This window comes from Lonchura striata, chromosome 14, assembly GCF_046129695.1.
Source record: "Lonchura striata isolate bLonStr1 chromosome 14, bLonStr1.mat, whole genome shotgun sequence".
In the NCBI taxonomy this organism is placed as follows: Eukaryota; Metazoa; Chordata; class Aves; order Passeriformes; family Estrildidae; genus Lonchura; species Lonchura striata.
In genome coordinates, this window is record NC_134616.1 from 15697376 (window position 1) to 15758929 (window position 61554).

At 52.2% G+C, this 61554-nt stretch overlaps 4 protein-coding genes and 1 long non-coding RNA gene across 6 annotated transcripts; 2 read left to right on the forward strand and 3 right to left on the reverse strand.

The window, feature by feature from the left end:
- Positions 1–11993: 11993 nt before the first annotated feature.
- Positions 11994–22003, reverse strand: NSDHL (NAD(P) dependent 3-beta-hydroxysteroid dehydrogenase NSDHL). Of its 2 annotated transcripts, none has more exons than XM_021544252.1 (8): positions 21935–22003; positions 21281–21331; positions 18575–18736; positions 17714–17860; positions 16477–16605; positions 14453–14595; positions 13876–13978; positions 11994–13269 (listed from the first exon to the last, which is right to left on the reverse strand). In XM_021544252.1, exons 2-8 carry the CDS (start codon positions 21299–21301, stop codon positions 12934–12936), a joined length of 1041 nt encoding a protein of 346 aa, XP_021399927.1. In that variant the 5' UTR covers positions 21302–21331; positions 21935–22003; the 3' UTR covers positions 11994–12933. The 2 variants fall into 2 exon arrangements, with proteins under 2 accessions (XP_021399927.1, XP_021399926.1); XM_021544251.3 differs by having other exon boundaries at positions 21882–21954.
- Positions 22004–22272: 269 nt separating this feature from the next.
- LOC110477980 (centrin-2) lies at positions 22273–25821 on the forward strand. Its single transcript, XM_021544254.3, has 5 exons — positions 22273–22314; positions 22884–23081; positions 23771–23899; positions 24543–24680; positions 25080–25821. Exons 1-5 carry the CDS (start codon positions 22312–22314, stop codon positions 25167–25169), a joined length of 558 nt encoding a protein of 185 aa, XP_021399929.1. The 5' UTR covers positions 22273–22311; the 3' UTR covers positions 25170–25821.
- A 939-nt stretch (positions 25822–26760) lies between these two features.
- On the reverse strand, positions 26761–30728 carry LOC110477981 (putative glutamine amidotransferase-like class 1 domain-containing protein 3B, mitochondrial). The gene is made up of 4 exons (XM_021544255.3): positions 30461–30728; positions 28706–28877; positions 28263–28464; positions 26761–27189 (listed from the first exon to the last, which is right to left on the reverse strand). The coding sequence occupies exons 1-4, from the start codon at positions 30566–30568 to the stop codon at positions 26997–26999; spliced, it is 675 nt and encodes a 224-aa protein (XP_021399930.1). The 5' UTR covers positions 30569–30728; the 3' UTR covers positions 26761–26996.
- Positions 30729–33599: 2871 nt separating this feature from the next.
- On the forward strand, positions 33600–41692 carry LOC110477955 (uncharacterized). Its single transcript, XM_021544218.2, has 9 exons — positions 33600–33727; positions 34618–34794; positions 35811–37496; positions 38143–38242; positions 38840–38988; positions 39149–39261; positions 39765–39854; positions 40881–41003; positions 41510–41692. Exons 1-9 carry the CDS (start codon positions 33679–33681, stop codon positions 41690–41692), a joined length of 2670 nt encoding a protein of 889 aa, XP_021399893.2. The 5' UTR covers positions 33600–33678.
- Positions 41693–52434: 10742 nt separating this feature from the next.
- LOC110477985 (uncharacterized) lies at positions 52435–53336 on the reverse strand. The gene is made up of 3 exons (XR_002466685.1): positions 53287–53336; positions 53052–53146; positions 52435–52471 (listed from the first exon to the last, which is right to left on the reverse strand). It is a non-coding gene; the product is annotated as an uncharacterized LOC110477985 (long non-coding RNA).
- Positions 53337–61554: the final 8218 nt, after the last annotated feature.

Sequence of the window (61554 nt, forward strand, 5' to 3'; positions counted from 1 at the left end):
GTAAGCTCTGCCAGGGCTCGGCCCCAGGCAGGGGGAGCGAGGACCCCGCTACTGCTCGGGAAGCGCAGGCTCGGAGCCGCTTTGGAGCAGTGGTACCCGGGGAGCATCAGGGAGCGGGGCTGTAATTAACCCTCGACACTGATTGTCTACTTGGAACTCATTAACGAGGCCCACAGGTGTGATAATCCCACAGGAAATTACCGGGCATTCCGCTCTTCCGCACTTGATTTCCCTTTCTAATTGCTCTGGTCACCGCACGGTCCCCGAGGGCCGAGGGCCGGCTGTGGGGACAGCCTGGCACGGCCAGACCCTGGCACGGCCAGACCCTGGCACTCGCTCCCTGCCCATCGCCAGAGCCTGGCAGCTGGGCTGGGTGTTTGGAGCTGCACTGAGGAGTCAGGGCTTCAGCCTGGCCCTGCCACAGTGTGGGAAGAACCAGAGAATCCCGGAATGGTTTGGGTTGGGAGGGACCTCAGAGCCCATCCAGTGCCACCCCTGCCATGGCAGGGACACCTCCCACTGTCCCAGGCTGCTCCAGCCCCAGTGTCCAGCCTGGCCTTGGGCACTGCCAGGGATCCAGGGGCAGCCCCAGCTGCTCTGGGCACCTGTGCCAGGGCTGCCCACCCTCCCAGGGAACAATTCCCAATTCCCAGTGTCCCATCCATCCCTGCCCTGTGGCAGTGGGAGCCATTCCCTGTGTCCTGTTCCTCCATCCCCTGTCCCCGGCCCCTCTCCAGCTCTCCTGGAGCCCCTCAGGCCCTGGCAGGGCTCTGAGCTCTCCCTGGAGCTTCTCCTCTCCAGGGGAGCAACCCCAGCTCTCCCATCCTGGCTCCAGAGGGGCTCCAGCCCTGGAGCAGCTCTGGAGGTGATGAAGGCCCAGCCAAGCCCCCATCAGAATCCCTGTCCCTGATTCAGGCACAGCTGGAAAGGGAAGCTCCTGCTGTGGGATGATGGGCAAATATCCCATCCCATCCCATCCCATCCCATCCCATCCCATCCCATCCCATCCCATCCCATCCCATCCCATCCCATCCCATCCCATCGGGATGTGCTGGAGCAGGGCTGATGGCCCAGTCCTGGCTCCCAGCAGCACAGCGAGGATGACATCAGGGATTTTCAGGCATCGAGGCGTTCCTGCTGCCCCAGATCTTCCCCTCCGATCTGCTCGGTGGCTGCCGCGCCGCCCATCCCGGCTGCGATAAGCCGGGCTGCTCCCAGAGCCGCGCCCTGAGCTCCCGCGGGCTCGGGTGTCCAGCTCAGGGAAACCGGAGTTGTTCAAAGCCGGCTGGAAAACGCAGCCCAGACCCTTCCCGGGACAGCATCCTCTGCTCCAGGGCTCCAGCTGACAGTGCAGCTTTATTTTCGGTAAGCCCTGAGTCACGCCAGGGTTTGCTGAAGGTTTGTCCCGGCTCTTCCCTGCAATAACAGTGAGTAACAGCCCGGCCTGGCCAGCCCTGCAGGTCCCCAAGCACCACAGGGACACCCAGGGCTCTGGTTTTTCCCGGTGGGAACACACTGGTTCATGCTGAGTTGCTCAAAAACTGGGCAAAAATAAAAGGTTGATGCTATGAGCACCTCAACATCAACGCTGAGCAATGGATGTGGAGCTCCTGAAGCAGCACGAGGAGGTCCCAGCTGCCTGAGGAGCTGCATCCCCACAGCGTGGGCAGCAGGAAAGGGATTGGGATTCTGCCCCTCTGCCCCCTCAGGTGAGAGCCCACCTGCAGAGCTGCCCCAGCACAGGAGGGACCTGGAGCTGCTGGATACAGCCCAGAGGAGGCTCCAGGATAGGCAGAGGATGGAGCAGCTCTGCTGGGAGAGCTGGAGTTGTTTACCTGGAGAGGAGAAGCTTTGGGGTGACCTCAGTGTGGCCTTGCAGGGCCTGGAGGAGACAGCTTCTGCCAGAGGCTCAGGGATAGACTCCAGATTTCTGTTAGGGAGCTGCTCACAGTGGAACTTCAACAAGTCCAAATTCAGATGCTCCAGGAAAAGACACCAATCTTGGTCTCCCTGGCAGGAGCAGCCCCACCTGGAGCAGCACAGGTGCCCCGCACACCTTTGGAGGAAACCTGAGTGCGCTGAAGCCAACAACACAAAAAGTCCTTTATATTCATCCAATCTGAGTGGAATCCAAGAGAGGAATTTTTAAATTTTCCCACTGAATCTGGTTCAAACCAAGAGGATCTGGCTTGAACCCCCACCCTGCAGGCCTGGCCCCTCCTCAGCCACCAGCCAAGGCTCAGGTACAGCTGTGCCTGAGCCCAGCCCAGCAGGAGCAAGGTCCTGAATCCCATCCCAGCCCTCAAGTTCTCCAGGGACACACACACTCCTGCAGCATGGGAGAGCAAGAAAAAAGAGTCTTTTCCCCAGCTCCAGTTAAAAACATTATTGTTACAAAATCAATTTCAGCCTGGAATATTTGACTTTACCAGGAAATGGATTTTTATGGGCTCTCCTCTCTGAGGAAAGCACAAAGATCCCTTTCTCAGGAAGATGTCCCACAGCTGGCACTGGCTGATCCTTGTTGTGCCACTTCCAGAGCAGCTGGGTGCCAACAGCTCATTCCTGCAGGAACAGGGATGTCTGCAAGGAACCTGCTCACCCTGGAAATCCAGGCAGCCGATTTTATGGGAAGGGGGTTTTACCAAATCATTCCTATGGCAGAGGTGATTCCTGCCCAGAGACAGCCTCACAGCCCAGCCTGTGTTTGAACAGCCATTGCAATCCTGTAACATTTTTTTCACTATTTTCTGGTGGTGAGAAATGCACCAAGCCCCCTCCAGAGCACTGAGCTGCCCTGGAACATTTCCTGCTTTCCCCATCTCACTTTCTGCAGCCCCTCCCTGGGGCAGGTGAGTAACCCTGCAGTCCTGTGGTGCTTTGCAGAGGTGCCACCAGCCCCAAGCCCCAGCAGAGCAGGGATGAGTCGCAGGGTGTAAAACCACTACACCCATTTGTTACAAGGGAATCAAACTGGTTTTTCATGAGGTGTCACTGCAGAGCTCTGCCAGAACGCCAGACCTCACCTTCCTAATAGCAGGTGGCAGCAGGGCATTGTCTATCCCAAACAATTCCCTGCAGGAGCACAGCAATCTCCCGTGGTCACGGACACACCTGCACGCTCCTGGGGCCCAGGAGTGCCAGCACAACACAAAGTGGTGCTGTCAGCAGAGCTGGGGCACGACAGGGGCAGAGCTGTGGCAGGGACACCGTGGTGCCACCACAAAACCCAAACCCGCTGTGGCGCAAGCAGGGAGATGCTGATTTCTCCTCAGCAGCTCAGCGAGGTCCCTGCAGGCTCTGAGGCAAACAAGCTGCTCTTCCCCCTGCCCTGACAGGGCCCGGGTTGCTTCACTCTCCCCCCGTGGGCTTGGCACCAGCCTGGGGCTTGCACAAGAGCAGCGAAACTCGGGAGAGAATTCTGCCAGGAAGCAGAGCCAGCCCATCCTGCCACGGCTGGGAGGTGTGGGAATGTCCTGGTGCTCCCTGCCATCAGCACCTTGGGGTAACTGGATGTACTGGGATAGAAAACACCCCTTCCACAGCTTCCCAAAATGCTGAGCTGGAGCCCTGCAGCATGTCCTGGATCCCTGTGTCTGGAAATCCCCCAGTGCAGGGTGCAAATGGCACACTGCTCCCAAACCTCACTGAATTTCATGGAATGCTTTGGCTTGGAGGGGACCTTAAAGCCCCTCTTGTTCCATCCCACAGACAGGGACACCTTCCACTGTCCCAGCTTGCTGCCAGCCCTGTCCAGCCCGGCCATGGACACTTCCTGCACACCCCTGGAGTGCCCTCCAAGCCTTTCTGCCCCCTGGACATGCAGGGTCATTTCTGACCTGCTTTCATCCATTTTTCCTCTTACCTATTTCTGGTAATTACACCCAAGCCACCCTTTTTCCTCTCTGGAGGTGTATCTGGACCAGGGCTCCCCCCACGTTCCAAGGGCAGCACTGAAAGAAATTCCTTGGACAATCCTGAACAAGTTCCCTTTGCAATCCCTGTAAGAGGGGAATGGAGGTTTTGGTTACCTTAACTCCACCTAGAAAAGCACTTGTAATCCTCTCTCCCTTCCCTCCCTCTCCCTTCTCCAGGATAAGCAGCAGAAGATCTCTCTTTATCTCTCCCACTGCCAAAACCAATCTCAGGTCAGCAAAATTAGGAGCTGCAGCAAGGAAAAGCCAGGAAAGCAGAGAGAGGGAGATAAGGAGTTTGATGAGAGTGCTCCAGGGAGCTCTTTGAAGTCGTGGGGAGCTCCTGTTGAGTGTTCCTGCCAGGGACAGGCTGCACCTGCATTTCATCCTGGATGTTTGGAAGGAAAGTTTGATAATGGCAATTTTGCTTCACAGCCTCTGCTTGCTGGCACACACCAAATACAGACTGGAAGCCATAAAAATCTCTGAATTGTTTGGGTGGGAAGGGACCTCAAAGCCCATCCAGTGCCACCCCTGCCATGGCGGGGACACCTTCCACTGTCCCAGGCTGCTCCAAACCCCAGTGTCCAGCCTGGCCTTGGGCACTGCCAGGGATCCAGGGGCAGCCACAGCTGCTCTGGGCACCCTGTGCCAGGGTCGCACCTCCCTCCCAGGGTGTGGATGCCAGCCTGGTCAGAGAGAGAGAAACGACATTCGTTTCTCACAGTGGCTTGTGAGAACTTCAGGGAGTTGTAGGAACGGTGATAACTCGTTAGTATAAACAACCTGCAGGCGGTGCTTTTTCTACTCTGTTTTTCTGTTCTTCTCAAGGACTGTTTGTGAGAAAGACGTTTATGTTAATTAGCCAGTCAAGTAGAACGTATCGGATCTGTCTATAAAAAGAGAAAGAGCATTAAACACCTTCTTCTTCAGCTGCAATTCTTCAGCTGCAATTCATCTCCTGCGAGTTTGTATCATTTCGGGCTCAAGGGTGACATCTGGTGACGTGTCCTGCACCGACCGGCCCCTCGCGGATCGCGGGGCACCCGGGGACACCCGGACCCCGCCGGACCCCGCCGGACCCCGCCGGACCCCGCCGGACCCCGCCGGACCCCGCCGGACCCGCGGCAGCCGCGCGGTCCGCCCGCCTTCGGACAGCCCCGTTTCCCCGGGGAGGTAACGACCTTTCCCCGCGTCCTTCTGAAGAAGACTGGGTCCGCGGCTCCTGCGGCGTTCCGCGGCCAGCCCTGCTCCCTGCGCTTTGAGGTGGTCGCCGCCTCCTCTTGCTGCGACATCAACGCCGCCGAGAGCGATCGCCGCATCCCGGCCGCGCCGCGCTCGGCCCCTCCGTCCCCGGCGGGTCGGCTCTCCTCGCTCCTGGGGCACGGGGCTGGGGGTTCGCTGTCACCCCGCTTTTCTCCCCCTCTGACACCCGGGGCTGGCTTTCTCCCGGCCGGTGGAAGCCCCGCTTTTGTCCCCCGTTGCCACCCGGGTGCTGCCTTTCTCCCGGCCGGCGGGAGCCGCAGTTCCCGGCTCGGGATCCCCCCTGGAATCGCGGGAGGGGACGGGCTCGGCTCCGGCCTCAGCGGTCGCCAGGACTCCACGGGTCGCCCCTCCAGCTCCCTCGTCGTCAGGCACGGAGCCTGCTCGGCTGTACCGCCGTGCCCACCGCCGGTGCCTGTCAGCCGGGGCTCGCTCCAGCCAACGTCGCGCTCCCGGCCGGCTTTCCCCTCCCTCGCCGCGGTGCCTGCGCGGACGGCGAGGGCTGTGACCGCGGCTCAGGCAGCGTCTGTCCGAATGGTGAATCAGGTGCCAGGGGCTGTGCCTCCTCTTCATTCCGGCGCGGCGACCGACGCCGTTGGCTTAATGCCATTTCCACCCCTGCCCGGGCAGCGCTGCTCGCTGCCCTGCCTCCGGCCGCTCCGTCCGAGTCTCGGCTTCTGACCAGCCCTCCGGCCTCGCAGCCTGCAATCGGCTTCTCGAATCAGGACCCTTTGGCTAGCATGCCATCCCCTGTTACCCGCTGGGCACCCTCCCCTTTCCGAGGTGGGGACTCGGACAGCGATGACGACCAGCGGCCAGTCCCCCGGCGGGGCCGTGTCCCGGGGGGAGACCGCGGGCAGCGGCAGGCGGAGTCGGCGTCTGCTCGTAACCTCTGGACTTTACCTCCCTGTTGGGTGACTGGGCAGCCCAGCGACCCCCGCAGCCTGTGGGAAGCGGTTAAGGCGCGGGTTTCAGAGGCTGGGGATGAGGATCCGTTGGGAGGGCCGGGAAGGTCAGGGAGTGCAGCCGATGACACGACACCCACCTCGGGGCGTGGGGCCGCAGGTGTCGGTCAGGCGGCTTCTCCGACGTCTGGGGGTGGTTCAGGAGGTGGGTGGTTCAGGCACGGGTGGTTCAGGAGGACCGTGTTCGGCCACAGGGCGAGGTGCAAGATCTTCCCATGTTTAGAGCTGTCCCAAATTCCGGACAGGCCAACAAGCATGGTGTGATTGCCTGGCAGGTGATCCAGGATCTGCAAGACCGGGCTGCAAAACGTGGCCTTGGCTCTGAGCAAGTCATGCAGGCTCTCAGAGTGATAGCCTTGGACCTGCTTGCTCCATTTGATACTAAACGTATTGGTCAGGAATGGTTCCAGCCTGTGCAATATGTGATTTTTATGAAGAACTGGACACAGGCTGCTGCAAAGGTGGCAGAAAGCAACAGGCTTCTGCCTCAGGTGACCCTAGGTATGGTGTGGGGGTGGATGCTCTCCTTGGCGAGCATGCCTTTTCCAATCCTGATTTGCAGGCTACCTGGGACTCCGCTGTTCTTGAGCAGTGTCAAAGTGTAGGATTTGGTGCATTGTTGAAGACCATTGAGGAGGCCTCCCCTGGGCCACACTATGCAACGATAGTTCAGGGACCAGGCGAGCCTTTTTTGCTGTTTGCTGAGAAGCTTGCTGCTGCCCTGGAGAGACAGATTGAGAATGTTGCCGTAAGGGAGATCTTATGCAAGCAATTGGCCCGGTTCAACTCAAACAGTGAGTGCCAGAGGATCATAGCTGCTCTTCCAGGTGACCCATCAGTGGCAGAAATGGCCATTGCACGTGTCACGATGGGTGATGCGGACCACAGGGCGTCCACTCTGGCAGTTGCTTCACAGCCAGGCCAGGTAGCCTTAGGGGGTGGACAAAGGAAGAAGAACAAAGCTAAGGGCAAGAAGCAGCAAGGTGCACCCAAGCCGGCAGGTACCGACTTCCTGTGTGCTAGATTCCAAAGGGCAGGTCACCTTGCAAACCAGTGCAGCTCCCAGTTTGACACTAATGGCCAGCCTTTGGCAGGCCTGGGAAACGGGAAGCAGAGCACACAGGGGAATTGCACCCTGACAAAAGTGATTTCTCAGAGCACAGCGCCGGCTCAGGTTTGCCCAGCAGGCTCAGAGACATCACCCACAGCTCTGCCGGCATGGATGTACATACTGCAACCACAGTCATCCTAGAATCCCGTTGTGAGCATTCCTTTGGACGTGTTCGGACCTTTGGGATAGGGACTGGGCGCGTTGCTTGAGGAGAAATCTAATGTCGCCCAACAAGGAATCTTTGTTCACCCAGGAATCATCGACTCTGACTTTTCCAGTCTGGTTTTTGCCGTGGTTTTCACACCCTACCCCCTGTCTCTATTCTGCCAGGGACTTGGATTGCTCAACTTGTGCTTTTTCAGTCATGTGTCCCCAGGACTGATCTGCAGACTTGTGGGACTGGTGGCTTCGGATCCCTGGGACTGCCACATGCCCTCTGGTGTGTGCCCATTCCTCCTCAACGACCCCACATGGTGTGTACCTTGACCCTGCCGGGTGCCCACCCAACAAAGATTGAGCTGCAAGATTTGATTGACACGGGTGGATGTGACTGCGTTCTCCCTCTCTGTGTGGCCTTCTACGTGGCCTTTGGCCCCTGTGGGAATACCCATTGTAGGGGTGGGGAATCTGGCATGTACCTTGATGAGCCAACACTTTGTGCTTGAATGATGCCCAGAAGTTGATGGGTGTCATCACCTGGTTGTGCCTTTCTTGGGACTGACCAGAGAACAACTGTCCCCATTGTATGAGACTTTAAGGGGGGACCCTGACCTGAGGTCGCCTTGGGAATTGACTCCTGCAGCATGGCAAGTGCTGGAGGAGATCCAAAGAGCTGTTTCTGCTCATCAGGTTCATCAAATAGATCCTTCCATTGATATCACTGTCTTCATTAGCAATCCAGATTTTCATCCTATAGTGGAGTGACAAGTGGTCTGGTCCCTTGCATGTTTTGGAATGGGTCTTTTTGCCCCATCAGCTGAAGAAGGCGGCGCTCTCATTGTATGAGCTGATTGCTCATTTGATAATCAAATGCCGTCAGTGGTGTTTGCAATTGATGGCTGCCGATCCCACAGTGATCATTCTTCCTGTGGAGCGGGAAGATTTGAATGGAGTCTTGGTAATAGTGCTCCTCTGCAGAGTGTGCTGCAGAACTTTTCAGGGTAGATTGCCTATCATATGTCCAGCCATAAGCTGCTGCTGCTGGCAAAGACAACGGGTTTGTTGTTGCACCCAAAGAGCAGCCGGGTGCCAGTGCAAGGGCCCACTGTCTTCACTGATGGCTCCAGAAAAATGGGGAAGGCCATTGTTACTTGGAAGGATGAATCTGGATGGCAGTCACTGGAGGGCCATGAGTCAGGCTCGGCCCAAGTGGTTGAGTTAAAGGCCGTAGCCATGGCGTTCCAGGAATTTTTCCTAGTGCCTCTGAATGTGGTAACTGATTCCGCTATGTCATGGACATAACCAAGCGTTTGGATTGTTCACTTCTGAAGGAGGTCAACAACGCGGTTTTGTTTGAGTTGTTGAAAGCCTTGTGGAGTGCAATTCAAACCAAGTCCAGCTGTATTACATCCTGCATATTTGGAGCCACACCAGTTTGCTGGGTTTCACAGCAGAAGGTAATGCCAGGGCTGGCAGGTTGGCTAAACCTGCGTGGGTGGTGCCCCAGCCTGACGCGATTGCACAAGCCAAAGCGTCGCGTGATTTTTTCCATCAAAATGCACATACTTTGCAGAAATAGTTTCATTTGATGCCAACTGAGGCTCATGACATCAGTTTTTGTGCTGTCATGGATTTGCTACACCTCTGCTGGCGGGGGTGAACCCCAGAGGCTTAAAGGCTTTGCAGCTTTGGCAGAGAGATGTCACTGACATCGCTGAATTTGGCTGACTCAAGTATGTGCATGTGTCTATTGACACTTTTTCCTCTGCTATGTGGGCCTCTCTCACACTGGGGAAAAGAGTCGTGACGTGATTGCCCATTGGAGGATGGCTTTTACAGTTTTGGGAATACCTTCTTCTGTGAAAACCGACAATGGCCTTGCCTGTGTCTCGCAGAAGACGCAGCAGTTCCTACGCCTATGGGGAGTGTCACATAAACTCGGTATCCCTCACTCTCCAATGGGCCAGGCCATTGTCAAACGTGCTCGTGGTACCTTGAAGCGTGTTCTGGGCAGATAGAAAAGGGGAATTCCTGGAGAGACACCATACAGTCGACTGGAAAAAGCTCTATATGCAATCAACCATCTGACAGTGATTCGGAGAACCCTGTCATTCTAAATCACTTTCTTTCATTGCATTCCTCAGGTGAGGCACACCTGCCTCGAGCAAAGGTTTGGATATGGGATCTAACCACTAATAAGTGGGCAGGTCCGTCCGACCTTGTCACTGGGGGTCTGGGTGTGCATGTGTTTCCACAGATCCAGGCGTGTGATGGGTACCTGCGAGGTGTGTCCGCCCTGACTTGCAACACCAGAACCGGAATGTGGCCAACAGGCAGCCTCCGACTGATGACCAAGATGACAACCATCAGATGGGCCTTCCACGAGTGGGGAGTGAACAGTTCATCCTGTTTCTGAAAAGGACTGTTTTGTATTAGAATAAGTACATTATTTAGGATTGATAGTGCATTTTTGTAAGAGGGAATCACAAGATCAAATCTCTCTGGCCATTTTAATTGGCATCTGATTGAGGGACCATGTTTGTTCTCCTTTCTGCAAGGGGCCCCGCAGAGGATTACAAACATCACCTCCATCTTAAAACAAAAAGGGGGACCTATGGATGCCAGCCTGGTCAGAGAGACAGAAACGACATTTGTTTCTCACAGTGGCTTGTGAGAACTTTAGGGAGTTGTAGGAACGGTGATGACTTGTTAGTATGAACAACCTGCAGGTGGTGCCTTTTCTACTCTGTTTTTCTGTTCTTCTCAAGGACTGTTTGTGAGAAAGATGTTTCTGTTAATTGGCCAATCAAGTAGAATGTGTTGAATTTGCCTATAAAAAGGGAAAGAGCTTTTGCATTAAATGCCTTCTTCAGTCTCCTGTGAGTTTTTATCATTTTGGGCTCAAGGGTGACACCAGGGAACAATTCCTTCCCAATATCCCATCTAACCCTTCCCTGTGTCCTATCCCTTCCTCCCTTGTAAATTGTCTCTCTCCATGTTTCTCCATGTTTCCAGTTGGCTCCTTCAGGCCCTGCAAGGCCACAGTGAAGTCACCCCAAAGCTTCTCCTCTCCAGGCTGAACCATCCTCATTCCCTCAGCCTTTCCTCCCAGCAGAGCTGCTCCATCCCTCTGCCCGTCCTGCTGCCTCCTCTGGACTTGCTCCAGTAGCTCCAGGTCCTCCCAGAGCTGAAGAGGTGGCACAAAAATATATCCAGGCAGGAGAGAACAGAAAGATCTCATCACTGCCCAAAAAAACACAAGACAGAATTTATGCTGATTAGAATTGGAAAATGAGAGGAGGAGGCTGGAGCAGGGCTGGAAGAGGCTGTGGATTGAGCAAGGCTCTGCTGTGTTGTGGCCAGGGATGGAGCCACAGCCACGCTCCAGCACTCCCCGTTTACTTGGGCTTGGGAAACAACAGCACTCAGAGCCAGAGGAACCTGGCAGCTCCCTGATTGCACTGGGAGAGCTGCCAGCCCAGGTGTGCACAGCCCTGCCCTGGGTGCCCCCTGGCCCCTGCTCCCAGCCCAGCAGAGCTCTGGGTCCCTTCCTGGCAGAGGGAACCCCCCCTACCCTGCTCTGATCCAGCTGAGCTCAGCTTCCAGGGCTTTCTGCTCCAGGAGCCCCTTCAGCTCCCCCTGCCAGGCTCCCGAGGACAGGGAGAGGAGTGGCCCTGCCCTGTGTCCAAGCACACCCATGGCATTTCTGGGGTGGACTGGAGCTACCAGGCTGGGAAATGCCACCTGAAGGCTGAAGGTGATGTGTGGGAAATGAATTTGTAGAGAATTTTTAAAGTTTGATAGAAATCTTCTGATTGCAATAGCGTGAATTTTAACATCTGTATTGTCTCACCCTTTACATGAGACTGAAAATAGAATAAAAGTTTTCAAAACTCCTCTCACATGCCCCATCTCTAAGTCATAAAAGGGCATAATCTGACAGGGATGTAGTGATTTACCTCTGGTTTGCCTTTGGGGAATCCTGGATCCTTCCACTTCCAGCTGACACCATTCCCTGCCTGTGGGAGGGCAGTGCCCAGGGGACTGACCAGGGCCCATCAGAACAGTGGCAGCTTTTTGCTGCACCAGTATTTGCTGCAAGATCAAGCAAGGCCAAAGTTGGTAAAACCAGCTGTTAACCAGCTAATCAAAATTCACAGGAAAAAAAGGCCAATATGTTTTTGTTTGGTTGTTTTTTTTTTTTTCCCAGAAAACAGCCAGAAATTAAAATAAAACCAATTTAATCAGACATTTAATCAGATTATAGGAGCACACTGAGGTTAAGGCTCATTGTGCCTGAGGTTGTGGCTTCCCCTGGATCCCTGGCAGTGTCCAGGGCCAGGCTGGAGGGGGATTGGAGCAACCTGGGATAGTGGAAAGTGTCCCTGGGGGTGGAATGGGGTGAGCTTTAAGGTCCCTGCCACCCCAAACCATCCTGGGATTCCATAATTCTGTGACTGAGGCACATCCGATCCTTCTGAAATTTGAAACACCAGAACTCCCAGGGATCCAGGAATTCACACAGGGCAAAATTCCAGCTCTAACCTAAACCCCTCATTTAAAACCAAACCAGAACTGAAGTGCTTAGAAAGATTAGAGGGCAAAGAACATTTAATATACAAGTCAGTGGAAATAGCTTGGGGACAGTTGCTTTGTATCCATTTCCTTGTGGAAAAGAGGTTTTTTCATGGACTAAGTGGTCAGAGCACCAAAAATCCCCATGACCAGCACTGGCAGGGCAGGGAGGAGGAGCTTGGTGCTGCAGGATCTCCCCAGCACTGCAGACCTGGTGGGAAGGGAGCTGTGGTAAAACAGTGCTGGGGCTGCTGTCAGGCAGCTGCAAAGATCTCTGCCCCTAAAATGAAATCATTAACATCCTGTTTGTGCTGAGAGTGGGATCTGCCCTCTCAGACATGGGACACAAAGCTGCAAAGTCATCTCTGTGTGATTCATTTGGGTTCTTTTGGAACAGAAATAAATCCTGCATGGACAAAGGAACACATTCCTTATGGGCTCCTTCTGCTGCCTCAGGGAGAGGACAAACCATGCCCTGATCATAGAGGGAAAACCAGAAGAGCTGCAATGATTTAAGAGACGGTGGCAGAAGTCCTTTTTGGCATGGGGCTCTTCTGTGGAGAGCAAAGCCAAAACACAGAGGGGAGGCAGCCACAGGAAGTGTTTGTGACCCAGCTTGCAGCTCTGGGAAGGGATGGCTGCTGTCACCAGAGCAACAAAACACGGGGCAGGGGTGGAGGGAGCAGAGCAGGAATGCTGGTGTGCCTGCTCGGGAGTGAAGAGGGCACAGCAGGGTGTGCATTCACAGCCCAGAGAGTTCAGCAGCTGTCTCCAAACAAGAGGTCACATCCAAGAAACAAACTGCCAGCACAGCTCCCACACTGTGAGGAGGAGGAGGAGCAGAGATCTCAGGAAAAGTCCTCTTTCCTGGGAACTGGTGATGTTTGCTCCATATTAAGTATCAGGAATGGTGGCAGTCAGGTGGGAGAGGCTCCAGGCAGGGCTGTCAGGCCCTGGCCCGGCGCAGGCCGGGGTAGCTCTGCACAGTCCTGGCAATGGCCTCGTCCAGGCTGACCACGGGCCTGTAGCCCATGGCCCTCTTGGCCCTCTCACAGCTGTAGTAGTGGAAGGTCCCAGCCAGGGCCACCCTCATGGGTGTGAAGGTGGCTTTGATGGTCACCAGGGGCCTGAGCAGGGCCAGCAGCAGGGACAGCAGCAGGGCCAGGTAATAGGCCAGCCAGTAGGGAATGTGGTACTTGGGAGGGTCGTAGTCCAGGCCGGTCAGGATCCGGGACATGAACGTCCAGAAGGGAATTGGTTCATCGTTGGTGATGTGAAAGGCCTGGAAGAGAGGGAGAGAAGCCAGGGCTTAAAATCATGGTGGATTTCCCAGGTTTGGCTCTGTGCTGGCCCCTCTCCTGCTCATGCTGAGGACATGAACCCCCTGACCTAGGCCACAGCACATTGACCTGATAAACTGCTTTGCATTGCCCACCTCTGTGTGAAGAGGGGGGAATCCGTGCTTTTCCCCTACTTCCAACACTCCAGAGGCCAAGATTCCTCATAAATGTCAACCCAACTGGCTGCCACAGCACAGAGCAGACAGGTTAAAACACCCCAGTGTGCCCAGAGCATGGCAGGACCAGGAAAAGCTGGAAAAGCTCCTCCTGTTCTGAACTGTGTCCCAAAAGCTGCTGTGTTTCCACGGGTGCCTCCTGGCTGCCCCCAGTTCTGCTTGGCTTGCCCTTCACAAGGAGTTTTGGAGCTGGAAATTCCAGGATATCCATCCAGCTTAGCCCTGGTGAGCTGACATTGTGAGCACACAATGCTCACCACAGGTGGAAAACTTGGAGCTGCCGGCCTAGAGGATGGATGCCCGTGACCCTCAGGAGTCAGCATGGATCCTGCAGCAGAGGGTGGGGATCCCTTCCCTCCCCTCCTTCCTCACCTTTCCACACAGGGGAGAGCCTTTGTGCAGCTTTTCTGCAGCCAGGATGTGCCCATGCACCACGTTCTCCACGTAGGTAAAATCCACCAAGTTCTTTCCATCCCTGCACACAGAAAAGGAATTTAGCCCCAGGGCAAGCTGGGCTGAGAATCTGCTTGTGGCAGAAGGAAGGACTTCCACCAGGATAAATTCATCCCAAATTTCCCCTTCCCCCACTCTCTGGTGCTGCAATTTCAGGCCATACTTTTAGTATTTCACATTTAATAGGAGTTTTAATTGCCAGAACCTCAAATACCACAAGTGGTATAAATTAACTGCAAGTAATCTGAGCTGCCTCATATTAATGGCATAGCTCTTTAACAGCTGAAGCCATGCCAGCTTTCCTCATGGATATTCCTCTGGCATTATGAACACTCACCATGGCAGGAAGTGAGCCCCTAAGAAAGGATTTTTAAGGGAAAAAAAAATTGGAAAGTGAAAAATAAAAGAAACAACACAACTGATTTCCTTTTGCTCCATTCCAAAAGGGCTTTGTAGATCCAGCATCGACTTTGCCCAGTGCCTGGGCCTTGCTCACCCAATGATGAACTTCATTTTGCCACTCCGAGCTGCCTGGATGAGGATGGGAACCAGCTGAGGGTCTCTGGGACCAAATATTCCGTGGGGACGGATTGCAGTGGTGAAGAAATTGTTGTCTGGGTCGTTTGCACTGAGCACCTCCTGTAAGAGGAGAAGAAAATCAAGAAGGAAAACAGAGCTCAGCAATGCAACCCACTGTGGAGTCTTAACTTCTTTTCTGCCAAGGCTGGGATTAAATGTCTGAGATAGTATTTCTTGTTGGGACTCAGATGTTTATTAGTTTTTATCTGTGTTACAGTCTCACAAACCCTGAGTTCTACAGCACTTCACTCTAACAAACTGCAAATGGAGCCCTGTCTCTCTCCCTACAAGGCCTTTTAAGGCTAAACTCTCCAACTAAGAAATGACATGTAAATAATTTTTAGTTTTAACCCAATAACCAACCACCTATGGCCTGCAATGCAGACTTTTTTATCCAATTACACAAAACCACCCATGGAGAAGAAGGTGAAGAAGAAGGACCAGACTCCACACTGAAACCTCCATCTTAGCTCTATATATTTTAAGACCTTTAACTCTAAGTTTTCCACCCTGTGATATCACACACTTCTACCCAAACTCCAAACCCACAATCCCAGTTCTGTCATTCCATTTTGGAAGCTTCTCCATGGTCCCAGGTCAGTGCAGTGTTCTCCTGGGGGTCAGTGCCTGGCAGCACAGAGAATCTGAAATTCTCAGGAACCAGGCTCCAACATCCCATGATCATCACTGAAGGGGCTGGGGGCTCCCCATGTCTTTGGGAAGGAACCAGTGGAAGAATTATTATCCCCTCCTGTTTTCCAAGTGATCCTTCCTTTGTTCCCACCTCTTTTCCCAGTTCTTGACAAGAAAACCAGACAAAACCTGGTTTTTATGGTTGAGCACTAATGAATTGACAAAGGAAGGGAAGGCTTTGCTGTTTTCTTTGAACACCCCAGAAGCCAGAGGAGCTTTCCAAGCTCCTTCACTCCATGACCTCTGTGCATGAGCTGGAGCAGAGGACACTCAGAATTCCATTTCTGTCCCTCCCAGCAGCTGTACACACCCCAGCCCTCCTGGGTCAGCCTCAGGAGGGAGTGATCCCATCTCCCTGGAGCTCCAGCAGCACATTCAGCAGCTCTGGAGCAGATTTCATCCTCCTGGAAGTTCCTAAATGTGTTTCCATTTCCACCAGCTGCTGGAATTTCTATGGAGGCACAGAAAAATCTTTTCAGCTCCCCCAAAACAAAGCCATAATCACCAGCACTGGGGCTACCCCTGATTGCTGCTCCTCAGCTTCCCCTTTATCAGTTACTGCAAAGTGCTGGGGAAGAAACAGATGTTTGCACAATTAAAATTAATTAAGCACTTGTGGAGGAAATTCCTTCCAGCCTCTCACACTATCAGCATGGAAAGGACTCTTAATTCTTCTGGCACAAAAAGCACAGATTCTTCCCACAGCTGAAATGCAAGCCATGGGAAAAGGATCCAAAAAAGATCTGTTACCTTTGATTGAAAACATTGTTTTCCCATATTTAAACCACAGATGCTGCAGCAGTAAGAACATGAGAAGAGCAGATACTGGTGCTGTGCAAGTGTCCAAAGCACTGAACTCTCAGATGTTTGGAGATCTTCTTTTAACATTAATATGTTCAGTAATGGCCTGTGCCCCTTAGCTCAGGCCACATTCCCACCTCCTCTCCTCCTGACTCAGTGCCTTTTTTCACATTCCCAACTCTAAATTCAGGCTGCAAGTCAGGAAAAGCAGCAGAGAGGACAAAAACCTCCCTTGACTGCTGTTAAACCAAAGGTGTGGCAGGTGAGAAGTGGGATTATCCCTTTGCTCTGCCATGGCAGTGACACCTCTGGCACTTCTGGGACCACCTCTGCAGTGTCACACAGCATTTAATGCAGCCTCTGTGGCAATTCATGCCACAGCTTGATTTTATTCTCTTCTTATAAGTCAATACATCAAAAAACAACAATTTAACCATTGGCAAATACCTTCTCCTGCAGGATCTTGGTCTCTGTGTAGTAATCAATAGGTTTTTGTGCATAGGGGAGATCTTCTGAGCCATTTTTTATGTCTGTGCCCTCAAAAACTACACTGGCACTGCTGGTTAACACCAATTTCTGCAGGAGATAGGGGAGAAAAGAGTTGTTTAAAGCCTAAAATAAAAGGCTGAGTAAAGATAATAATGATAATAATATTTAACCAACTGATCCTACAGAAAATAACCTAACAGAAAATTAATAGAAACTGCAGGTAAGAGAAGTCCCCCTTTTTAATTATTCTGTCCTATCATTTAGTGCTACCTAAAGGAAATTAAAACATTCCAACAAACCCCCAAAGCAGTCAATCCAGGGGAAACATCTCCAGGAAAATCAGAGGCTTGGAACACTTAACACACACCCAGTGTTTTAAAGACAGATTTGCTCGTCTTAGCAGTAACAGATCACAGTGGATTAAAAAAAACCCAAAAAACAACAACAACAACAAAAAACAACCTTGGATGTTTTTGTTTGTTTGGTGATTTAAATTAAATAAATGAAATTAAATGAATGTAAGTAATACATTTAAAAGAAATGAAATAAATTAATTTAAATGAAACCTTAGGGGATATCAAAGTAATTTAAGGAGAAAATTCAGTCTCCAATTCCAGGCTGGCTTCCTCAGGCTCTTTCTTTTGTGGGCATTCTAAACCAAATGGCACTGAGATTTTGGCACAAGTGTGTTCCTCCTCATTCCATGGTGAGGAACTCAGGGAGGGAATCAATGCCATGAATATTCCCACTGCTGGAAAAGCCATCTCTGGGGCTGTCCCCTTAGGAGAGCAGGAAAGAAGCCACCTGTGAGGTGGTGTTCTCCCAGGGTGGACAGATTTTACTGGATGCTTTTCCATTCCAATCACAATGTGGTTTTCTGTGGCAAGCAGGGATTGAGCTTACACTAAGCAGGAGACCCACAGAGTTTCTCTTCCACTGGTTTTCACGGACCAAGTGGGAATTCAGTATCACAGAGCCCTTTGTCCCCCTCTCAGACAAGGCTGACACTGGCCTGTGCTGCCAGTGGTACAAAGTCCCACAGAGTTTCTCTTCCACTGTTTTTCACGGACCAAGTGGGAATTCAGTATCACAGAGCCCTTTGTCCCCCTCTCAGACAAGGCTGACACTGGCCTGTGCTGCCAGTGGTACAAAGTCCATCAGCCCCTCCTGGTCTCCAGGGCTTTTCCAGCTTTACCTGCACTCCAGCTTCTCTGCAGGCTTCAATGACTGCCTTGGTTCCCATAAAATTCACCTTGTAGAACAGTTCCCTGTTGTCACTGGAAGGGGCTGGTGAGGCACAGTGGAACACCACAGACACTCCTTGCAGGGCTGGCAGCAGAGCCTGCAGGAAACCAGGGGGAGAAGGGAATGGAACAACAGCCATGGCAGGTATCAGGAAAAAATAACAGCAGGGAAATAAAGCAGCTCTTTTTTCATGGGAACAGCTGCATTTCAAGTCATGTTCCCTCCATAAAGGTGGGCACCAGGAATGGGATTAGCAACCAGGATCTCCACAATGTCCTGTCCTCAGCACACAGCACATCCTGTCTTCCCCCCAGAGAAATCCTGGGAGCTTCCCCAGAGCTGGAGGCCCTCCAGGCTGTGCTCCCTGCAATCCCCAGGTGCAGGTACCAGGCTCAGGACTACCTGGAGGTGAGACACTGAGGAAGCAGCAAGTTTAAAGCTCCCCATGGCACTGGCTGAGTGCAGGTGACTGTCCCAAAGTCAACTCCCACATGGCTCACACAAGCCTTGGCCAAGGCTTCCACTCATCCCACCCTGACTGTTGGGAATATGAGTCGTGCCATTCTCAGGGAGCTGAGAAGAGCTGGGAGAGCCTCCTACAATTAGCCCAGGGGCTATAATTACCCTATAAATCTCAGCTAACAGTAATGCAAAGCACCAGGCACAAAGCAGTCCTGCTCTCTTCAGCTCTCAGCAGAATCCAGACATCAGACACCGGCTCTGTTTCCTTCAGAGGTTTCCAAGGAAAAGTGCAAGGCAAAGTGCAAGGCCTGCATTTGCCATTGTTAATTTGCAGCCAGTCCTTCCTCACCTCCTTGTCACACAGGTCTCCCAGGAAGAAGGTCACCTGCTCACTCTCAAAGCTCTGCTGGATGTCGAAGACGTTGACACTGTAGCCCTTGGCCAGCAGCTGCTCCACCATGTGCCGCCCCAGGAACCCCGAGCCCCCGATCACGGTGCAGCTCCTGCCAGCCTGCAGGGACAGGACAGGACAGGGAGAACCTCCCTAGCACACACAGCACACTGGCCTGAGCTTCCCTGGGGCTCAGTGAGCTGGAATTCTGCTCAGCAGCTCCACCAGAGGGATCTGAACTGGGACATCAATGCTCTGTGCAGTCCCAGGGAGGTATGAGTGCAGACACTGTGATTTTGGGATTTTGGAAGGACTCTGCCTCACGCTCACAACCAAGAGGCTGAGGAAGGAGGGAAGGAAAAGAAGATTGGCCCCCATGAACTCTGCTTGGATAGCAAAGCAGAATTTGAAGGGAGCCTGCATGGAAGATGGAGAGAGATGATTTACAGGAGCACTGAGAGGCAGGACTCAGGGAAAGGCTTCCAGTGCCAGAGGGCAGGGATGGATGGGATATTGGGATACTGGGCAGGAATTATCCCCTGGGAGGGTGCGCAGGCCCTGGCACAGGTGCCCAGAGCAGCTGGGGCTGCCCCATGATCCCTGGCAGTGCCCAGGGCCAGGCTGGAGCAGCCTGGGGCAGTGGGAGGTGTCCCTGTCTCTGCAGGGGTGGCACTGGATGAGATTTAAGGTCCCTCCGAACCCAGAGCAGTTTGGGACTCTGGGATGATTCTGTGATTTGCTTCAGCCTCCTGCCAAAGCTGACTCAAACATTAAAACCATCACCGTTATCAGAAGCTGTGACACTCACAGCCAAGAAAGCAACCAGGTAAAGGCAGGGGCTGTCCTTTAGAGCCATTAGTTCTTCCTTTCTTTTTCTTTAAGCTTTGTAAATCATTGATTGGTGTCACTAATTGACAGAGTTCAGTCTGGCCACTCGTCTGACTGGACTGAGACCAATGACCTTACTGCCACCACAGAACATCCAGGCCCTGAGTCTGAGGGATCCTATTTTCTATAGGATCAGTTGAGGGAGTTACACAAAGAATGCTCTGTGCTGCTGGAAAGAGTTTTCCTCCTGGTTGTAACACAACCCCCCCTCAGCAGAGAGCTCTCACACAAAGACAATGATTGTTCACAACTCTCTGAAGGCCACATCCTCAAACAAAGGTTCTGTGCCAAGTGTTGGGTGATCCACAAGAGAAATGTGAGGAATTCCCTGAGTTATATCAAAGCTGAAGCAGTTATTTGGGATGGGCCATGCAAAGGACAGTCTGATCAGGGTCTGGAGCTCCTGTGAGGAGCAGCTGGGAAAGGGGTTCAGCCTGGAAAAAAGGAGGCTCAGGGGGCCCTTCTGGCTCTGCACAGCTCCTGACAGGAGGGGAGGGTCTTGGCAAACACACTTCCCTCTCAGGATTTTCAAAGAGGTGCACAGAGAGAAATGAAAGAGAAAACAATTTCTATTTCTGCTCCTTGTTTTTCCTATGTGGAATGTGTTTGGAGAATTGTTTACCTGAAGTGAATGCTTGATTGGAATCTGGTGAGGATTGTTTGAGCCTGATGGCCAATCCAACCCACCTGGGGCTGGATTCTCAGAGAGGGTCATGAGTTGTGTTAGAGTCAGAGAAAGTAGTATGTAGTTTTAGTATCCTCCTTTTATATAGTATATTAATGTATTTTAGCATAGTTATAATAAGGAAATAATTCAGCCTTCTGAATTGAGTCAGACATTTGGGTTCACCTGCATTTACTATAAGGGCCGGGCTCTGCTCCAGGGAACAGGGACAGGAGGAGAGGGAACGGCCCCAGGCTGGGCCAGGGGAGAGGCAGAGTGGAGAGTGGGGAAATTCCTTCACTCCAAGAGAGGCCAAACCCTGGAAGGGGCTGCCCAGGGAGGTTTGGAGTCCCCAGCCCTGGAGGTGTTCAGCCAACAAGCAGGTGTGGCATTCTGGGATATGCTTTGGAGAAGATGAGGGGATTCAATCAGAGGGGGAATGGCTGCTGAGGAGCCAGAAACTGTTTCAGCCTCTCCTCAAAGGCAGCCACTCCCTTCCACTGACATTTTCCTTTTCCCTGCACTCTTTCCCATTAGGTCCCTTCCACCCCACACTGTTCTGCCATTCCCCGATTGCCCTGCACTCTCCAGGAACCAAGAGCACCCAAACTGCTCTGAGATGTGCTTGAAGTAAAGTTTTACTGCAGCAGAATGCTGCCCTCTGCCTCTGAGCTCCAGAGCACTGCAGAGGCTCCAAAGGAATCCCAGAATCCCAGACTGGTTTGGGTTGGGAGGGATTTTAAAGCTCATCTTATTCCACCTCTGCCATGGGCAGGGACACCTTCCACTGTCCCACATTGCTCCAAGCCACATCCAACCTGGCCTTGGACACTGCCAGGGGATCCACAATTATATATAATTTGATTATAAACTTTCTATAATTTGATATTGCACAGCATAATATTTATGGCAAGCCAAGCTAAACGTCTATATTGATTTTAAGGTATCAATTCAACCTATCCAAATTATACCTTGGAAAATCATGTTTTCTCCTCAGAATTACCACTAATGCAGGATCAGCCTCATGCCTTCCCTAGTGATGTGCAGAATGTTTATGGATTTGCTTCTGCAATACAAAACTTCCCCAAGCACTATTTGAGGCCCCAACTCACCGATCTGAGGCGTGTGGCCATGGCTTGGGTAAGGCACTGTCCACCAGAATCCTTGAAAAAAGGGAGAATATTCTTTTATTTCCAATAAAATAACACATTTCTAGTTACAGAAATCAAGCTTTGAAGCCACTATGCTGAAGAAGGATGAAGAGAGGGAGTTCATTCTCCCTGTTCTTCTAAACTAGATCACCAACTACAGGTGCTGGGCTGGCTCTTTGGCACTGATTTTTCTGAAACCCCTTTGAAATTCCAAGGAAAAAGCCAAGAAGAGGCGGGATCCGTGCCTGCCCACCTGCAGCACCGAGCTGCTTTAAAGCAGGGGCACAGAGCAATCGCCCTCCACCTGTTCCCTCTTCCACCCCCTGCCCCCCAGCACCTCATCCCTCTCCAAAATGCACTTTACACGCTGCTGCATCTCCAGTTCCCCTCAGATTTTTCAGCCCCGTCGCAGAGCCGCCCATCCTTCCCCACTCGGCCTTCAGGACCTCACCCACAGTCCCCGGGACCCTCCCCACGGCCCCGGGACCTGCTCCCGGCACAGCTCCCAGCTCCTTCCCCGTTCCCACAGGGCCTGTCCCACAGCCCAGCCCGCTCTCAGCACCTTTCCCGCTCCCCCAGAGCTTGTCCCAGAGCTCAGCCCGCCGTTCCCAGCACCTTTCCCGGTGCCTCCCGGTCCCTCTCTCGCCACCGCCGCCCTCAGGGAGCTCCGGCCACGCCCAGGCCCCGCCCCTACCTGCTCTCCGCCAATCAGCGCCGCGCTTTAGCACAGACCACGCCCCCCTCACCCTGTTCCCGCCTCTTTCCCTGGGGCGAGCATCGCGCCAGTCCGCTTCCGCTCGCTGATTGGTCTATCCCCTCCTCACTCCGGCCAATCGCGTTGAAGGAAGGAGGAGATTTCCCCCACGCGCTCATTCAGCTTTATCTCCGCCATCACGCCAGCCAATGGGAGCGCGCGTTGCCATAGCAGCAGCGTGGGGGCGACAGCCAATGGGAGGGCACGATATTGCGGCTGGCCGGCCGTAACCGGAGGGATGGTGAGGGCGGGGAGCGGCCGGGGGCGAGAAGGGGCTGGGAGGGCACTGAGGAGACTCGGGAGCTGGCAGGGGGCTCCGGAACTGTGATGGGGGCTCAGGGGCCGTGGTGGGGCTCAGAGGCTGTGATGGGAGCTCAGGGGCAGTGAGGGGGCTCAGGGGCACTGAGGGAGGCTCAGGGTCTGTAATGGGGACTCGGGCTGTGATGGAGTTCAGGGGCAGTGAGGGGGCTCAGGGGCTGTGATGGGGCTCAGGGGCTGGGAGGGGGGCTTGAGGGCACTGAGGGGGGCTGAGAAGCTGTGGTTTGGGTCAGGAGTTGTGAGGGGGTTCAGGGGCTGTGGTTGGGGCTCAGGGCACTGAGGGGGCTCGGGCAATCATGGGGCTCTGGGCTGTTATGGGGCTCAGGGGTAGTGATGGGGGCTCAGGGGTTCTGAGGGGGCTCAGGGGCTGTGGGGGACTCAGGGACAGTGAAGGTGCTCAGGGCACTGAGGGGGACTCGGGATTTAGGGGCAGTGATGGAGCTCAGGGGCTGTGATGGGGCTCAGGGGCAGTGACAGCGCCGAGTCCCCCAGGTTTCCCGTTCCCCCCCGAGCCGGCCGTGCCTTGCCGAGGCCTGCGGCTTTAAGAAGGCGTCGCTGGGAGCCGCGGCGCAGAGGAAGAAGGGGAGCCCCAGGCTGGAGCTGCCGGAGGAGCAGCAGCGGGAGATCCGCAGCGCCTTCGAGCTCTTCGATGCCGACGGCAGCGGCAGCATCGATGTCAAGGAGCTGAAGGTCGGGCTTTTCCTGCGGCTGCAATCGCCGAGGCTATAAGGGAACAGGGCCATAAATGTTCAAATAACCTCAAAAAGCACAGGAGCTTCGTGGGTTTTCTCCCTCCTCCCTCCAGCAGAAAACCTGGTGGGCAAAAGGCACGGTTTTCTCCTTAATTGCAGCTCTTTCCTGCTCTTACCCAGTGTGTTTAGGGCCGGGCTGCCCAAAATTCATGTATAATGCTGTGCTTTGTATCCCAACTCCTTCTCTGTTCATAAATTATCAAAAAAAGGGGTTGTGCCCATTAAAAAGGTGTGTGGGGGGGTTCCCTTCTTGTTGAGGATTTAATGCTTTGTTATTATTGTTGTTGCTATTATCTGGCCTTTTATCAAAGAAGCAAAATGTTTTCCCAGCAAGATTTTTATCACCAGAATGTAAAATAAACTTATTTAAATTCCCTGTGCTTGACCATTTAAAGATGGTGAGAGTGTCTGTAGGAAATTTCTGGATTAGCTGAAGGACAATTCCAGAACAGGAATGTTTCTATCCCTGTTTTCTGCATCCTGATGAGAGTGCAGAGCAGCCTCACTCTCAGCCTGCCCCTGTTTTCCAGAAGACACAGATTTTTTTACAGGAAGTTCACTTTTTCTCCCTCTCCTGTGGTTTTGGTGATAATTTTGTAGGATTTGTAACTTATTTTGTCCTTCCAGGTAGCCATGAGGGCCCTGGGGTTTGAACCTAAGAAAGAAGAGATCAAGAAAATTATCTCAGACATCGATAAGGAAGGGACAGGAAAAATCAGCTTCAGTGACTTCCTGGCAGCAATGTCACAGAGAATGGTATGGATGTTTCACAGCTCCAAACAAAGGGAATTTCAAGGTGGATGAGGAAACTTTATCTCCTTTTGGGTTTACAGGGATATTAAAGCACTATATATTTTAAACCTAACAATTAGATGTATAAAAGTTGAGGTAATCCCTATCCTGGATTCTCTTTATTTTTCAGGGAAAAGTTAAAATCATGATATCATTAACAGGTTTCTTTAACAACCAGGGGTGAATTTTGTGCTTGAAAAAAGGGAAAAAAGCTTTTCCGACAGATGGAAACCAGCTCAGGCCTGTAAAAAGCTTTTGGAGGGTTGATGTCTGGCATGAAGGTGTTTTCTTTCCTTGAATTCTAATTTATAAGTTAAATCTCTGGTTTGAAAAATCTTTTCAAAATCCCGATGATTAATAGCAGAACACCCTGATAGTGAAATCCCAAATATATGTGGCTGGCAAGGACAGAAAAAAAATCCCTGAAATTCTGGAATTCTGGTTGTGTCTCTTTATCTGAATTTTATGTGTAGTTCCTGCTGACTGGGCTCCTTTATTTATTCCCAAGGGTTTCTCAGTCTATCAAATCTTTTATAACATTATTTTGAGTGTCACCTATAACACAACCACTCCTGTTTTACCTTAAACTTATTCTTTCTTCTTCAAGGCTGAAAAAGATTCCAAGGAGGAGATTCTCAAAGCTTTCAAACTCTTTGATGATGATGAAACTGGAAAAATCTCTTTCCAAAACCTCAAACGTGTGGCCAAAGTGCTGGGGGAGAACGTCACTGATGAGGAGCTGCAGGTTTGGACCTGTGATTTTGGGGTCTTTGTGCTGGAGCTGGGAGGAAAATCCTCTCTGTGCTGGTAGGAAGGGAGGGATTTCTGGAACCTGTGGATTTTGAGGTCGAGGATGGGTTTGAGCCCAAATGGATGTAGGAATGGGATCATCCAGCTGCAGTTTTGTCCAGTAGCAATGATGTGAAAGGAATGACTCTGCTCCAAGCACTTTGTTTCCCCCCAGGACTTCTCCTGTAATATTGCCTGGTCAGATTTCTCTATAAATACACCCAACAAAACAGATTTCAGGAAATACTTTGTCTGTGCTTGAGCCAACACAGCTAAGGAGTGGCTGGAATTCTGCATGAATCCAGTGATTCCCAATAAAGCCCACACCTAAATCCTGACCCCAAATCTCTTGCAGGAGATGATTGATGAGGCAGATCGGGATGGGGATGGGCAAGTGAGCGAGAAGGAATTCCTGAGGATCATGAAGAAGACTGGCCTTTACTGAAGCTCAGTGGATTTATTCCTTGGCACTTGGGTACATTCCTTAGGGAATGAGAGCCTCACTTTTGTAGTGTCTTGAGTTCTTTGGAGGCAGCAGAAAATACAGGTCAGTTCTGTTAGAAGGTTTTGGTGTTGAATATTTTTGTTTAGAAGTTCTAAAGGTATTTGGGAGCAGTTTGCACCACTGTTTTCAGGCAGCAATGTGGTTGCTGGTTATGATGTTTACACTGCTTTAAATACACAAATCACATTTTTGGGACCAAATTCAGATCCTTTTCTGACTAAAAAATGGGTCCAAACTATTCCAGTTGACTCCAAACCAGACAGTGTCAATCTATTGCTCAGTGTAAATCTATTTTGGGTTTATGTCTTGGTTTGGGCCCTACAGTGAACTCTTTCTATGACATATTTGCAGGATCCACCTTTTCAGAACCTGTTTTATGGGATTATTCTATTCCCCCTTCTCTAGGGCATTCTTTAAACTCAAACTAAAATAAACTGCTGCAATTTACCTTGTGTTCAGTTCACATGGCTAAGGAAATTTTTGCAGAAGGATAGTCCCAGTGATGCTGCTGAGGGCTCTGTGCTTGCAGGAACGCTCAGAGGCTGCAGATGGGATTGGATTTCAAATAAAATCTTATTTTAAGCCACCTGAATTGTGGAAAGAGTTTTGATACCCACTTTGCCAAAAAAAAACATGTGGCCAGGCTAGAGATGATCCAAAGCCTGTGAAGTTCCCATGTGAGGAGAGGCTGAGACACCTGAGCTTGCTTAGCCTTGGGAAACTGAGATTTAGGGGAGATCTTGTCACCATGTTTGGTATTTGAAGGGTGGCTACAAGGAGAAGGAAACTCCCTTTTTATGAGGAATCATGGAAAGGACAAGGGATAATCTGTACAGGATACTCCTGGGGCGATTCTGAATGGACACCATAGGACAGTTTTTCCCCATGAGAAAATCAGCTGCTGGAAGTGGTGGGTTCCCTGAGTTTGGGCACTTTGGGATCCATCAGGACAGACTGCTGGGACATCTCTAGACAATATTTTTACCAAGAAAGGTAGAACCAGGTGACCCTTGAGATCCTTCCAACCTGGAATTCTCTGGTTCTGTTAATGCAGGAGAAGAATTTCACCTCTTCCCACCAGAGCTGGCTGGTGGGGCTGGTCCTGCTCTAACCAGTGTCACATTCCTGCTCCTGTCTGAGTTCTGACAAATCCCAGAAAAACAAGGTGGGGAATGGTGCTGGGGATTTCTTCCTGTATCATTTTCCCAAATGACCCAGAGCTTGACCTGATCCAGAGGGAAAAGCAGAGACAGGAGCAGAGTTCAGAATTCAGTAGAAGCATCAGGTTTTTATTTGGGAGCAGAACTGGGTTCCTTCCTTTGGCCACAATTCATTACTCTGAGGGAGGGGTTGGGAGCAGCCGACCCTGGGCCCTGTGGGAGCCTGTGGCAGGGATAGGTGGGATATTGGGATGGAATTCCTCCCTGTGAGGGTGGGCAGGCCATGGCACAAGGTGCCCAGAGCTGCTGTAGCTTCCCCTGGAAGTGTCCAAGACCAGGCTGGAGCAGCTTGGGATAGTGGAAGGGGAGATTGGAACAAGATGAGCTTTAAGGTCCCTCCCAACCCAAACCATCCCACGATCCCATGGCAGCTCCCAGCCCAGCTCCTGCCAGTGAGCGACGTGTCCTTGGCAGAACACAACTCCAAGATTCCCCCTCCTCATCACCCACCAGAGGGCTGGGGCAGAGCTCCTGAGTATCACTTCTGCTGTTGCTGTGTGAGGGGAAGGACATGATCCACGGAGAGGAGCTGGGTGCCCGGGGGAGCTCAGGCCAGCCTGAGCACTTCCCGCACCATTTTCCCGATGCCGTCGTGGACCTGGTGGATGGGGGCGTTGCACATGAAGGCGCTGGTGCTCACCAGGCGGTTCCTGGCGTCCACGTGGACCTCGCTGACCTGGCTGTTCACGTGCCTGCAGCCCAGCTCCCTCATGGCCTCAGCAGTCTTGGCATAAGGCCACCTGCAAGGGAATGGGGAATGAAAACATGGAGTGGGGAATCTTCTACACTCCTGCACTGGAAGGGCCAGAGGTAAGATTCTCTGGTCACTGCACAAAACCTGTTCAGCAGGATCCAAAGCTTTTCCTGCTCGAGTTTCTCCAGGACTATGCAACAGGAAAACCTCCTGTTCACATGAGTTAAAAATCTGAAGTAAAGCCAAAATGAGGCCTGAAGTTCCACTTTGGATGCTCCACTACCTAATTCTGCCCACTCCAGTGTTCATGTTAATAGAAGCCTGGGAAGATTTGGGTGAAAAGGGACTTCAAAGCCCACCCAGTGCCCAAGGACACCTCCCACTGTCCCAGGCTGCTCCAAGCCCCATCCAGCCTGGCCTTGGACACTGCCAGGAATGGAGCAGCCACAGCTTCCCTGGGCAACAATTAGATTTAGGTTTGGGGTGGGTTTTTTCCACCAATTTCCTCCGAGCTGGTGACAAAATCCCTTCCTAGCAAAACCCATCAACGTTCCTTGCCTGCCCTTGGGAGAATCCAAGCACAGCTTCCCTGTAGGACTGAAGACAGTTTCATTCCCTCCCTCTCTTCCCACCCCAAGCCTTGGGTAACCATCTTGTTCCTGCCTTGGATCTGCTTGGCTTGGACTCAGCAAAGGCTTTTCCTACCCTAGGTCTGTGAGGCTTCAGGGGAGCAAATATTTAATTTAAAATAATAATACATTACATTTAAATTAATTATAGTGTCTTATTCAAAGACACTTTAGAGTTGTGGAAACAAAGACACAAAGAATTGTGGAAACAAGTCACAAAAATGCAAACAGATCAGGTGTTACATCATTCCTTCTGCTGTGCAGGGAAATGATAAAATCAGTCTTCCAGAGTTTCTACTTTTCCCTGTTAAGTCCCCAAGAGGGCTGGAGTTGCTGAAGGCCCCACTGGAGGCAGCAGAGTTGGGTTCTCAGCAATAGCGTTCAGCTCCTTGTGAGACTTCCACCACCTGGCCAGGATTCCTGGGGACTTTGGGGGGACCCTCGTGTGGCTGTCACCAACCCCCCCCCTGCCCCGGGGGTTGATACTCACTGCTCACACTCCGTGTCATGTCCCACAGTCACCTCACAGCCCGGGAAGATTTTGGCTGCCAGCACTGGGGAGATGCAGCACAGCCCGATGGGTTTGTGGGCAGCGTGGAATGCCCTCAGGACATCCTCCACCTCTTTGGAGACGCTGCAGTTCTTGCCCTGCGTGGCCCAAGTGCTCAGGTTTTTTGCCACCCCGAAGCCACCTGAGGAAAGAGAAAGCGTTTAGGCTGGAGATTATGCCCAGGGCAGGACTTTTGCCAGGTGGTGGAATGCTCAGGTGCATTGGATGGTTGGCAGCATTTGTCCAGAATCAAGAAAAGAATTTAAATTGTCTCTCCTTCCAAGCCCTGCTCCAGCCTGTCCCTCTCCATCCCACGACTCCCACATCATTCCAGACCTATGGAATATCCAAGCTGTGGACAGGCAGACCCCACACAATCCCACCTGGAATGATGAGGGCATCCAGCCCCTTGACATCCAGCGTAGCCAGGTCCTTGATGTTGCCTCTGGCTATCCTGGCACTTTCCACCAGGACATTGCGCTGCTCTGGAGTTGGCTGCCCCTTCACGTGGTCCACCACGTGCATCTGGGGGATGTTGGGAGCATAAACCTCAGCCTGGAGTGAGGGGAAAGGGCTGTTATCCTTCAGGAATGATGGAGAAATGTGGGAAAGGCACAGGCAGTGAGAGGGAATGCTGCGGGGCTTTCTTGGGAAAGAGCTGGCATGGAGGAAGAAGGGAAGGGAGGAAGGAAACTTCCAGTAGTTTGTGCCCAGAACTGCTTGTCTGGGGGGCTGAAGAGTCCATCCATATCCCAATAAATCTCTTTTGCTGGGTGACAACCCAGAGAGCTGCTGACCCACCCCATCTCCCACCAGGACAGGACTTGGGGTTTCCTCTCCCTGCCAAGTGTTTTCCCAAAGCCATTTCTGGAAAATGCTTTCCCTTCCTTTAGCACTTTCAAGCTCATATTCTGAAATTAAGAGTGGAGGGTGGTGAACAGATTTTGGGACTGTCCCGCCTGTGCAGTTCTGGGCCGCACAATTTAAGAAGGATTTAAGGAACAACAAGGTGTCCCAGGGAGGGCAGGGCTGGAAGGAATGTCCTTGTGAGGAACAGCTGAGGACTCCGGAATTATCTAGGAGGGAGACAAAAGAAGCTGAGGGGCAACCTCATGGCAGCTTCCCGTGGAGAGGGAAGTACTGAGCTCCGCTCCCTTCCAGCTGAAATATTCCATTCTGTGCTGTGATTGAAATGACGCCCGAGTTTCCTCCACTAGAGGCCCCTGCCGATCCAGGGTTGAGGGAGGGACGGGCTCCGAGCCTGCTAGGTTGGGCTATGGCAGGATGGAAGGACTGCAGCAGCTCCAGAGCTCCAGGAGAGGAAAAGGCAAAATTACACACCGTGGAGAAAACGCCTGGCCAAGTCTCATCCTGGAGCCAAACAGCGAGGGCAGGGTTGGAATGGTTTGGAACTGGGGGGGCTGGCACAGGTAGGTCACCCCTGTGCCTCTGTGTTCCACTGAGCAATTCCCATTCCCAGGGGACGGCTCCGACCCAGACACGTGGGTGGCCCACAGCTGAGGGTGATGCTCCAGAGGTTTTCTGTCCCTCCTTCCCCAGTCTCACGGAGCAGCTCTCCCGACTTTTAGAGCAGCTGCACCTTTTTTACTCCTCAAGTTAACTCACAAACCCCTATCTGTTCTCTTATCCCTGAAAGTGTCCCAGGTCTGGCTGGACGGGCTTTGGAGCACCCTGGGACAGTGGAAGGTGTCCCTGCCCATGGCAGGGGATGGGAATGGATGAGCTTTGAAGTCCTTCCCAATCCAAACCATTCTGGGATTCTCTGATTCTATTTTCACTTTTACTCTTTGAAGATTTTAAAAAGATGAACTTCAAACAGCCCAAACTGTCTTTTAAACAGAGATACCAGGAGAGAGAAGAGGATGTGAAGCCAGAAGCGAAGGCATTTAGCAAAGTCTGTTGGAGACTTTGGATACAGAGCCCCACACCAATCCCTTTGTACAGCAGAGCTGAGCAGGGAGTTCTCCACACCGTTCCCAGTGACTCCAGGCACCGCTGCTTGGATTTTGGGGAGTTTGTCCCAGAAACAAGGAGGGGAGAGGCTGAGGAGCAGAGCCGGGAAAGGGAGCGAGAGCCGGGAAAAGGAGCCCGGGCAGGACCCGGCGGGTGCCTCTTACCTGAGCCCCCTCCCGGCTGAGATGCACCAGCACCGCCGAGGCCTCGTGGATCTCGCTGCCATCGAACACCCCGCAGCCAGCCAGCACCACGGCCACCCTCTTTGCCATGGTCCCCCGGGAGCCGAGGGTTCCCCGGAGAGCCGCAGCCGCTGTGAGCTCTGCTGGCCGCCCGCAGCTCTTTATAGCGCCAGCCCTCCCCGGGAGCAGGTGGGGCCGCGAGGGTTGGGCTGAGTTTCTTACTGGCAAGGAGGTTTTATTTCCAGTTCCACAGGCAGGCAGGGCATATAAATATTATTTGTTTCCTCAACTGGCTGCTGCCTTACAGATCTTCCTCCCAGCACGTTGTCTGCAGGGCAGCCCCAGCTGACATGCCCTGCTCAACAGAGCAGCTGTGTTTTTCCTCCTTGGCTGTTGATTTTCCACTCCAGTTCAGACTGAAGGACCAAAACCTTTGCACAGGAGATGGTATCAAAGGGAGCCTGCCCAGAACCAGGATTTCAGCCCGTGCATTCCCCTCTCTGACCCATTCTTTGAACCCTGCACTGCATAGGCTGCTTTAGACTTCTAACACCAACATTTCATTTTCGGCTCCTGAATGTTCCCTCCCTCAGATCTCATCTCTCAAAAGTGGATATTTTACACTTTGCTGCAGTTGTTTGCTGGCTTTTGCACCCTGAGTTAAGATGTTAATGAAGTCATAGAGTTGGAAGGGACCCCACAATGTCCAACTCCTGGCCCTGCATAGGCACCCCAACAATCCCACCCTCTGCCTGAGGGCATTGTCCAAGCACTTCTTCATCTCTGGAATAATGGGATTCTTCATCAACAGCACCATCTCTCCATTTATTTAATTCCAGGGAAGTGGCACTGGGAATTGGGGGAGCCTTGAGCTCTGGAGGGGCCCTGGCAGCCAGATTCAGTGTCTGGAGCTTGTTCCTCCCACCCTGGCTCTGCTCTCGTGGAGATGATCCTGTACCTCTCTATTTCAGCCCGGCCCTGGTGAAATAACTGTGCCCTGTGGAGGCTGAGAGAACAAAAAACCTCCCAGAACATGGCTGCAAGGTGTTTTTCAGGGGTTATTTATAAGACGTGTTCCTTGGGGCTCTGTCATTTTTGGGAGAGACGTGAAGCACATCCTGTGGGTAATGAATTCGTGGCTTGGCAGAGTGTTTGGTCAGGGCAGGCCTGAGGAGGAGGCTCACTGCTGCTGTTTGGGACTTCATTTATGACATGTTTCTACCAAAATGAGGTATTTCAGGCACCCAGCTGCTACCTGAACAAGCAGGAACAAGAAATGTGTGGCAGAGGCCTTGCAGTCCCACTAAGCCAACCCAGACTGTGCCTCTCAGTTACTTTTATTGCCCAGAACAGGAATTAAGTTGAGATATGCATAAAAAACATCCAAAGCCTTTTCTCTGCTGCTTTGTTTCGCTATCTAAGGAATCCTAACTATGGTTTAGGGGTGTATTATTTCCTCTTGCATAGAAAAACAGCCAAATGATGTTGCAACCTGAACAGGTAATTTCTCCTTCCTGCAGCTGCTTCAGGAGCAGTCCCACTAGCCATGGAACAAAGTAGCCAGAGGCTGAGGATTTCTGCTGCAAACCCCATCAGTCACCCTGTTGTAAACTGGCTGGGCTGGTTCCCCTCACTGGGGTGATTGGTGCAACTGGACCAGCCAGGCTTGTTTCCTCCCCCTGGAAAAATATCTGTCACAACAGACATGCCAGCCCTAAAGATCTCTCTGCAACGAAAAGATGAATGATAAATGACATTTCTCAGCTGGGTTATTCCAGCCTGGGTGGCCTTGGCTGTACAGATTTGTTGTGGGCATTGGTGTTGACAAGTGGCTTTAATCTGCATTAAGGTTCTAGTGAGGAGGGGTGGGAAGGGATCCTCTTCCTGCAGGGTGGGCACAGTTAGAGATACCAGGAAAGTTTGGGAGCAGTGAAGGGGATCCAGCTGGATCCAGCTGCCATCATGCTGCGGCTGGCTCAGGGGCAGGAGGAGCAGGGTCCTGATGAGCAGAGTGCCCAGTGCTCTGGGGTCATTCTGGATGCTGTCACAGCTCCAACACCCCCTGGATGATCCCACAGGCCTGATGTGAGCTCCAGCCAGTGCAGCTCCCAGCCCCATTCCCAGCAGCTTTGCTGTCCTGCTGCCCTGGCTGTGGAACAGGATTTATGGGGGATCACAGAGCAGGATCTGCTCAGGGGAACATCAGAGCTGGCTGCTGGAGGAGCTCTGCAGAGCCATCCCTTGCACCTTTTACCTTGTCAGGAGAGTGGGAATTGCTTTAACTGGAGCTGAGTCCCTCAAGGGAACAGTCCCTACACTGCTCCATCCCCACAAACAACACAACAGAGGAACCAAGCTCTGTCAGCTCTCACAGAACAGTTCTCTGACAATTCCCACCTGAGCCATGACTCAACACGATCCCCAAGTCTGTGCTTTCTGCAGCCTCCCCTCCATCCATAAACACCTTTTTGCCCTGACCACATGTTCCCCATGGGGAGCAGCAGGAAGCTGCCCACAGGTCCTTCATGTCCCCTTGGGGACACAATCCTGGCAATGTTGGACACTCACTCCTGACCTGGAAAGCCAGCGAGGCTCCTCTGGGCTGGAGGAGCTGGATGTGGAGTGACAGATGGACAGAAGTCACCTTTAAGGGAATGGCACTGGGTCTGCCCTGGGTTTGCCCAGCTCAGGGGGTTGGTGCCAGGCATTCAGAGCTGTGACAGGGACAAACAGCAGGCCCATGGCCAGTGTGAGGAGAAACAAGTGGTCCCCAAGGAGCTGCTGGGCTTGCAGAGCGCTTGTTTGCTCCATCAAGGTGGATGCTTGCAAAAACCTTCATTTTAACCAGTGTAATTTCCTCACTGGCAGGAGCAAAAAAAAAAGGCAGCAACAGCAATAAACCCTCAGCCTTATTTTTCAAGTGTCTTTTTGAACAAGGGTTAATCAACAGTAAAATTAAGAGGCCCCTGGAGGGAGCTACCAGCAGCCCACGCTGACTCACAGCCCCAAATTTACTGCAGCCAGAACTTCATTTGCATTTCCTCCCGCATGCAGAGAGGAGCAGGAACAGAAGAGGTTTGTAGGGAAAAGGGGTGGAGAGCAGGGAGGACCGGCGGCAGCGGCGATGGTTTGGTTATAAAGAGCATGGGAGGAAAGAGAGGCAGCAGTGCAGCCCTCGGCCGGGGCTGCGGCGCGCAGGGATGGGCGAGTCACTGCATTCCTGCATCGGGCTCCTGGGCATTTCCGCAGGTAGGGACCGCTCCTGGCATCCTGGCACGGGGCACGGGCTTGGGACGAGCTTTCCGGGACACCCTCCTTTTCCGAGGGGGCTAAAGAGGCTGTTTATCCACAGGCTTCTCTGCCTGGGGTTAGCTTTTCTATCCAGAGATCCCTGCGCCTGCTTTGGCGGCCAACAAAATATTTGTGTTGGCTTCCAAGGGCTGGCCTGAAGTTTTGTACTCGTTCCACGTTGGGTGGGAAGCAAATCCAAACTTTTTCATAGTCACTGTAGTAAATCATCTTGGTTTGGATGCAGTTTCCTCCCCTTTCCTTCTCCAACCCTTCTCTGTTTTCTGTGTTCACTCCCTTTCACTTGCTCCTCCTTTGTGTTCCATCTTCCCGGACTGTTTCAGCTGGTTTTCCATCAGTACAAGGCTGGAGGGATCAGCTGCAGGGTGTGTGTGGCTGCCTGCCTTTTGTATAACTGGAATTGTGGATTTTTACCTTTATCTGGCAACATGGGAGCACTTTCAGACTCTTTCATACATTCCTAGGATGGTTTGGGCTGGAAGGGACCTTAAAGATGATCCAGTTCCATCCCCTGCCATGGGCAGGGACACCTTCCCCTTGACCCAGCTGCTTCAAACCCCAATATCTAACCTGACCTTGATGGGATGGGACATCCACAACCTCTCTGGACAACTTCAAATGACTAATTCCAAGCTTTTTCAAACCAGGCACCCAGAGAGAAGTGAGACCTTGGGCACAAACCGAGTCACACTCCCCCAGCTCCTTAGGCATTCCTATTTGCAGATCCTGCACTGTTATTTTCCCTCTATTCCCTGCTCTGTCCAGCCTATTTTCTCATGGCTTTTGGGCCAGGTTTACAAGCTGTGTGTGCTTCCCCCTCTATCCCACAGGATCTCTCCTGCTGGCCGTGCATTTGTACAGCTCCGGCCGCGCCGCGCCGCTGATCCCCAGCACGGCTCTGGGAGTGCTGCTGCTCATTGTGTCGGCTCTCCTGGCGTATGCAGGTAAGACCTGGGGCTGGCCAGCCCCACAGCCTCCCTCCCACGGCTCTGCACATTCATCTGCCAGCAGGATACAAACCACAGCAGCCTCACTGCAGCACTCATCCCTTCTCCCAGAGGAGCGTGTTGTCCAGAGCAGCTGTGGCTGCCCCTGGATCCCTGGAAGTGTCCAAAGCCAGGATGGATGAGGCTTGGAGGACCCTGGGATGGTGGAAGGTGCCCCTGCCCATGGCAGAGGTGGAATGGGATGAGCTTTGAGGCCTCTCCCAACCCAAACCATCCCATGGCTCTGTGTCAGCACAGCAAATTTTCCCCCTATAGGCAAGAAAAGAAATCAATGTTTGTCTTAAACAAATGCTCTACCAGTATTTTGGAGTTTTAACACACTGAATACATATTTATCTCCCAGGCTTTCTGAGAGTGCTTTCAGCAGGCATGGATTGAAATGTGCATGGGTAAATGCCAAGAGACAGCGCTCTACTTATCTGAGAGAAAAAATCACTGCCTAGAACAAACCCCAGACTTTCTAGAAGGAATGTTGAATTATTTATTCTTTGTAACTCATAGCAACATGAAATCACAGAATCATCAAATCATGGAATTGTTCAGGTTGGAAAAGACCTTGAAGACTGTCAAACCCAACCATCAACCACCACCACCACCATGGTCACCATTTGCAATGTCCTCAGGTGCCACATCCATGTGTCTTTTGAACACTTCCAGGGATGGGGACTCCACCACTTCCCTGGGCAGCTCTGCCAGGGCTGGACAATCCTTTCCATGAGAAATTTTCTCTGATGCTCAATCTAAACCTCCCCCAGCACAACCTGAGGCCATTTTCTCTTGTCCTGACTCTTGTTCCCTGGGAGAAGAGCCCTCACCCTCACTACAACCTCCTTCCAGGTAGTTGTAGAGTGGGATAAGGCTCCTCCTGATCCTTCTTTTCTCCAGGACAAATCAATCATCAGGCAGGACCTGTGCTGATCCTTGCCCTGTAGTGATCCTGCTTCACTCCTTTCCTAACCCCTGCTTCCCACACCGTGCTGTCTGAAACCACAGCCCTGTCTCCGTTTGTTCCGCAGGGATCCGGAGAAGCCTCAGGAACGCCTCCCTGCTGGTGTCCCTGTGCCTGACCCTGTCAGCCCTCTGGAGTGGCTATGGAGTGATCCTCATCCTGGCAGGGCAGGGAGTGCTGCCCGGCCCGGGGGATGCCCGCGATGCCCTGCTGCCAGGCCTGGCCACCTTCACCCTGGCCCTGCTCCTGCTGGCCGTGGTGGGCTTTCTCTGCGGAGAGCCCCTCCTGGCCCTGGTGGCTGCTGCCATGTCCCTGGCCAGTGCCCATGAGGTGGCCCTGCACTTCAGCTCCTCGCTCGGCCCCTCGGCCGTGGCGTGCAGTCACCTCAGTGTCTGCTTGGTCGGGGGCTACTTTGCTCTGGGGAGGATCCTCTACCTCCTGACCAAAGGGAAAGTTGCCCTCCCTGGCACGGATCTTGCAGAGAAAAAGGCCCAGGAGCAGGACCGGGGCAGCGCTGGCAGCACCAACCCCTTCGCAGCCCCCGGGCTGCTCCTGAACATGCTGTCAGCCAGTGTCTTCTGCTGCAGGCTCCTGGGAGTCACCCACAGACTCTTCCTGGGCCACGTGCCCTGGCTGTGGGCAGCTGGCATCTACCAGATTGGCATCTGTGTGTTGTCCTACCGTGCAATGGACGTTCTCATGGCCACAGCCTTTGGATTCACTTCCATCCTCAAATTCGCTGGCGGTTACTGCCTCCTGTACCCCACCTGGCAGCCAGAGGAGCCGTCTCTCCCGACACCATTCCTGGTGGTGTTCTCCATCCTTTTTGCTGTCTTGGCTCTTTTTCTGTCCCTTCAGAGCCCTGTGGATGGCCTGTACCTGCTGGTTTTTGTCACCTACTGCATTGCCTTGGCTTGCAGTCCCAGGGGGTTTTTTGCAGGTGGCCCCCAAGGCGTGGTTGTGGCCATTTTTGTGGCCTCAGCCTTGGTGGCTCTGATTCACCTGTACAATGTGAGGGCCAGGGCCAAGATCCCAACAGGGAAGGGTGCTGTGAAGGCTCTCCTTGCTCGCAGCAACCTCCTGAAGCTCCGGGAGGGGCCAGACCTCCACGCTCCCTACCTGGGCTATTCCAAGTATGCCGATGCAGAAGTCCTTACCTATGCCTGCAGTGTCCTGGCTTCTTTTGCTCTAACAGCCACAGGAGACCCCCAGGCTCCTCTTGCCACTGTTGTCATTCCATGGGTGGTGGTAGCTGGTGGGATCCTGAAGCTCCTTGGTGGCTCAGTGGCTTTTGCCCGGGGTAAAACCCTGGAGAGCAGTGCCTTTATCCTCTACTCTGTCATGTGGATCATCTGGGGCCTGACAAGGTATGGTGGCCTCTATGGCACTGCCAGAAGCTTTCATGCAGCCGTGGGCATCATTTCCTTCATGCTCTTCAACAGCTTCATTGTCTTCTGCTCGCTCTTCTTAAACATGGCCTGGTTCTTCTACTCCCTCACCTTCACACTCATCGCTGTCAGCTTCCTCCTGGATGCCATCCATGTTCTTCCCACTGGATATGACATCGCCGCCACCCTTATCTTTGGGCTGGTCAGCTTTTACTGCTTCCTGGCTGCCCTGGCCAGCAGCACCTTTGAGGGTTGCTGCTTGCCCATGGGGAGGCCCATGGTACAGCTCAGTGGTGTTGGGGCAGGAACGACCAAGTGCCTTCATCTGCCTGCCAGGAAAGCTTCCTCAGTCAAGAGAATTGCAGGTAAGGGAAAAACAGAGGGCACAATGTGGGGATGGATGGGATATTCTGTGAGGTTTTGTAGCAGAACACTCTTAAAAGGACATTGTCCCAATCAGAGAATCACAGAATGGTTTAAGGGAAAGGAACCACAGAATGGTTTTGAGGGAATGGTTGATGGAAATGGTTTTAAGGGAAAGGACCTTAAAACCCATCTTGTTCCATGGGCAGGGACACTGCCACTGGACCAGGTTACTCCAAGCCCCATCCAGCCTGGCCTTGATGTGGAAAGCTGGATGATGTGGTGATGTTTTGGTAAAGTAGGCCAAGTTACAGGAGTCATGAGCTGAGTAGAGCAGCAAATTCCCTGCTGTGTCTCCTGCATCATTTCCCTGTGTCCTCATCTGCTCTGAGACCCAGGAATACTCCAGACTGGGGCTAACACCCAAAGCTTTACACAGAGACAGCAGAGCCAATGCTTGGTCCTTGCTCTCTCCACTCTGTCCCAGAACCCCCCTAAATGCCAGATACCCCCTTGGAGGAATGTGGGAAAATGCACTGCCAGAGCAGGGACAAGGAGAGGAGAGCACCACATTGTGTGACAACTGTGCCACGGGAATCACACACCTCCTGTCACTCAAGGGCTCCTGCCCTGCTCCCATGCCAACAGATATCCTGAGGAACGGCGGCACCTGTGGCATCCCCACGGACACCGTGTATGTGCTGGTGGCTGCCTGCAGCCGGCCTGACGCCGTGGAGAAAGCTCACCGGTGAGTCCTGGCACCCGGGCTGGGCTCAGGAACCTTCCAGAACTCAGAGCTGCTACTGAGTGCTGGCTACAGCACCCACTGAGAGCAAGGCAGCTCAGCCTTGGTGGGAACAGCAAGGGGGGAAGAAGATCCAGGTAAGGCAAGGAGGGAATTGAGCTGCAGTTCTGTTCTGGGACACTGAAGGCTGATGGAGCCAGGTAACTTAAACACCACAAGAAGCCCAAACCAGTGGCAAATGGGGCAGGGGGTTTATTGTTCTTACTTGGAGGTATGTGTTGTCACAACAAAACCCCTCTGGTGTGAGCTGGAGCCCCTCAAATTGGTGGGGTTTTCTTCAGGACTTGGGCTGTTGGGAGCTTTACCCATTACTACACAAGAAGTTAATTAAAGCCTTGATTTGGAAACAGATATTCCTGATTGGCAGTAGCCAGTAAAGTTCCTTCCCATCCAGTCAGTGGTTGAACAGTCCTACTTCTTCTCCAGACTGGCTTCTGGACACACACCTTCTCTTAGCTCTGGACGTCTCCAATAGTTTCCTTTCCTTGAATTTAAATCCTCATCTTACTTCCAGCCTCACCTTTTCTTCCCTCATTCCAGGTCCAAACGCCAGGCTCAGGATCGCCCCATGTCCCTCTGGATTTCCAGCCTAAAGCAACTGGAACCTGCCAAGCATTTGTTCACTCCCCTCCTGTGGGACTTCATGGAGGCTGCCTGGCCATCTCCCATTAGCTTGGTCATTCCCAGAGGTGAGGAAATGCTGTTAATGCCAAGCTCTCTGGAGAGCTTTGGGTTTGAAATTCCTAAAACTGTGAACGCCTGCAACACCACATGTTCCATAGGGATATTTCTGTTGCAATCATTGTGTTTGGGCTGATGTAAATCTCTGAGTGGCTCTGCTTGGTGCAGGTGAATGGGTGGATTTCCTGGGAATGAAGGACTCTGCTAAGTACGTTGGGACACCCCAGAGTGTGGCCATCCGCATTCCCGACTGCTCTGTCACCACACACCTCATCGACCTGGTGAGTCAGAGCACCTCAGCCCTGACCCCTTCTTTGAGAAGGGATGGGGCCTGCAGGCAGCTGGGAGGGATCTTATGGCAGCAAAGAGGGGAAAAGGAGCAACCTCCAGGTCAGGAAATCAGAATGCCCTTAACAGACACAGTTTCATTTCCAACATAGAACACTGTTGGAAGCAGGGACTTCTCTGAGGCCAGAATAACTTCAGAAGGTGCAGAAAGTGGCCACAGGAGTGTGATACCCTGAGTGTGCTAGGTCTAAGCAAGTGCTCTTGCCGGAAAACAAGATGTCATTTCATGGCCATCATCACTAAGCCCAAATTTGTCAGTGCTGGTCACTCACACACAGTTTGGTGGGGCTGTGGTTGACTGCAAAAAAAAGTGCCTCAACCTGGGTGAGCCACACTGAGCTCTCTTCAGAGTAACAGATGAAGTTTAGAGCTCAAATCACCTGTTCTGTCGCAAAAGTCCTGCTCAGAGCTTTGACTGTCATTTTTTTGTCTCCAGGTTGGCCCCATTGTGGTCACATCAGCCAACCCAACGGGAGAGGCTGACACAACCCACCACAACCAAGTGTATGCCAAGCTGGGAGATAAGGTAACCAAGAGATGTGGGGATGGGAAAGTGCAACCACTTTGTTTCCAGAAGGCAAATCAATAGATGGTATCAGGAATCTGGGAAAGCCTCTAATTAAAAAAATCTCGTGGATGCTTCTTATGCTGGTGTCAAAGAGAAAGAAGATTTTAAAGCACAGGTCTTGGTGTGAAACTAAAACTCTCTGCTTTACACAGTGTAGTTATGGCTTGGCAACGTGAGTGGGTTCATATTCCAACATGGGATGATGGGAGCAATAAAAAATTAATTCTTGCTTACAAGCAAGCAAATCCTGGTGCCTGGATGTGCCAGGGCTCCAGCTGGCATTGGGCTGTGAGAACTCTGGGATTCCCATCTAAGGTTGGGGCTGGTCTAAAACTGGTACCAAGCTCCAAAATACTCCTGGCTGTTAGAGCTTTCATGGAAGTGCCATGGTCACGGCCTTTCATCGGTTTAGGTGGGAGATCAGGAAAGGTTCTTTCCCCAGAGGGTGCTGGCACTGCCCAGGCTCCCCAGGGAATGGGCACAGCTCCAAGGCTGCCAAAGCTTCAGGAGCCTTTGGAAGGGTGGAGTTGTTGGGGTGTCCTGTGCAGGGCCAGGGGTTGGATTGATGGTGCCTCTGGATCCTTCCAGTTCCGGATGATTCTATGATTCTAAGATTTCACTGCTGAATTCTGAGGGGTTTACATTTTGTGTCATCGCAGCAGCTTTAAACAAGAGGTGGTGCAAATCTTCCACCTCTAGCTCCTCAAAAATCAAAACTTCATACACATTTTCTTTGTGGGTGGGACTTCTCCAGAGCTCCTCAGCTGCTGTAAACCTGCCTGTGCTGTGCTGTGCTGCTGACCTGCACCCTGCAGAGCTCTCCCTGTCCTTGCTTTGAGGTTCATTCACTCCAAATCTAACCCTGGTGTCACTGCAGCGGGGCAGGAAGGAGCAGCATTGTCTTTGATGAGAACTATTTGCTGTTGAGAGGGGAAAACTCTCCCTTTCCAAGAGGAATTTGGTGTGGAAATTTGCTGGTTTTAGGTGGATGCAGTTCTTTGTGGTGGGCCTTCTCCAGAGAACATTGCCTCCACCGTGGTGGACTGCACCAAGATCGACAGTGGGAACATTGGATTCTTCCGAGTCGGCATCATCCCCAAGTCTCAGGTGAAGTTCAGCTGGATTTAATTTCCATTCCCTTTCTCCATTGAATGAGTTTCAACCTGGGGCTTCCTAATTCAGTAAGGAGACAAAGAAGTCTGTGGTAGCATGAGGAGTTATCCCAGGCTGGTGTGAGGGACAAGAGCAGAGTTCTGTGCTTCTGTCCTGACCCTGCTCCAGAGCACCTCTGTGGAACTGGGGAATGGGAAATGTGGGGCTGATTTATCCATGGAAAGGGCTCTGAGATCCAAGGTCACGGACCTTTATGGGGCAGGCTCTCCATATTCAGCCATCCCAGACACCTCTGAGCACAGAAATTACTTGTGTCATCCCAAAACTGAGCCAGACACTTGAAAGAGATCTTGTGGAAGGTGTCCCTGCCTATGGGGGACATTTAAAGGTCACTTCCAACTCATTGTTTTATAATTATTTGATTATTTCAACAGCTGGAGAATAAATCAGTGTTCTCCCCTAATTCCTAACCTACTCCCAGCTGTGTCTCCTCATTCCAGGTGCTTCAGATCCTGGAGCAGGTGCAGAAGAAACACCTGGTGGTCCCTAGCAGTGGCCCTTGCCCCACAAAAGGCTGGGAAGAGCTCCAGAGTCGTGGCCACGCTGTGCCCAACGGGGTGGGCAGAGCTGCCTTGGTGGAGCCAGGGCCGGATCCCAATCCCGAGCATCACACCCGCTTCTGACTCCCACAGCTCCGTGCTCACCGCGACGTCGGCTGCTGGAAAATGCCATTTCGGCCAAACTGGGGAACGGGAGAGGCTTCCCAGCTGCAGGGGTGACTCATTTGTCTTTCTGTGGACACTGCTCAATTATCCCGGTGCGGTGCTGCCTCGCAAACCACAGGCACCCAGCAGGAACATCTTCCCTTAGGGACACTGCCAGCTTTCCCTGGAGATCAGTCACGGCCAAAGCAGGCTTTCCTTTGGTGATAAGCTGGCCCCAAAGTTACAGAGCTTTATCCCTGACACTGGGAGGGAATTCCTTGGATTTGGGGCATGGAGTGAGGCGAAGCGGTGCAGAATTACCTGGTGGGGGAAAAACACTGCATGAAACTTGAATCACACAGAATCCTTTCGGTGGGAAAAGACCTCTCCAGTCCTTGAGTCCAGCTGTCCCCCCAGCACTGCCAATGCCACCGCTGACCGTGTCCCCAAGTGCCACACCACGTGGAGAAGGAGGAGGGGAGGTGTGTCCAGGTGCTTTGCTGGTGGGACTTGGCAAAGTCTGGGCTGGGAGCAGGGGGTGTCTCCTGCTGTGCTTTCTTCAGAGAGAGGTCACCCATGTTTGACCCTACTTGGGAGGTCTTTCCTCTCTTGGGAGAACCCAACACTCCAAAGAAATGCCATGACTTGAGGTGCCATTTCTGTATTTCACACTCAGTGTCAGGGTGGAATTCCCATCTGGATGACTCCAATGTTATATCCTTAAAGGTGCTGGAGCTTTAGGGAAGACCCTCCCTTCCCGTGTTAGGAATTTCAGGAGGGCAATCTCCAAGTGTTTGAGGAAGCCAGGAGCTGGTCTCTTGCCTTACAGCCCAACTCTTCCTGTCTCATGGTACGTTTCCTCCAGAGTGCAAATTCCATAGGATCAGAGGAAGGAATTCCAGCCACTCCAGGCAGTCATTTGTCTTCTCCAGCTTCTCTGCAAGCTGCTGAAATACAGGGAAGGAGTTGGAGCTCACCCATAACCTTACTGGCATCACTGGGATGTGGTGGGATGGCTCCTGGAGTGCAGCAATGGGAGGATGTGGACTTTTTAGGAAGGACAGGTGGTGTGGAGTGGTGGCTGCTGAGCAGGAAGAGTTGGGAAGGAGTTTCAAACCTTTGTGAGGAGTTTTCCTTGGCAAACACTGCAGTTATGGCTTGTTCCATCTCCAAGAACTGCTGATCTTAGTCTTACCTGACTCAGGTGCAAGGTGCTGATCAAACTGCAGCTGAAACTAATCCATTGATCATTTATTTCACCTGAAGCTGTGCTGGAATTTAATGATAAAAGTGGTGCAGTCAGAGGAGCTCAACCTCCACAAACTCTGCCAAAATGGGCTCTCCTCAACTTGTCCTCACAGAGCTGGCTCTCTTCCTGCAGAGAAAATTCCAGAGAATTAAGTGTGTTCAATAATTTTGCTGGTCTACTTCATGTATCTCCTTGGAGTTTATCAAAACTGATTTTTAGAAAGCAATAAAATATTTTCAATAAACAGATACCATGCAGGGATGTGCAATTGTGACAAAACCTTGTGTGGCAACGGGTTCCAGATGTTGGTGTTCCTGGACATGCAGGATCCAAGCAGGATCTCAGGAGAAAATCAAATTGTGACACTTCCAGGGTGGGGAAGAAGAGGAGGGGAGAAGATAACTCCTCACAGCAGTTCCTGGTACCAGCTCAAAAATGCCAAGGCTGAATTTCACCCCTTAATCACTAGAAAAACCCCATCAGCACCAAAATCTGAGGGAATCTGAGGTAAGAAGTGGGAATTTGGAGAGGTGCTGAGACTTCACAAAGCTGTTTGGTGAGGGAAAACTGCCCTGGCTTAAAATATACCAGGGGTGCTGCTGCCCTGTGCTGCAAATAATGATTTTTTAGTATGGCACTGGTTAAAAGTGGCTCAAAACCCTGTGTTCTTCTCTTGAGGCTTTGTTGGGATCCATTTTTCCTCTTTGTCTCCATTTTTTTTGTTTGTTTGTTTTTATTCACGGGAAAGGTTAGTTTCAGTCTTGGGACACTGAGGGAAGCATTTCTCACTTTGCTGAAGTGAGACAAGGAGAGGTTTCATTTCAGGCGTGATTTTGCCCCACCCACAGCTCTCCCCTGTACCAGCAAATCAGAAAGGAACTGTTTAGGGAAAAGGGGATTTAAATGGGATCTTTCACTTAAGTCAAGGCAAAAAAAACCTTCTACTATTTCCACAGTTTCCCAGCATTTAAGGGGAAGCAAAACATTTTTGAGGAGAAGTGGAGAGAAGAAAAATGTTGCTGGTTTATGTGGCAAATCCAGCCAGAAAGAGCTGAGATAAACATTTGAATATTTGGGTACATGTGCTGAAAAATCACAGATCAAATCTATTTTGGGCTATCAACAAGAATATTTTCATCACTAAAACTGGAGGTTATGGTGAAAAAAGGTTGTCCAGGCCTCTTCAAGGGAAAGCCTCACTGAGCCCTTCTGTCCTGCTCCAGGGGAAGGAACCACTCCTGTGTTCTGGATAAGAGGGACAGAAGGGAGTGTGAGGTCCGCAGACCTCCACCACAGGAGGAGGAAAACCAGAAGAGACTCCTCTGAAACCAATTTTGGTTGCATTGTCAATGTCTTGGAGATCTTTAGGCCTGAAAGGTCACCCTGGGAGACAAAACAACCTCATGAATGGGGTTCTTTGTGAACCAGCCAACTCTGCAATCCCACTGGGGTTGGAAACAACCCGGGAAGAAGGGCTGTCCCACCTTCCTTCTGCCCTTTGTGGAGTCTAGACATCCGTGTCAATGGAAAAAAGATTAAATAAGGATGTAAAAGAAGTGTATTTTCCAGTGGCAGGAAAAAGCCAGCTCACCCTTCGAGAATAGAGCAGTGCCATGGGGACAGGAACTGAGTCAGTGCCATCGCCCAGGACATGTCGGTGGGGTGGGCAGAGCGCTTCCTTCCCCAAGGGCGGCTTCCCAACCACGGCTGGGGCCACACCAGCCCGGCAGAAGCCTTGGGACATGGGCAGGAATGTCCCTTGGCCACTTCTAACCTACACGAACTAGGAGCTTGGTGGGGATGGGGGCATCAGAACTGATGTTCTTGGAGATCTTTTCCAACCTTATTGGTTCTATGGTTTTATGACTTTTCTCTTGGGTTCTTTCTCCTGAAGAGGCAAAGTCTGCCTGTGGCTTGGGATGGGTTATGGGGTGGAGGAAAAGCTTGACTGGGTCATCTTCAGTCAAAGCCAAGCCCAGTGGTCTTGGCAGGGTTGAGGGCACAGCTTCTGCAAACATGGCCCATGGTGGGTTCTTGTCACACTCACTTTGTTGCGTTCTTCCCTCTGCTCCTCCATTTCCCAGCAGCAGCCTGGGGTTATTCCTGCAAAAGCACCAGATAATCAGCTCTGTCAGCAACAGAGGAACACCATTGTTCAAAATCCTGGGACAGGTTTTCAGGTGACAGCAACTGGGCCCTCAACCAAAGCAAAGAATAACTGCTAAATCTCAGAATCCCAGACTGCCTGGGGTTGGAAAGGACCTCAAAGCCCATCTCATTCCAACCCCTGCCATGGCAGTGGCATCTTCCACTATCCTAGGTTGCTCCAAGCCCCAGTGTCCAACCTGGCCTTGGACATTTTGTCCTTTGATGTCCATCTCCCATGTTGTGACTGGTGCTCCTGGAGCAGCCTGCTGTGGAACAGCAGCAGAGAATTTATCTCCCAAGGGAATTGATGGATTGTGTACAAAACCTTGGAGGAAAAAACAGCTTTCTGGAAATCAAGCTTTTCAGACTTAACAACAATTAATGGGATTAATAAAATCCACTTGTGACTCCATCATGTTCTTTCTTTTTGCTTCCCCTCTGATTTGAAGATTTCCATCCCCTCTTTCTGCAGGACACTGCCAGCTGGGGCTGAGGGAGGAAAGGCTCTGTGGGAGCTGCATCCTTGGGCAGACACTGCTGAGTTTATGGGATCACTGGATTCCCCTGCTCCATCCCCATGGGTGCTACCCTTCTCCCCCTCCTTCCCAACCCTACAATCGCTCCAGGCCCTCCTTCCCTTGCAAAACCAACTGAGTCCTAATTGGAAGCACAGGATTCTATTGTGGAAATTAGGAATGGCAAAAGAAGTGAGGAATAAGGAAGGGATAAGGAAGGAACAGACATGGAAGCTCACTGCTGTTTTGGAAGTGAAGAAGAATCTAAGTCCAGACAGTTGGACTGATGATCCCAGTGCCAGCGGATCCCAGGGGATAACAGAGCAGTCAGGGCAGGGGGTCATGTGGGCTGGATGGGGAGGTCTGCCCTGAACATCGAGTTCAGCAGCTCCAATAAATACCTCGAGTGAAAATCTCGTGTTAAAGGGTCAACACAGTCAGTTCTTGTGAGAGCTTTTCATTCTTTCCTGCAAAACATGAAGAGATCTCACTTATGTTATTATCTTGTTCTAGATAGCAAAACCCAGGAATTTCAGCAAATTCTTCTGCTCTGGCCATGAGATGGATGTCAGGGTTGGGACGGTTGTCCTGAGAGAGGTTCTGCTGTCCCAGCAGCTGTGGAACAGTAACTGAGGTCCCTCCAAGGCACCTCTGAGGAACCTCATGTTCTCACATCCTGCTGCAGAAGAAGATTCTTTGACCATCTCTCTGCCTTGGCTCTGTGCAGTTCTCATGGGCCCATCCCAAATTTAGACATAGCTGGCATTCCTTGTTCACTCAGGTGATCATCTCATCAAAGGGGGATTCCCCATGTGAGCACCTCCATTCTCACACCCCATTTTTCATGTGATCCACCCAGCAGGAAGTAACATGGGCCTTTTGTGAAGTGTTTTTGTTCCATGAGGAGTTTCAGTAAATATCCAGCCCCACACTCCTCTCCTGACACAGCACCAGTTCCTGAAGTGCTACAACCCCTTCCTCCTTTGATCTCCTGTGTATCTCTGCTGGTTTACACCACACAATCACTCTCTTATCCACTGAATCAACGTGGATTCAGGTGATCATTCCCACTGCTGTGGGTTCCTGCATGACCCAGTGACCCAGCATCACTCAGTGAAGACTCCCTAAAGGACCAGGACATGCCCTGGTTTCCTCAGGAGTTCTTTAGAACCTGGAGGGCAGGTTATCAGCAGCACCGAGCCTACCCCAACTACCCCCACCTTATCTCCTCAAAATTCCCAAAAGTCCCCAAACCACCTCTGGCATCCTGTGCCTGCAGCCTGCCCAAGGTCCCTATTGTCCCACACTGGGTTATCAGATCCTACATGACCCAAGGGGTCTCATAGACCCCTCTCCCCCTCATTCCCAACCCTACCACTGCTCCAGGCCCTCCTTCCCTTGCAAAACCAGCTGAGTCCTAATTGGAAGCACAGGATTCTCTCGTGGGAATTAGAAATGGGAAAACAAGCGAGGAATAAGGAAGGGATAAGGGAGGTGCAGACATGGAAGCTCACTGCTGTTTTGGAAGTGAAAAAAGAAACCAAGTCCAGACGGTTGGACTAATGATCTTACCAACCCCAACGGGTCCATGACTCCATGACTGCTGGGACATGGGGTATGGACTCCTTGGCCACAGGAACAGCTGGGCTGGGCTTTCCACGGATATTTCATGGTGATCCTGTTCTCCAGCTCACTTCCAAGCTCTCACTCAAAGACCTGAGATGTGAATCAAGGGAAGGTGGAGGCCTTGTCCAGGTCTCTTCATTGCTAAATCTTAACATGAAACAGCAGCTCTGGGGGGTTCCTATCTGAGCAGCCTGGCCCAATGGAGCTGTCCCTGCCCATGGGAGCCAAATGAGATGGGTATAACGTCCCTCCTGTCCCAAACCAGTCTGGAGTTTTGGGATTACTGAAATGGGTTATGCTCAGCTGTGTGTGGAACCTTTGAGGTTGCCTTGTTGTGGTGCTACAGATTCTGGAGATTTTTTAACTTTCTGGATGTGCTTTGTGCAGAACAATTCCTCCTGTCCATTGAGGAAGTGAGTCCCACCAGGTCTCTGGTGGAAGGATAGGAGTTGGTTGTGTACGTGTCTTCACAGGTTGTTTCTTCCTCCTACTCTGCACGAAATTACATTGAAATTGATAAAATGCAAATTCACACAGGTGTGACCTAACTGCCACCAGGAAGATGCATTTTCCTGACTCATAAAATTATCTGACAAATAGAATTCTTTGATCAATCAGTGAAAAAAACCCAAGAAGAAGGAAGGAGACAGGTATGGGCAGGGCAGAACCAAAACCAGCTTTGATGTGGGGCAGCTCTGGGAAGGAAGTCACCAACTCCTGGAAGAAAGGACTAGGAAGGACTAGTCCTAAGAAGAACTTCCTTATTTTTAGGCTAAACCATGAGTTGGTAAAAGTTGCTGTAAGAGAGTCCAGGCATGAGGATGAGTTGGTTCTCTGTGCTAAGACAGAGGTGGAAATCCAGTTCTCTGGGAAGCTGAGGTGACCAAATCCTGCTTTCCTGAGAAAGAAACCCCTTCTGAGGCACGGGAGCCCTGGTGGTGCCCAAATGTGCTGCCACCCCCCTGGCATTGGTCCCTCGGTCCAGGAAAAGGCCTGGCCATGGTCACTCCTCAATATTCCCTTCACAGTCTCCTGGAGCACAGATGGAATGTCCTGCACCACCACTGGCATTGGTGCAATTTAATTCCTTGACAACATGAACACTCAGTTTTGTACCAGCGCTTTCCACCAGTGTTTCTTTTAATAAAAGAATTAATAAAATAATGCCCTGCTACCTAAAGCCTCCTCTCCCATCCCTGCCTCTCTTTCCCTCTCCCTGCATACACTCTGGGCTGCTCCTCTCTGCCAAACCTGGTCCCCATCCCTGAAAATTATTTCACTGGAGCTCAGCTCACTTTGGAGCAAACACCAAGGTGAGAAGGGGGTAGAAATGATTGAAACCATCCACAAGAGAGATTTAGGGACCCATAGGACAAGGTTTGCATCCTTTACCCCTAACTCTGGTTGACATTGCTGTTTCCATTGGGGGATGAGCCTTCCCATTGGGAATGAGCCTTCTCCAGGGTGCAGCAGAATGGAAAACACAACAAGAGGTGTTAAAAATCAGCAACAGCTCTGATGAAAGGCCCTTGTGTTTAGAGAGCCTGACTAAATGAATTGAGGGCTCCCGTTGTTGATCTAAGGGAGGTGTGTTTGTTTCCCTCTAAACTCGCAGAAACACCCTCAGAGGCTGTGGAGAGTGGGGGAATTTCCTTTGGAAGAATTGCAGGAGTGTGATGATGGGGACCTCGTTCCAGGCCCCAACGTTCTTGTGCTGGGTTTATGTGTCAGAGCCCCAGCCTGGTGCTGCTCATTCCTGTGGGGCATGGGGTCTAAGACATTTTCCAGCCTAGTTTGTCCTGGGAACTGCTCAGAGCCCAGTAACCACTTCCATCATATATTTGGCTAAAGTGGCAGAACCAACAACACAATCAAAGAACCCCAGAATTGTTTGGGTTCAAATATCTGGGAACTTAGGGATCATCTCGTTCCATGGGCAGGAACACCTTCCACTATCCCAGGTTGCTCCAAGCCCCATCCAGCCCAGCCTGGGACACTTCCAGGGATGGAGCATCTCCAGTATATCACTACCATTTTGTTAAAATGCTGTGAATTACATTTCACAATAAATCAATTACATTTCACAATAAATCATTTCCTTGCCATTTATCTGAGATTTATCAGCAAACCCAGAAAATCATTGCTCCACAACCTCCATGATGTTGGTCAGAAATTCCCAGCTGTGTGTGCAAGGCACAAATGAGCTAGTCCAGTGGAAGGAATCCCATGGCAGGGACTTGAAAAAGGGTGATCCTTAAGGTCCCTCCTGACCCAAACCATTTTATGATCTGATTCCCCTAAACATGTTTTTTTTTTAAGGAAATACTTCCCTTTACTTAGCAGCACCACTGAAAAATCAAATTTATTTCCTTCTTTGCAGCAAAGAGAGGTGAGAGCTTGTTCCTGGCACAAACTGATTGTTCCGTTTATTGTGTTAATTAAAAATCCCCTGGTTTTCTTCTTTATCACCTGATGGTGGAAAACAGGTGCAGAGCAAACACCTCTGACCCATAATTACTCCTGAGTCACCAGAACACTCATGAGATGCAAATGCCAAAGTGAGCAGCCCAGACTATGGTGACTGTTTGGGGTTTTTTTTCCTCTAACAAAACTTGTTTGTTTCCTCACTCAGTAAATTATAAAAACTCCGTTACTGCATAAAATTTTACACCCCTGTCTCAGCTGCCCGTAAGTGCAGACAGTTTATTGATTTCATTGTGCTCTGCTGGGAAGGGACTCTTTACATACATTTTATAAGGAAATACTAATCCTGGTTCTCCCTGAAATGTATGTAAAGAGGTCTTAAACTTTTGTAATTTTCTTATGTTGCCCCACTTATAAAATGAATTCTGGATTTTTTTGTAGCTCTGGTTGGAATCTGTTTCTATTATCACCCCTGATTTCCAATCCAGTGCTTTTCTCAAGGCCTGACACATCCCAGACTCCCTTTTCCCACTGCAGAGCTCCAGAGGTAACTTTTCCATCCTTGCCTGGATTTACCAAATCCTGGCCATTTGGTGTGAGCAGCAAAGGGGCAGCTGGAGAACTCCACACCCTTCCCTGGAGCTGACACCTCCCATGGCACCAACATGGAGATGGTCTAACACAGTCCCAAATCATGAATCAAAAAGGGACCTTCTCCTTTTCTATTTTCTTGGGGTTTTTCTGCTGTTCCAGCAGTTTATAGCCAATATTAACAAACCTCGCTTGCTCAGGAAGTTCAAGTCGTTTTTCAAGCATTAAGGTGTTTAAACATGAGAGGAGTCCCGTGTTGTGGGACTTCACCACATGCCTTAAAGTTAAGCCTCTGCTGGGTGGTGATGAACCTCAGCTGGCACTTACATCCGTTTATTGAATAAGTGTTTATCACACAACCGTGGAATAGTTTGGCTTGGAAGGGACCTGGAAGCTCATCCCCTTCCACCAGCCCAGGTTGTTGAACTGTCCTAAGGCATGTGCAGGGAGGAGAGCCTGACTAAGTTCCACTTCCAGATGCTGGCACCAGCTGGGAAACCACAGGAGGCTGGGAATGCCCAGCTGTGCCCGAGTGGGTTTGCAGGGTCAGGAGGCTGCGGGGTGAAGGGGAGCCCAAGTTCCATCTCAGGAACGGCTGGCAAGGATCTCTGACCGGGAGTTTGGGGAGCTGCAGGAATGAAACAACATCCATGACCTGGAGGAAGAGTAAGAGCTGCTATTTATGGTGACTTCTGAGTGCAAATGGAACGGCAGCACCAGCTGGACAACAACGGCTGCGCCAAAGCAATCGAGCACACTCGAGGCTGGAGTTGGTGTTGACATGTCAGCAACTGGAATCCAGACCCAAGGCTCCCAGATTTTCCTGCCCAGCTCCCACAGCAGCAGGAGGAATCCGGCCCCAGGGCTCCCAGATTTTCCTGCCCAGCTCCCACAGCAGCATTGGGTGAGCAGGTGAGATGTGGCCTGAGGGAGAATTCCATGAGCAAGATGCTCCAAAACAATGATAAGGAGCAAATGGAAGGGAAGGGTCCTGTCCCCTGGGCGGTGGGAGGTGGGACTGTGGCTGTGCCAGGGGAATGAATGACCTCCCTGCCCAGAGCAGGAGGGAGGAGAGGAAACAGCAATAGGGAACTGGCAGAGGTCTCCCACTTGGACACTGCCTCCAGGATGGGAAAAACATTACAGAAAACCTCCAATCTGTCACGCACCTCGCAGTGTTTTGAAGCCTTTGGGTCTAACTCATTGTTTCCTTTGTTGAGGTTTGTCTTTAGTGATTGAATTCCCTCATCGCTGGCTCCCTCTGAGGCTTGTTTGCTTTGGGAGAGAGGGAAGTTCTGTTCTCTGCCCTTGGCAGAAACTTCTGCCCCTCCACAGCGCCTGACACAGGGACAGGGGTGGGGATAGCCCTGAGGACTTGTGTGAGGACAGCTCTGGGACAGCAGCACTCAGCCCAGGGGCAAGGTGTTGGAGCGACATGATCCTGAGGATCCTTTCCAACCCAAGCCAACCCATGATTCTGAACCCTTGGCAGCCCCCAGCTTGGCCATGGATGTCCCTTTGCATTTCCAGGAGCTGAGTGCCCTGGGATGAGCTGGGAGTGGCTTGGAAGGTGGCAGGGAAGGAATGGGGTGAGCTGCTTGCTGCAAACCCTCTGTCAGAATTGCACCTCCCCATATTGACTCCTTCCTCTGGCATTTAGTCACGGAGCTTTGCATTTTGGGAGGATGAAGAGCTTGGTGGAGATCAAACAAAACACAAAGACTTTTCCTTATGTTCCAAAAAGAAGATTTATTTAGTGGGTTTTAGGATTTTAAAATACACAGTTCTGAGTACTGTGGAGGGGGATGCACAAACATTGTGTTCACAGTCCAGTGCACTCCAGAAGCACAGGAGCTCTGGGAGTTCCTGCAGTAAATCATCAGCTCCTGGGCAGCTCTCCTGGAGATTCCAGGCCCTTACTGGGGATAAACAACAAATCACTGCAGAAAGGTCCCAGGAGAGGCCCCAAGTGGCAAAGTGCTGCTGTTCCCAAGGAGGTAAGAGCGGATCAGAGACGGAATGGCTCTCCCAAGGCCATGTGCTCCAGAAAAACGTGGGACACATCATGTTTTTAAGGAGAGCAGACTTTGTTCCTTTGCTCAGGGAAGATTCCTTCAGTTCAGACCACTCTGTTCTTCACCCTTTCAAAGATCTGCATCACTTTTCCTGCTGGGATGCAGCCTTCCCGCACGATGGTGATGCCACCTTTCCAGAGGGAGAAGGAACAAGTCAGGGCAATCCCCAGAGTGGCACAGAAAGGAATACAAAGGAACATCTTGCACCAGCAAAGCCACTCAAAATAAACTTGTGTGGAAGCACCAGAAAGTGAAACCACCGATGAACACTGACATCACACTTTGTTCAAGGGTTTGGTTTTCCACTAATGAATCTCTGAAATGTCAGCCCAGAGCCACCCTGGACACCTCAGCGTGTGCTGCTGCATCACTGTGGGCAAGCTCCTGTCCCACCCTCGTGGTGGTGGGCCGAGGCAGCACCCACCCCTCCTTCTAGCAGCACCCACCCTCCCACTCAGAGCATTTCCACCCTGAGGAGGCAGATTTTCCTTGCACAACTGCGTTTGTCCTCCTGCCTTGTTCCCTGTCAACACAGAGGTCCTCCCAGGACATCTTTTGTTTGTTTCCCTTCATCAACATGTTTGCAAATGTCCAGGCACTCAAGAGCTGTTACTCTTGGAGCACTCTGTGCTGCCAGACTGATACTGGGAAAGGCATGGAAGCCTCCCAGGAAAACGCCGTGGCTGATGAAGGGCGGGTCTCACACTCACTTTCATCAATCTTTGTGCAGTTGACCACAGTGGATGCCACCACCTCATCAGACTCTCCATCACAGAGAACACCCTCCAGCTTATGGCCAAGGCGCCTGTGGGGCAGAAAATAGCAACAACCCTTCACAGACCTGGCTGTGACCTCGTGCTGAGCTTCCCCTCAGTGCAGGACACCAACCCCAGGGCTGCCACCCCTGAAGCAGGAGGGTGGCACTGCCAGTGACCAGGTACTCACGAGATGACCATGTCGTGGTGGGTGCTGTCCACCTCCCCGCTGGGGTTGGCCGAGGTGATGGCCAAGGGTCCGGTCATGTCGATGAGGTGCACCAGGACCGTCAGGTCAGGGACTCGGATCATGATGCTGTCCTGGGTTCCCACCCTGCTGTATCCTGCTCCGACCCCTGCAAGGACAGGCAGAGGATGTTGGCAGGGGCACAGCTCCTGTCGTGGCACCAGGGGGGATCTCCTGCTGCCTTTGGAAGTGACCCGGCTCCATGCACCCAACTAAATGTGCCTTTGTGGATGTCCATTCCTGGGCAGAAAGCTGTGAGAGCAGAGGAACAGTTTGGGGTCCAGCTGGGTAAAAAGGAAATTATTCACTACTGGAGATATCACAGCCATTTCCATGGACACGGGACACAGTGACTTGTGTCACTGTTGAGGCAGGACGGGTATGAGGACACTCTGACTCAGAAGGCTGTGAGAGTAGAACTCTGGTTTATTCAAATGCACTGCTCTTTATGCAGAGCTTTGTGAGAACCAATTCCATTGGTTCCGAAGTGAAAACAACCCACACCATTGGTGCAGAGTGCATGACGCACAGTGAAAGAACTTAACTATGAACAATGTGAACAACAAGGAGATAAAACTCTTATTTACATTCTTTTCTAACAGATTCCCAGGCTCCTGCCTGGTCAGAAACTTTCCGTTTCTCTCTTTGACTGAATCTGAGACTGACATCCTTGTATCCCAAAGCCCAAAGAATTCCTGTGACCGCTGCCCACCCTCCCATCCTCCACCACCTTCCTCTGCCTGTTAAATGTGGTTAACTCAGAATCACTGAATCCACAGAGTTGGAAAAGACCCTTGAGATCTTCGAGTCCAGCCTATGATCCAACACCGCCTTGTCACCCAGACCATGCCACCAAGTGCCACATCCAGGCTTTCCTTGGGCCCCTCCAGGGATGGGAGCTCCAACACCTCCCTGGGCAGCCCCTTCCAATGCCCAATCACCCTTTCTGTGAAGTTTTTTTTTCCTAATGTCCAACCTAAACCTCCCCCGGTGCAGATTAAGGCTGTGTCCTCTCCTCCTGTCCCTGTTCCTGGAGCACAGCCCGACCCCCCGGCTGTCCCCTCCTGTCAGGAGCTGTGCAGAGCCACAAGGGCCCCCCTGAGCCTCCTCTGCTCCAGGCTGAGCCCCTTCCCAGCTCCCTCAGCTGCTCCTCACAGGACTGGCGTTCCAACTCCTCCAGTTCCCTCGCTCCCTGCTATTTCCACAGGAGCCAGGGCTGAGGTGAATCATCCCAGTGCTCCCAGTGCCTGCCTGTGTCCACGTGGTGGGAAGGCAGAGGTGATGAGCAGGGATGACCATCGGAACCCTCTCATCTCCTGGGTGCTCCACCCTGGTTTGCTCATCCCCAGTGAACAGGGGGGGCCCGGCAGAGGGGACCCTCCCAGGCTGAGGAGCCTCCCCTGCCTCTGGTTAAAGAGCTCATCCTGCTGGCTCCCACTCTGGTGAGTCATTCCAGCTGATTAACACCCTCTGCTAAACATCCCCAAAGCATCTGGGAGCTCCAGAGGGGACTTGGCAGAAAGCGATGGGAATCTCTCCCCATCACATCCCAAAGGGTGTTGGGATTGCAGACCTGCCATGATGAAAACATGAAAGGGGGACAGAAGGGTTGTCATCTGCTCATCTCACCCAACTTCTTCAGCCACTCTCCCTTCTGGATAATGCAGCCAATGCCGCCGGGATAAACGTTTTCCATGAATTCCCAGAGCAGGGGGCTGATGGGCGGGGCAGCTGCTCGCAACTGCTCCAGGTTGGAAATAAAGATGCAGATGGGCTTCTCTTGAGGCCTGTCCTGAAAAAACAGAGGGGGAAAATAGATGAAGAGGGAAAGTTTGCCTGGAGGACCTCGAAGCCTGCTGGGATCCTGGTTTGTGTGTTTCCCAGGGAGCAGGAGCTCCGGGCAAGGAAGATGCTGTGTCTGCACAAATGCTGAGCTGTGATGGATGCACCAGCTCAGATCTGCACGTGAAAATTAAAGAAGAGACGGAGCAGCAGCCTGCCCTTGGGAATCTCTGGGATGCATTCAATTCCTTTGAATTGGGCACATCCATCTTGAAGCACATCCATCACAGGGACAGGGATGCTCCACTCAGTATCAGCATTTTTGGGATGCTGCACACCAGGGGCCTGATTTTTTCCAAACTTCTGCTGGTATAAACCAAGGTCAAACCCACCAATTTTTGATGGGATAAGGGATGGAGAGCTCAACCCCTTGCAAACCACAATCTCCACTATCACCCCTCCAGAGCTTTGAAAGAAGCTTGGTGAAGTAAATTCGGTGTAAAACCATGAGTTGAGATGGAGGGGAAATAAAACAAGCTCGCAAAGAGGTGTCATTTCAGTCCTCAACTGACATCAGCTTCAGTGGGGCCAAATGACTCAGGAACTGGGCATGTATTTACATTCTGTTTGTATTCTCTCATCGGCAGGGAAGGTCAGCACTGGCACCAGGGCAGCGCAGAAGAGACGGCCTTTGTGCCGCTGCTCGCGCTGGGGCCAGCTGAGATCGTCTGTTATGGTTATTTCTCCAGGCTAGCCAGGAAATTGCCTCATGGGCAGCAGACAGGGCCAGGCTGCAAAAGCTGGATTGAAGGTGCAACTCTGGGGCTGGTTCCAGCACTGAATGGCTCCAAAAGTCTGGGGGAATGTAGCCCTGGGATTCTGATTCAGCACTTCGTGAGGCACAGAGGACAAACACAGGTTTGGACCCGCTTGTGAGTGTCTGTTCCTGTTTGGGGCTGTGCTTTGTCCATCCCCAGGGATGTCGCTGCCTAATTACCAGGGCTCCAGCCTGGAGCAGAGGGGATGTACCCTGGCTTTCTCAGAAGATGGTCCCTGACGTTCTGGTGTGGCTGATCATGAACTCTGCCCACGGTCACCTCCTGAGTCCTGGGACAACCTGAATCCAGGGGCTCCCTTTTAGCTTCTGCAGAAACTCAGGGACAGGACACAGAGCCAGGCAAGCAGAGACATCCCTGAATTCCCACCTTGATCCTGTAGACCTTCTCGATGGCTTGAGGGTGCTTGCAGGAGGCTGCCAGGGCATAGACGGTGTCTGTGGGGACCCCACACACGGCCCCTGTGTTCAGCAGCTCTGCGATGGTTCTCAGGCCACTCGTGAGGTGGGACTTGGGGCAGACACAGGGCAGGGGATCCTCCCTGTCCCTCCTGGAGCTCTGGACCTGCCAGGAATCAGGAGGCAGTGAATAAGCAAATATGTGGGACAGAGGGTGGGATTGCATCCACCTGAATACAGGAATCCACCATGCTGTGATCTCTTGGGTGTCCAAGGTCACAGGCAGCACCTCTAGGAATGCTTCTCCCACAGCAGGGGAGAGAATTCCAATTATTAAAGTCAAAGACAGAAGCTCAGGGTGCATATTTCAACTGCCAATGCCTTAAGTTAGAGGAGATGAATCCCACCCAGCACAGCTTCCCGGGGGAACGGGTGCTCTCCAAAGTGACCTAAGGAATGTGTTCGGGAATCCAAAATCCAGACCAAGATGGAGTTTCAAGTGCCTGATTCCCAGGAAACGCTGATTTAATGGAAATGTTTCTCTGCAGCAGGAATTGGAGCTGGCAGATCCATCACCCTGGATGGGGGGAATTGCCCTAGTCAGAAGCACCAAATGGCAGAAGGAGTTTGAAGTTAAGAAAAGATGGGGAATTCTTGCTGTCCTGTCTGGGAAACTTTTTAATCTCCCTGCTCCCAAGACTGTGGCTTTAAAACTCTGAGGAGTTCTTAGACTGGGGATGGCTGATTCCCCAGGGTCAAGATATGACTCTTGTGAACATCCTTGCCCTTTCTCCAATGTTATTCCTAATGGAAGAGAGCTCATTTCCAGCTCACAGCTCCCTACAAAGGAGCCAGGACTTTGAATGGCACTGAAGGATTCAGCAGAAGGGAAATTCCACAGAAGTCTGCACTGAAGGCCCCAGAACATCCCCTCTGAGCAAGGAAGCTAGACCACCATGCCAAGACCTCTTACTGTGAGCAGAGGAGGTCCCATCACCAGGAGGTCCTTCCCGAACATGCAGTTGGTGAGAGAGGCTGTGGCTCCGTAGAAGCAGACGACACTGATGATGCTCAACACAACAACTGGAAAAAAATCCCAGAGTCAGGGGTAGGAAGGGTGATTAAATCCTTGTCCCTGGAAGGATTTAACAGTGTGGATGCGGCACCTGGGGACAGGCTTTGTCAGTTCTGTGGGGATGCTTGGACTCAGTCGCTTGGATTTATTTCATGGTGCTGTGATTCTATTCTGTGGTGACAAAGTCCTGGTGGAAAAGCTCTTGATAATCCCCTTGCTAAAGCACTCCATGGAATCAAAACTTAAATTGTCACTTGCAGCAAAGCCAAGGCTTCAGCAGAACTACAGCCATTGACAGCTGTGGCACATTCAGCCCATCCCACACCTCAGGGAACATCCGGTGGGAAGTAGAGCTGGACAGAACCTCTAGAGGTGCTCTGATCCAGCAGTACTGGGTTTATTTGGAACTTCAAGGCCCTAGACGTGGTAGGATAAAATATTTCCTTCTCCAGTCACGCTTGCACACACCCCAGACTTCCAGGGAAAGAGGAACACTCTACATTATTTTCCCACACTGCTCCTCAGCCCAGGACCCACTCCCGGCACTCTGTGGGTGAGGGTTTAATGTCCAGGTTCCCCTAAAACTCACTTTCAAATGGCAAAGGGAGGTTCTCCAGTGTAAAGAGTAGAAAACAAATGATCAAGAGCTCCATGGCCAGGGTCAGGCAGAGCAGCACCACGTTAAAAGAGGAAGCTGTGGAAAGAAACACAAACAAGAGGGACCCACATCAAGCACGGCCCATAAAACGTCCATGAACCAGCAGAAGAGTTCCTAAATCAACTGAGGCTTGTTTGATTAAACCGAGAAGCCCCAGCTCTGATTTCCCTGTCGGTGGAGGAACAAAGAGGCACAGCCAGGGTCTGTTCAGCCCTCAGGTTCCACAGACACACTGCCAAACCCTTGATCTGCCAGGACACTGTGCTCACACGGAAAACACTTCTCTGGCAGCCAAGCAGGTTCTGATTTACACCAGCTGGGCTGGAGTGTGGCTGTGGATTGGTGCCAGTGGCCCAGTGGGTCGAACACTTTCACCTGATTTGATCCTTTTATTTTCTTTGAAATGTTCTTCCATTCCCTCGGGGCTGTTTCTCCTAAGCCCAGCTCAGCTTCTGTTACTGGCTGTGGGCAAAACATCTCCGTTCTTGCTTAATCGGAGCAACAGGCAGAGCTGAGCCTCCCTCACTGGTGCATCTCCACCACGGAGCAATCACAGGAGAATTCATGATCTGACCCCAGACGCCCCTCAATAAACATCCCACGTGGTTCTGAGACTTACCCAAAATGATTAAAAAAGCATTGAGCACCAAAAACGCAACAGAGCCAGCAGTGAATCCCTCGGTGTTCCCCGCCCCGATGTCCAGCAAGTGACCTGAAACAGGAGCAGCACATCTGGTTACGAGCAAACCACAAAGAGCAGCGTGACAGGAGAGTGGCAGAGCCTCGGCTGGGATTACCACAGCTCCAGCTGTTGGATGTGGCCTCCCAAAAACCCTCCCTCACCGACACCCACTGCATCTGCCACGCAAAGTATTTGAGGTATTAACTGTGGGGCTGGTGAGGGTTATCCAAAAAAAGCTCTGGATTTTACCTCCAGCTTGGAATACTCAGGGCCTGGCTGGACACTTCAGCAGCTCCTGCCACATGTCCCAAGCCACAGCTTTAATCATCCCCACAGGTGCTCATTTTAAGAGCGCCTGGCATGCAGGCTGTGTGAACACTGCCCACCTGGAGCAAAATGCAGCTTTTAAAATCCAGGCTCAGCTTCTGGGAGCTTCTTTCACAGCTGTGACCAGCTGGGATAGATTTCTCCAGGCTCCCGAAGGAGAAATCCAGAATCTGGAGTCTCCCACTGCCTAAAAGCATCTTCTGAGTTGTTATTCTGAGATAACAGCCCAGAGCCAGCCCTGTCTCACAGTGTTTGTGCAGGGAAATCTTGGCTTTTATCAGAGTTGAAGACACAACTTGGACTCCGGGAACTGAGAGCACCAAGTGCCTGCAGCAATGGCAACCCAGTGCAAACTGGGGTGATTGGAGAATTATCTTCTTCCAAGGAGGAATACCAGTAAACCTGATGTCATTAACTCTCCTGAAAGAAGGAATTCCATCGGAGAAAGCAATCTGAAATTCCCTAGGAGCGCCCCTTAAACCAGGAACCACCCTGTGCTTTACCTGCCAGGCGCAGCCAGGTCCAGGCTGCCCAGAAGGCAGCGTAGCAGAAGGGGAGCACGGACCCGAACCTCTTCCCGCCCTGCACCTGGATCCGGCACACGAACAGCTGCCCCAGGGCTCCGGGGATGAGCACAGAGGGGATGGAGAGCTGCTGCCTGCCCGGGTCACCCACGCCGCCCTGCACGGCGGCGGCCGCGGCCAGGCCGTTGCAGATGTAGAACAACGAGTCCGGCACGGCAGCGCCGGTGCCGCTGGGGATGTCCTTGGACCTGGAGAGCCAGGTGTGGACAGCTCCCAGCATGGCCTGGAGAGCTGAGCTGGGCACGGCCTGGGCGCCCACGGGAATCAGAGCCTTCTCCCCGATGGAGTTGATGAGGCTGGCGAAGGTGGCGTACAGGGAGAGCGCGGTGCACAGGCTGCAGGCGGCCCCCAGGAAGGGCCGGGCGCCGGGCAGAGGGATCTGGTGGATGAAGGCCGAGGTGAGGAGGATGAAGGAGGCGTTCTGCAGCATCTCCAGGGTGTCTTTGTGGATCGACATCAGAAACAGCAGGCAGGCAGTGGCCAGGAAGAACCACGCTCCAAACATTCCCAGCCGGCTGTCCTGAGCCGCGGGCAGCCCGAGGAAGGCGGTGAGCACTAACTCCTCCCAGGACATCACCAGCCAGAGGAGGCTGTGGACACCAAACTTGGTGGTGTGGTAGCCGTCCCCTCTGAGGTAGCTGTAGAAGCTGGAGAGCAGCTGGCAGCTGGAGATGATGGAAATCCACGCTGCTCCCACACAGAATGTCTTCATGTACCCAAAGAAGTAAAAGGCAAATATAAAGGGTGACACGGTGTCGCAGATGTTCCCCAGGGCCATCGGCTCCGCGTACTTGGTGTTCTTCTTCTTTTCTTCCCCGAGGGCCTTGGAGGAGCTTTTCTGTGCCGATCCCAGCAGCAGGACGTTGAAGAGGGGGTGCCCAAAGCCGGGCAGGACGTACCTCTGGGTGATGCCCTTCAGGAGCAGAGCCACAGCTCCGTACAGCCCGCACACGACAATGCCCAGCTCCAGGACCCCGGACACCACCAGGGCCCAGTCCCCGAAGAGCGCGACCGCCTCGAAGCCCAGGGCCAGCGCGATGGCCCCGAAGATGAAGGGCATGATGTAGTTGACGGTGGCTGAGCAGAAGGCCAGGATGAAGGAGATGGCAATGTAGGCCACCAGCCCAGCCACGGCGCTCTGGCTGGCTGAGAGCAGGGCTGTGCCGGCGGCTGGGAGCTGGCTGGTGTTCCCAGAGGGAAGCGTTGTGTTCTCCAGGGAGGGATATGTGGCAGACAGGACCTTTGTGGCCCCGTAGCTGCTCCACAGAGCAGAGAAGGTGAGGAAGGCTGCGCCTCCGAGGTGGTCATACTTGCGGAAGGCAAGAAATCCGGCCAGGAGCTGGACAAAGCCTCCAATCAGGATGAGGTGGACACCTGAGGGATGCAGGAAGGGGTCAGGTGTGAAGCCAAGTACAAAAATGCTGGAGCTGCAGGAAGCTCTAGGGCACACCCCACGGCAGGTCCCCTGGCCTTCCTGTGAGCAGCCCTGTGGCCTCTGCCTGCCTCTCTTCCCACCTTTATGGGAAACTTCTCTGTGTGCCCCCTAAGCCCCTTGGGTCAGTGTGGTGAGCAGGCCTCAAGGACACTTTGGCTCTAGCAGGGAAAGGCACATGGAATATTTGGCCCAGTGTCTGGGGAAGGAGGAGCAGCCATCCCCAGGATCACACCGACCTGCACAATGGACACAGCCCACATTTCCCCACCATCCCACCAGTGGTACCCACTGGCCCGCGGGGATGACCTCAAAGAGCTCAGGGGACGTTCAGCCCCACCCACGCCACCCTGAGCGGCAGCACCCACCTGCCAGGACCTGCTCTGCTGCCCGAGGCCCGAGGCCGGTGGTGGCCACGGCGAAGTTCTGCAGGCACA

Excerpts from the sequence above, each read along its gene's own strand:
- LOC110477980 (XM_021544254.3), top strand. Across the intron at positions 23,082-23,770 it reads TCGATGTCAAGGAGCTGAAG|GTAGCCATGAGGGCCCTGGG; the intron begins GTCGGGCTTTTC and ends TTGTCCTTCCAG. Across the intron at positions 23,900-24,542 it reads CAGCAATGTCACAGAGAATG|GCTGAAAAAGATTCCAAGGA; the intron begins GTATGGATGTTT and ends TTCTTCTTCAAG.
- NSDHL (XM_021544252.1), bottom strand. The coding sequence starts at position 21,301 with ATGGCCACACGCCTCAGATCG. Across the intron at positions 17,861-18,574 it reads GAGACCTGTGTGACAAGGAG|GCTCTGCTGCCAGCCCTGCA; the intron begins GTGAGGAAGGAC and ends GGTTTCCTGCAG. Across the intron at positions 13,979-14,452 it reads AAAATGAAGTTCATCATTGG|GGATGGAAAGAACTTGGTGG; the intron begins GTGAGCAAGGCC and ends TTCTGTGTGCAG.
- LOC110477955 (XM_021544218.2), top strand. The coding sequence starts at position 33,679 with ATGGGCGAGTCACTGCATTCCTGCATCGGGCTCCTGGGCATTTCCGCA. Across the intron at positions 33,728-34,617 it reads GCTCCTGGGCATTTCCGCAG|GATCTCTCCTGCTGGCCGTG; the intron begins GTAGGGACCGCT and ends TCTATCCCACAG. Across the intron at positions 37,497-38,142 it reads CTCAGTCAAGAGAATTGCAG|ATATCCTGAGGAACGGCGGC; the intron begins GTAAGGGAAAAA and ends CCATGCCAACAG.
- LOC110477981 (XM_021544255.3), bottom strand. The coding sequence starts at position 30,568 with ATGGCAAAGAGGGTGGCCGTGGTGCTGGCTGGCTGCGGGGTGTTCGAT. Across the intron at positions 28,878-30,460 it reads TCAGCCGGGAGGGGGCTCAG|GCTGAGGTTTATGCTCCCAA; the intron begins GTAAGAGGCACC and ends CCCTCACTCCAG. Across the intron at positions 27,190-28,262 it reads CATGACACGGAGTGTGAGCA|GTGGCCTTATGCCAAGACTG; the intron begins GTGAGTATCAAC and ends ATTCCCTTGCAG.